This window comes from Astatotilapia calliptera, chromosome 23, assembly GCF_964374335.1.
Source record: "Astatotilapia calliptera chromosome 23, fAstCal68.1, whole genome shotgun sequence".
Taxonomy (NCBI): domain Eukaryota; kingdom Metazoa; phylum Chordata; class Actinopteri; order Cichliformes; family Cichlidae; genus Astatotilapia; species Astatotilapia calliptera.
This window is the reverse complement of record NC_137443.1, coordinates 47889810-47958388: the sequence shown is the minus strand read 5'-3', so window position 1 is coordinate 47958388 and position 68579 is coordinate 47889810. Positions and strand designations below refer to the sequence as shown.

At 45.1% G+C, this 68579-nt stretch overlaps 6 protein-coding genes and 2 long non-coding RNA genes across 15 annotated transcripts in view; 2 read left to right on the top strand and 6 right to left on the bottom strand.

Moving 5' to 3' along the window:
- Nucleotides 1–830, bottom strand: part of LOC145423953 (uncharacterized) — a 1867-nt gene extending 1037 nt beyond the window's left edge. Inside the window, exons 1-3 of one of the 4 annotated variants that reach the window (XR_013904895.1) lie at nucleotides 810–830; nucleotides 443–563; nucleotides 198–354 (exon numbers count right to left, since the gene is read on the bottom strand). This is a non-coding gene — a long non-coding RNA (uncharacterized LOC145423953). Of the gene's footprint in view, nucleotides 1–197; nucleotides 564–809 lie in introns of those variants that run through there. The other 3 variants (XR_013904897.1, XR_013904896.1, XR_013904894.1) reach the window with 3 other exon arrangements.
- A 9119-nt stretch (nucleotides 831–9949) lies between these two features.
- On the bottom strand, nucleotides 9950–11306 carry LOC145424523 (uncharacterized). Its single transcript, XR_013905606.1, has 4 exons — nucleotides 11194–11306; nucleotides 10772–10850; nucleotides 10338–10454; nucleotides 9950–10189 (listed from the first exon to the last, which is right to left on the bottom strand). It is a non-coding gene; the product is annotated as an uncharacterized LOC145424523 (long non-coding RNA).
- Nucleotides 11307–13350: 2044 nt separating this feature from the next.
- On the bottom strand, nucleotides 13351–31112 carry arhgap1 (Rho GTPase activating protein 1). Of its 2 annotated transcripts, none has more exons than XM_026158396.2 (13): nucleotides 30973–31112; nucleotides 23642–23845; nucleotides 23362–23460; nucleotides 23171–23258; nucleotides 22157–22288; nucleotides 21125–21211; nucleotides 19285–19383; nucleotides 18407–18514; nucleotides 18222–18298; nucleotides 17903–17980; nucleotides 17528–17656; nucleotides 17299–17402; nucleotides 13351–17214 (listed from the first exon to the last, which is right to left on the bottom strand). In XM_026158396.2, the coding sequence occupies exons 2-13, from the start codon at nucleotides 23763–23765 to the stop codon at nucleotides 17047–17049; spliced, it is 1293 nt and encodes a 430-aa protein (XP_026014181.1). In that variant the 5' UTR covers nucleotides 23766–23845; nucleotides 30973–31112; the 3' UTR covers nucleotides 13351–17046. The 2 variants fall into 2 exon arrangements, with proteins under 2 accessions (XP_026014181.1, XP_026014182.1); XM_026158397.2 differs by having other exon boundaries at nucleotides 23362–23454.
- Nucleotides 31113–31849: 737 nt separating this feature from the next.
- arl6ip6 (ADP-ribosylation factor-like 6 interacting protein 6) lies at nucleotides 31850–35807 on the top strand. Of its 3 annotated transcripts, none has more exons than XM_080297912.1 (5): nucleotides 31850–32439; nucleotides 32805–32952; nucleotides 33460–33513; nucleotides 34027–34159; nucleotides 35254–35807. In XM_080297912.1, the coding sequence occupies exons 2-5, from the start codon at nucleotides 32811–32813 to the stop codon at nucleotides 35345–35347; spliced, it is 423 nt and encodes a 140-aa protein (XP_080154038.1). In that variant the 5' UTR covers nucleotides 31850–32439; nucleotides 32805–32810; the 3' UTR covers nucleotides 35348–35807. The 3 variants fall into 3 exon arrangements, 2 of the variants coding, with proteins under 2 accessions (XP_080154038.1, XP_026014611.1); XM_026158826.2 differs by having other exon boundaries at nucleotides 32437–32691; XR_013905605.1 differs by lacking the exon at nucleotides 31850–32439 and adding an exon at nucleotides 32460–32691 and having other exon boundaries at nucleotides 33885–34159.
- Nucleotides 35808–46715: 10908 nt separating this feature from the next.
- On the bottom strand, nucleotides 46716–50841 carry slc19a2 (solute carrier family 19 member 2). The gene is made up of 6 exons (XM_026158399.2): nucleotides 50657–50841; nucleotides 48659–49225; nucleotides 48315–48561; nucleotides 48015–48204; nucleotides 47438–47579; nucleotides 46716–47348 (listed from the first exon to the last, which is right to left on the bottom strand). The coding sequence occupies exons 1-6, from the start codon at nucleotides 50777–50779 to the stop codon at nucleotides 47145–47147; spliced, it is 1473 nt and encodes a 490-aa protein (XP_026014184.2). The 5' UTR covers nucleotides 50780–50841; the 3' UTR covers nucleotides 46716–47144.
- Nucleotides 50842–51968: 1127 nt separating this feature from the next.
- atg3 (autophagy related 3) lies at nucleotides 51969–58248 on the bottom strand. Its single transcript, XM_026158400.2, has 12 exons — nucleotides 58062–58248; nucleotides 57873–57914; nucleotides 57738–57787; nucleotides 56011–56081; nucleotides 55711–55818; nucleotides 55464–55516; nucleotides 55126–55204; nucleotides 55021–55055; nucleotides 54794–54946; nucleotides 54529–54656; nucleotides 53968–54036; nucleotides 51969–53483 (listed from the first exon to the last, which is right to left on the bottom strand). Exons 1-12 carry the CDS (start codon nucleotides 58131–58133, stop codon nucleotides 53402–53404), a joined length of 942 nt encoding a protein of 313 aa, XP_026014185.1. The 5' UTR covers nucleotides 58134–58248; the 3' UTR covers nucleotides 51969–53401.
- Nucleotides 58249–58267: 19 nt separating this feature from the next.
- cars2 (cysteinyl-tRNA synthetase 2, mitochondrial) lies at nucleotides 58268–63276 on the top strand. Of its 2 annotated transcripts, none has more exons than XM_080297713.1 (15): nucleotides 58268–58628; nucleotides 58704–58754; nucleotides 58843–58960; nucleotides 59037–59108; nucleotides 59276–59381; nucleotides 59467–59559; nucleotides 59650–59779; nucleotides 60571–60704; nucleotides 60853–60920; nucleotides 61027–61093; nucleotides 61204–61342; nucleotides 61563–61686; nucleotides 62269–62364; nucleotides 62486–62701; nucleotides 62777–63276. In XM_080297713.1, the coding sequence occupies exons 1-15, from the start codon at nucleotides 58414–58416 to the stop codon at nucleotides 62861–62863; spliced, it is 1716 nt and encodes a 571-aa protein (XP_080153839.1). In that variant the 5' UTR covers nucleotides 58268–58413; the 3' UTR covers nucleotides 62864–63276. The 2 variants fall into 2 exon arrangements, with proteins under 2 accessions (XP_080153839.1, XP_026014183.2); XM_026158398.2 differs by having other exon boundaries at nucleotides 58269–58628; nucleotides 59467–59547.
- Nucleotides 63277–64146: 870 nt separating this feature from the next.
- ddrgk1 (DDRGK domain containing 1) lies at nucleotides 64147–67773 on the bottom strand. The gene is made up of 8 exons (XM_026159959.2): nucleotides 67539–67773; nucleotides 66848–66997; nucleotides 66390–66508; nucleotides 66178–66279; nucleotides 65975–66097; nucleotides 65866–65904; nucleotides 65685–65790; nucleotides 64147–64469 (listed from the first exon to the last, which is right to left on the bottom strand). The coding sequence occupies exons 1-8, from the start codon at nucleotides 67624–67626 to the stop codon at nucleotides 64309–64311; spliced, it is 888 nt and encodes a 295-aa protein (XP_026015744.1). The 5' UTR covers nucleotides 67627–67773; the 3' UTR covers nucleotides 64147–64308.
- Between the last annotated feature and the right edge of the window lie 806 nt (nucleotides 67774–68579).

Below are 68579 nucleotides of genomic sequence, written 5' to 3'. Positions count from 1 at the left end.
ATTTCTTATTGTGTCTTATTTTTGTTCCCATGTCCAGGCGTCTCTGTCTGTGTCGTCCTTTCCCAGTCCTTTCCCAGTCCTCCTGCTGCTGATGCTGCCAAACCCTCACCACGAACAGCCCACATGTCTCTGTGATCACACGCTTGCACCAAAGAACAGTTAAAAAGGACATTTCGATTTAGAAAGTGAAGAATTACCTGATGATGTTTCCTTTAGCAAAGGTACAGCTTCACTAGACTGAGCGCTTCACTCAGGAATTTATAGTCTGCTGAGATGTTACACAAACACTGGATATTCCATTTTAATGAAAGCCGACTACAGAAGATTACAACATCATGTTAATGAGCTACCACTCTGCAAAGAAACAACGCAAACACACAATTTCACTCCAAGCAAAATTTCCCAGAGTAGAAAAGCGCTGTATAAGAATCAGTCCATTCACCATGTAAACTGTACTTTACTTCACCAGCAGCCAGATGTGGTGAACAGTGCAGCAGGACTGTCTGAATTCTTCTAAATTCTGTCATCTTCTTCTGTCACCTACGATTTCACTGCCAGCTGCCCTGGAAATAAATAATGTTCAAGCTGACGCTGTAGCAAGCAGCACATGTTACGTCTGTGTGTTTCCTTGCTTGTACAGCACAGCGACCCAAACAGTGGCTTCTACATTAAAGTGGTTTGTAATTTGCAACATGTGAAAATACACCGTGTTGATTTATCTTTATTATTTATGTATTTATTATTATTAATTCTTGAATTGTTATTTCCCAGAACACAGAATGTCAATCTACAGGTTCATTTCTGCTCACCTGTAATTTGACTGTTGTTATCCTTTCATCCCTGCCGGACTGTAGCTGTCCTCAAATGTCATTCCTGCCTAACATGTGTTCCTAAAGCAGCCTAGTTAGTATACGTCTATGTCTCAGCCTTCTACACTTACATTTAATTGTCTGGTGTTTGCACATGAACATCCACTGTTGTGTCCATTACTGAAGCTGTTCAGCAGCAGAAATAACACAGCTGCGTAGGACACAATGTCCTTATTTATCTAACATGCAACACAGTAAATCAGACACACCAGTCCCTCTTACACCATCACTGGTTACTGGTACTCTGAGTTTTATTTGAGTATAGTTAGGAAAATACAGCCAAACAAAGATGGTTTCCACAAATCGTCTTGTCAGGTGAAGTATCGATCTTCACACCCTGAGTGATTCCCAGCTTCAGACGCTCCAGCATCTGTTAGCAGGACTCGTATGTGTACATCTGTATATGTATGTAATTTATAATTTGTTCATAATTGTCCCACATTACCCAAAATGTTGAAAAGTATAATCAGTGGCATGAAATCATCTTTAAAATTTGCTATTAAAACAGAAACAGTTTGAGTGTGGTGCCATTGAGAAATCCAGTAAACGAGTCATGTTAGTGAGTAAAGCCGCTGGCTTCACGAGGACAGTACAAAATACTGCACGTTCAACACGCCATTTGGGCGTTACTGCTTCTTGAGAATGCCTTTTGAAATTTCTTCAGCTCCTGAGATATTCCACAGGACCATGGAGCATATGATCGAAGGAATCGAGGGAGTCAGAGTTTATATGGACGACATCATTTTGTGGGGATCCACACTACAGCAGCACAATGAGAGACACAAGGATGTGTTTTGAGTCCCCTCCTGTTTACGCTCTACACATCCGACTGCTCCCCTACCCATCTCTCAAACACCATCATAAAGTTCGCGGATGACACCACAGTGGTTGGACTCATCTCAAGGGGGGAGGAGTCGGACTACAGAGATGAGGTCAACAGACTGACTGAGTGGTGTTCAGTTAACAACCTCCAACTGAACACCACGAAAACTAAAGAACTTATCTTGGACTTCAGGAAGGGCAGAGCAGACCCGGCCCCACTTTACATTCACGGGAGCTGTGTGGAGAGGGTACAGTCCATGAGGTTTCTGGGCGTGCAGATATCTGATGACCTCTCCTGGACTGCAAATACTACAGCGGTGGTTAAAAAGGCCCAGCAGCGTCTCCACTTTCTGAGAGTGCTCAGGAGGAACAACCTGGAGGAGAGGCTGCTGGTGACATTTTACAGAGCATCCTAACGTACGGCATAACAACATGGTATGCAGGGTGCTCAGCTGCAGACAGGAAAGTACTGCAGAGGGTCATCAACACAGCCCAGAAGATCACTGGCTGCTCTCTGCCCAGCCTGGAGGTCACTGCAAACTCTCGGTACCTCAGCAGAGCTGGCAATATCATCAAGGACCACTCTCACCCCAGCAACCAACTGTTTGAACTATTACCGTCAGGCCGACGGTACAGGTCACATAAAACCAGGACAAACAGATTCAGGGATAGCTTCTTTCCCAGAGCTATCACCGTAGTAAATAAGCACAAAAACAATTGAACCTATTCCATACCGTCACTGTCATTATATTATGCTGCTATTCATACTGTCATTATATTAATGCTGCTATCCTGTATATATTGTACATACTATTGTTTGAGTACTTACGATTGTTTTTTTTGTACTTTTTATATTTTACATTTATATTTATTATTGAAACTTGCACCAAGGGAGTGGCACTCCAATTTCGTTGTACTCTGTACAATGACAATAAAGGCTATTCTATTCTATTCTATTCTAAAGGTTTTGGAAAGAGTGAAACGTAGAGCTGGGCGATAGAACGATAACGATATGTATCGCGATATAACTTTTACTCGATAGAGAAATTAAGCTATCGCGATAGACCTCGCTGCTCTTGTCCTCAAAAAAAAAAAAAAAAAGGTCAGCCAATCCAAATTAAGTAGCGCAGAGCCGAACCAATCACAGCCGCAGCGTCACGTCGCGTGACTTGTTACGTACAGCACAAGTGCCAAGCCCCACGTGTGTTTGTTTGGGAAGCAGCCAGCGGGTAATGGAGGAAATGAGCTTGCCGACTAGAAAAATCAACCGAGCGTGACCGAAGAGAAAACAGATGATGGTTCCAACGCCGGAGAGATTGTCGAACGGAAGAGCCATAGAAGTTCCGTAGTGTGAAGGTATTTCTGCTATTTCAAGTCTGACAAAAAACAGAGTAGCTGCACTGTAAATGTGCCGAAAGCAAGTCTGGAAATACAATAAACTGGTGCATGCGTCACACTGTGCGCCACGTTATTGTTTCGGTGAAATGAATTTCTACAATACTGTTAATTCTACTCTCTGCAGTGTTTAAATGCTTACATATACACACAGTTACTGTCCCTCCACACATACGACTCTGTTCTGGTTCTATGCCCCAGCTTTGTTTACTTTTTCCCACCGAGGCTTCTAGACTTCTGATTGGCCAACATTTCTACACGGTTAGGAATCTAGCGCCACCTGCTGCTTTGGCATGTTCATAGCAGCGTTTTCCTTCATTTCTGCCTTTATGTGTGGACGGGATTATTTTTTAAAACGAAAACGGAAAATCTCCGTTTTCAAAAATACCCGTGTACGTGTGGACGTAGCCTCAGTCTCTGACTGGAAGCGCTAATTCGTCATTCGGCTTTTGTCAGACTAAAGTAACTGTTAAAACTGTTTGAAAAGCTCAGCTATACAACAAGGAGAGATTGAGAATTTCCTTTTAGTTCTCAGTTTATTTGATATTGACAAAAGTTAGTCAGTTTTGTCTGTTCTTCTGTAAAACAAACTAAGATTTATTTTTAGAATTAATATTTTGTTTCTAAGTGGAATTGACAATTTAGTCTGTTTTGTTTGTTCTATTTTGAAACTTAAACGCTTTAGCGGCTGCCTTTTGTGTAGTTTGCAATATTTGCCTTTATTTATCTGAAAAAGTCTCATGTTCCTTAAGTACATCTACCCTGTTGAACTTATTATGGGAAATAAATATTTAAATAAAAACAAGCTGCTGATTATTTCACATTTTACTTGTGAGCAACGGCACATTTAAATCTTACAAATATAGTTATTTGGCTTATATCGTGATAGATATCATTATCGCCTGAAATGAAAAAAACATATCGTGATATGAAAAAATCTCATATCGCCCAGCTCTAGTGAAACGTTATGGACTTAAACTGAACAGAGCAAAATGTCAGTTTGGCGTGGGTGACATTACCTTTCTCGGTGACAAGCTGACAGCCGAAGGCATCGAGCCGGACAAGGAAAAACTACGAGATATACTGGAAATGCCATGTCCTGAAGATAAAAAAGGTGTGTTGAGAATCCTAGGAATGGTTAACTTTATTGGAAAATTCATCCCAAGCCTGGCGGCCAAAACAGTGCAACTGAGACAGCTTCTACACAATCCGATTGTTCAGTCTGACGTCACTAGCCATGTCTGGGCCTAAACTCTGCTGCAGGTCCATATATCAAACGATCACTATGGCATTACTGAGAGTTGAAAAACTGTCTAAAGTCTTTCATCTTTAATAAAATGATCAGCGTTCTGCTCTACCAGGTGTAACAATTGAGTTTAACATCCAGGCATCCATGAAAACGGAATTTATGACATTTAACGGAGTTAAAAGTTAGCAGGGAGTTAGCTCGCTAGCTTCTATCTAAATACAATATAGCATGTCCTGACTGCGGGGTTTTGGAAACAAATTAAAACGTACAGCTCTGTTATCACTTCCAGCATAAATGAAGACAGAAAACTAAACAGCAGTGACGTTTGTAGGGTTACTGAAGTTGGGCTAGCTGCTATATAATGATGTGCTACGTGACCGCTAGCGATACAGCTATGTTAGCATAATATAAACAAGCTAACTTTTTTTCCACTGATAAAAGTTACCGTGAGTGTTCTCGGTGGTCAGGAACAAATGTAATCGCATGGCAGGATGCTGTAAAAGGACCAAACTTCAGCCAGGAGAACAACTGAGATAATCCATCTACAATACAAGGTTAGTCATTCATATACTGCTGCATGGGCTGGGCTGTAGCTACATCCTAAGGTTTTAAAAACTGAGCTTAAATAAATGATTAGTGGTAATAAAAGCCGAGGGAGGTCAACAGGGATCACTGACTGTTTTAGGAGCTTTTTGAGATCAAATAGAAGAAAATACAAAACATTAAACATGTTAACAACACAAAAGCCATATTACAGTTTTTCTCGATTGGTTTGGCTCATTTCTTGAAACCGAGATGACATTCTCAAAATAACATGGACAAATCTCCAAACCACCTTGCAATTGTTCACAACAGAATGTCATTTTTCATTGGTTTTATCAAATTGCAAATGCTTTAGTACATGTCTCAAGTGACTCTGTGCTTCTTTTCAAATGATTATGTACAAGTAGCTACAGTTAGCACAATGAGCCCACATTTAGCACATTTTCCAAATAAATAGATCTTGGCGATCTAAACTGATTAGTTGATTTTTCAGTGAAATGGTTACTCACTCCAAAACATATCAGCATGGTTTCATTGTGTAAGTCATCATATGCACAATTGTCTGTTCAACTGTCAAAATTAGTCAAAGATATAATACCATGAAAGTATGTCTTGGAACATTTGATAAAGTTATGACAGTACTTGACAATCAATCAGGTGAAATTAGAACTAACGAAGGAGCAGTTTCCCACATCTCAGATGACCAATCAAACAGGTTGTTTAGATACCTGACAGGTGTTGTCTATGATTATGACTGCTGCCAAAAGTATATAGACAGAGCTTGGCCCGGGGCCAGTTTCATTTGCAGTGTGAACATGGAAGCACCTCGCCAAGTACAACAGCAACTTCCTGCTCGAGGAAGAAGAAGAAGAAGAGGAAGAGGAGGAGTGAGAATGCGTGGAGGAATAGGGGGAAGAGGCCGAGGAGCACGGAGGCACCATGATGTCCCAGATGAAATCCGGGCCACCCTTATTGACCACGTTATAAACCATCGCCTCACAATGGCAGAGGCAGGTCGCCGAGTGCAGCCTAATGTGCCTCGGTCTACAGTCTCCTCCATCATCCAAACCTTTCGCAGGGAAAACAGGTACAGAACTATGCTATTGAACTATTCAGTGTTGGTGTGTGTGTAGGCCTAGAGTACTGTAATATCTTCATGTCATGTTATATGATACTATAAAAATGACAAAGAAAAAAATGGAGAAAATACTGTGAATAGTATTCCAGTCACTGTGCAGTGCATCACACTTTTAGTACCATAAAACAGCAGTACAATTACATTGGTAACTCATTTTGTAACAAATTCACAGTGTTGACCTTTGACTTGTATGTCTAGGATTGGACGACAGCCTCAAGTGGGTGGCAGAAGAAAACTTCTAAATGAACAACAAGAACGAGAAATATGCAACATGGTCATTGCAAATACTGCCATCACACTGAGACAGATTCGTAATGCAATCCTGCTAGACAATGTAATGTTCCAAAATATAAACTCTATCAGCATCTCCACAATAGACCGGGTACTGCAGAAACATCAGATGACCATGAAACAGATTTACAGGGTACCATTTGAGAGAAACTCTGACAGAGTGAAAGGGCTGCGGTACCAGTATGTGCATGTAAGTCAACTACTGGTTGTCTATCATTGTAACACTATTACAGTAAGACATGGTTACCACTGTTTTTTTGTTTTGCGTTATCCTTTTTACCTTCACAATCCAGCTTTGTGTGACTAGAGCATTTTGCCTAGAAATTGTCTTCAGTTTTCCACTCCCTGTTTTTACAGTACTTTAGATCCTCCCTGCAGTATCTGTCTCTACTTGACTGATTAGATTTATTTCTATTCTATTGTAGAGAATAATGGCATTAGAAGGCAACGAAACCCCTCACATCCTAGTGTTCATTGATGAAGCTGGCTTCAACCTGGCCAAAGGTCGAAGGCGTGGCCGTAACATCATTGGCCACCGAGCCACTGTGGATGTCCCAGGCCAGCGAGGAGCAAATATAACAATGTGTGCCGCTATATCAGAAAGAGGTGTGGCCACACACATTCCCAGTTTAGGGCCCTACAATACACAAAAGCTCCTCAATTTTTTGGACCACCTTTATACTGATCTGATCCCAGAAAATGAGAGAGGTGAAGAAGGACCTCAGCTACCACATTATGTCGTTGTGTGGGATAATGTGAACTTCCACCGCGGCCCACGCATCAGAACCTGGTTCACCACCCATCCCCGGATGCTAATGGAGTTTCTTCCACCTTACTCTCCTTTCCTAAATCCAATTGAGGAGTTTTTTTCAGCTTGGAGGTGGAGGGTGTATGAGCATCAGGCTCAAGACCAGAGGGCCCTGCTGCATGTGAGGACATCACAGGGGATCAATGTAGGGGATGGTTGAGACATTCACGCCGTTTCTTCCCTCGCTGCATTGCAAGAGAAAATATCCGTTGCGATGTGGATGAGAATTTATGGCCTGACAGAGAGCAGCGCGTCGATGGCCAGGGGGATGAGGATGGTGGCCAGGAAAGAGAGGGTGACAATGGCGACCACTGAAAATATTACTGTACTATAGTTCTGAAACTTTATTTACAGTATGTTAGGCTAGAGTTTGTTTGTTTTTTGTTTGTGTTTATAACTGTTCACATTTACAGAATCCTGTATATGTTTTCTTTTCACAGTATGTTCTCTAATGTTAACATTTCTTTGTACGAATGAAAATGTTTACAGTTTCCTTGAGTATGAGTGGTTTATTGGAGGCTGATTTTACTGTAAAGTCTTTTAGTTTTATTCATAGTGGTATTCTGTTGCTAGACCTGTGTCTCAGTGACAAAACGTCTAAGCATTTTGACTTGCAGTGCTTAAACAATGCCAAAGGTATAATGCATTTTGGGGGCATTGACTATTTATATGAGAAGGATATTTAGTTTTGACACATGGATAAACTCTTTTGGGAGAGATATGAGCTTTTGCAGGGGATCCATGGTGTTGTGCTAAACCATCCAGGTTATTTTGACAAAAGCACTAAATGAATGCACATGTGCCAAGGCACTTGAGAAGGATCTGTGCTATTTTGACTGTACTGGCCTTTTATATGGGAAAGGAATCTGCTTTTGAAGCATGGACGAAGAGTTTGGGGAAAGATATTTGATTTTGCTAGTGAGCTATAATGTTGGGCAGAACTGTAAGACTGTTTGGCCAAATGACCTTATGGTTTTGAGAATGTCATCTCGGTTTCAAGAAATGAGCCAAACCAATCGAGAAAAACTGTAAACGCAGACTACTTTAGACCCGGAAGTAGGATTCGTCGCGTCATCACTGATCAACCGGATAGCTGTGAGTTCAGATGGAATAAAGAACTGGAAAACGAGTGGCAACAACTGAAAAAGACACTTACAACAGAGCCAGTTTTGGCGTATTTTGATCCAAAAAGAAAAACAAAAGTGTCAACAGATACATCGAAGGCCGGGATCGGCGCAGTGTTGTTCAGCAGTTAACATCTAAAGAAAAGGGGATGTGTTGATAGGAGTTATGTGGGTTAGTTCAGCTTCACCACTAGGGGGCTGTCTAAACCAAACTGTGATATATACTGTGTCGTAGAAGCAGCGGCAGGTTATGTTTGCATGCATGGATGTGAGCCACGTTAAAATAAAGAAGCTTGCTCACTACTACTGATGTTTTATTAGAAACACGACAATTATGTCAGCAGCTCCACCGTGAACTATGTTAAACCAAACACGCTCGCGCCTCACAGACGACAGCTTACAGTCCTGTAAAGATGAAAGTGACTTCGTACAGCCCCGACCTGCAGACGCTGTGCGCAGAGGTTCAGGAGCAGAAGTCCCGTTGTAAACATATCACGGCAGACCCGACGATGTTTGCATGAACTCGCTTTTCAGCTTCTCTTTATTGACCACTTTTCACACACGGCTGCTGTACGCACACAGCCGGCTGTAGCTTTGCAGCTCACAGCCCGACATATACCAACAACAGCACAGACGTTAAGGCGGCGAGGCGTGGTTGCGGGTGCAGCTCAGGTGCGTCCGCCTCCCCTACAGACCACGCCCCGCCACACACATTAACCAGGTAAAATACATATTTAGGCAGAATTTTGCAAATATCTATTTTGCATCTTTCAGCAGCATCGAGCTTTTTTTTAATTATTTTTTAAAAGTCAGGTCAAGGCTCCAAAAGCACAAAGGTGATATAAGGGTGGCTCACAACAGTTTTTGTTTGCTGGATCATTTTAGTTCAGCTGGGTGTCTTTCCTTTGGTTATATTTCTTTAAGAGTTCAAAATGTGTTAATTACATAAATAAAATGTAATTTTCTCTGTAGCACTTCATGGATTTCATAAGCAACACACCTTAGTTGTTCACACAAAGCATAAAGGTACAAAACAATACATACAGTGTTATCTTCATTCTAGATGTCAAAAAGTATTCGCGGCTCCCAGTGTTTTCTTTCTTTACGTGGAAACTGGGTCCAAATGGCTCTCTGGGTCTTAAAGGTCGCTGACCCCTGCACTAGCAGATCGTTACATGGAGAAACCTTTTGAATACAAGATCCACACAGGTGCTCACAGACACAAACTACAGCTTTCTCGGCTGCTACCTCCAACAACATTGTGCGCTGTTGGTCCTGCGTGCTGCACAATAACTTTCAATATTTAGCATTTACTGTTAGTTACAGTTACCCAGGTTATTGCTGTGGTGTCGTGTTTATTGTGTTGCTCTCCTTTTGTTTGTTTGGGGTTTTTGTTCTCTCTCAGCAGGTGATCCAGGTGATTTTTTTTTTTCGTGCCCTTCCTCACTGTCCCCTTTCCCCCTGTTTTTCTTTCCCTCCCTCTCTTTCTTTTTCCCTTTCCTATCCCCAGCCATGTCTGTCCCGTCTGTAACAAGTGAAAGTAAAATAAAATAACAAAGGTCAGTCAAATGGACCGAATGGCAAGGCTGGAATGATCCAGTTGGTAAAGTGAATCTGTTGAGCATCTTTTTTGGCCTTCAGATAATAATTCTGACGGCGAAAGAACCAAACAGGACAGGCAAAAATAAAAAACAGTCCTTACACACACAATTATCCTTTTGTTATCCTTTCAATCCTTTTTATTGAAATGAAAGGCCAGACAGTCAAAAGAAAATAAAACAGTGGTTAAAAGTGACTCCATGTCTTCTGATATCATTGTGACATCTTCATGCAGAAGTTTCCCTCATCAGTTGCACCGATCATCAGTACATGTGAAGACGTTATAGCTGGAAATGGACTTCAAAGCAAAGGCATCAGCTCTCCTCATGCATCTTTTGAAGTACGAGTATCCTGCAAAAGAGCAAAGTGAAAACTCAGACTGTACAGATTTGAATTCAAAGAAACACCATCATCAAAAATAACATGAAATAACAATAGTGTGTGTGTGTGTGTGTGTGTGTGTGTGTGTGTGTGTGTGTGTGTGTGTAACCATACTTACTGGGAAATGTGCTGATGACAAGGGCACAGACCTCATCAGGTCTCTGGCAGGTCTCCACTGTGTTGGTGCAGCTGCCACCAGCTGTTATTGGAACGCAGCGGTTACACCGCAGAGCCTCTGACAGAAGACAAAGACAGAGATATACACATGAATATGACTGTTTAATATTAGTGAACACTGATGGCAAATCTACTGAATTAAAAACAGAAGAGAAACATGTTGAAGTCCAGCTCTTCAGTGTTACTGCCCCTAACAGAAGATTGGTGGCACTGGCTCGTTTTCAGTCACATTTTGCAGTTTTAGTTAAGTTAAAATTTCTTTTCTTTTTTTATAGCGCAACAGTTGCCTCGATGTGCTTTATACAGTAAAGTAAATATACAACTCCTCCGACTTTGAACTGAACAGAACAAAAGCAATCTGTAAATCTAACTTACCACTGCTGATGAAGATCATGAGGAGGATGACAGCAAGTGCAAAGGCTTTCATTTTCTTCTCTTGCAGGAGAGTTGGTCTCTGCAAAGATTACTTGGATTACAATATACTCACTCATATGACCAAATGCTGCTGAGTGTGAATCAAAAACAAGGCTCTGAGAAAACATCAGCTTTTTCCCTTTCTTCAAACACAGAAATCCTTCATTTCTTATTGTGTCTTATTTTTGTTCCCATGTCCAGGCGTCTCTGTCTGTGTCGTCCTTTCCCAGTCCTTTCCCAGTCCTTTCCCAGTCCTTTCCCAGTCCTCCTGCTGCTGATGCTGCCAAACCCTCACCACGAACAGCCTACATGTCTCTGTGATCACACGCTTGCACCAAAGAACAGTTAAAAAGGACATTTCGATTTAGAAAGTGAAGAATTACCTGATGATGTTTCCTTTAGCAAAGGTACAGCTTCACTAGACTGAGCGCTTCACTCAGGAATTTATAGTCTGCTGAGACGTTACACAAACACTGGATATTCCATTTTAATGAAAGCCGACTACAGAAGATTACAACATCATGTTAATGAGCTACCACTCTGCAAAGAAACAACGCAAACACACAATTTCACTCCAAGCAAAATTTCCCAGAGTAGAAAAGCGCTGTATAAGAATCAGTCCATTCACCATGTAAACTGTACTTTACTTCACCAGCAGCCAGATGTGGTGAACAGTGCAGCAGGACTGTCTGAATTCTTCTAAATTCTGTCATCTTCTTCTGTCACCTACGATTTCACTGCCAGCTGCCCTGGAAATAAATAATGTTCAAGCTGACGCTGTAGCAAGCAGCACATGTTACGTCTGTGTGTTTCCTTGCTTGTACAGCACAGCGACCCAAACAGTGGCTTCTACATTAAAGTGGTTTGTAATTTGCAACATGTGAAAATACTCCGTGTTGATTTATCTTTATTATTTATGTATTTATTATTATTAATTCTTGAATTGTTATTTCCCAGAACACAGAATGTCAATCTACAGGTTCATTTCTGCTCACCTGTAATTTGACTGTTGTTATCCTTTCATCCCTGCCGGACTGTAGCTGTCCTCAAATGTCATTCCTGCCTAACATGTGTTCCTAAAGCAGCCTAGTTAGTATACGTCTATGTCTCAGCCTTCTACACTTACATTTAATTGTCTGGTGTTTGCACATGAACATCCACTGTTGTGTCCATTACTGAAGCTGTTCAGCAGCAGAAATAACACAGCTGCGTAGGACACAATGTCCTTATTTATCTAACATGCAACACAGTAAATCAGACACACCAGTCCCTCTTACACCATCACTGGTTACTGGTACTCTGAGTTTTATTTGAGTATAGTTAGGAAAATACAGCCAAACAAAGATGGTTTCCACAAATCGTCTTGTCAGGTGAAGTATCGATCTTCACACCCTGAGTGATTCCCAGCTTCAGACGCTCCAGCATCTGTTAGCAGGACTCGTATGTGTACATCTGTATATGTATGTAATTTATAATTTGTTCATAATTGTCCCACATTACCCAAAATGTTGAAAAGTATAATCAGTGGCATGAAATCATCTTTAAAATTTGCTATTAAAACAGAAACAGTTTGAGTGTGGTGCCATTGAGAAATCCAGTAAACGAGTCATGTTAGTGAGTAAAGCCGCTGGAATAAACCAAGCATGACTCACAGGGTCACAGCAGGGGGCAGCAGGTCAGGAACTCTGCTGAGGAACGCTCACAGTTTCTGTGGGAGTGTCCTGCGTGTCCGTGACACATGGACTGGTTGGCTTTAGTGAGTCAGAAGTGTCTTTAAATTCAGTCTTCAGCAGAGAGCTCAAATCATCAGATGGGGACATCTGATTGGACGTAAAAAGCTCCAAATGACCATGTACCAAAATCTAAATCCGTACACTAAATGACGTCTGTAAAAAACATCTGGCACCAGGCTGCATGCCTGTATTTGAGCTCTGATGACCTGACTGTTGCAATGACATTAATATTAATGTTGCATGTAGTTATAATAATATCAACAGCTTTAACCCGATCAGTCTGACAGCACAGAGGCCGAGCAGGTTTTCTTTCTTGTGTTGGTCCAAGTGTAAATGTCTTCTATGTTCCAAAACGGCATTTTTTTCATTGCTCTAGCTCAGTGGATTTAGTCGAATTAGATTCGATTTTTAATTAGGGTAAGATACAGGAACCAATGAACCGAAGCCTTTAAAATGAACACGTGCAAATCTTAGTGCAAGACAAAGTGTCTAAATGTGCATTTATAGTAAATCTGCAGAGGTTGATTCTGTTCATATCGTCACTCATCCAGGTGACGTCCTCAGTCTCAGCTGACTGCAGGTTTCCAGCCTTATGCAAATGTGCAGTTTATAAGACTGGGGAAACCTGCCGCTTACAGTTGAAGGCACATCGATATGGAGCGCTGCCTCAAACAGGCAGTCTCATTAATGCATTTATGATACATTAATATGTATCATCTGTATGAATAAATACTAATGCAGACTGTAGTTCGGGTATTATACTGAGCTTGGCTGAGTATGAAAATGATCAAAGAGCAGAGCCCCAGCTTTCATTCATCATTTCTTTATTGTTTGCACACATTAACATTACAGGATATCACCATTTATATCACACATGTACAAGACTGAGATCCACAACATATCAAAAGAGGATGAAAAAAAGGAGTTAAGAAAATAAGGTCACTAAGTAAAAATAAATCAGCCTGGGAACCAATGAATTTCTCCCTTAGAGAAGTTCACTGTCACCATGACAACAGTTACAGTACAAAGACCCATAGATTAGAGAGGCTGTAACGGATCAGCAGAGTTGAGAAGAATCAGCGTTTCGGGAAAGGAACACGGGACACAGCTGACAGCTTTACAGTGGGGTTAGAAAAGGAAGCGTTTTTACCCGTCTCGCTCACCTGGTGACTTTCAGCTACGCCGTCTTAAAACCTGAAAACGAAACTAAACCGAGTTTTGTGAGAAGAAGATCAGACGAGTGGTTTTACACTCGAAGCTCAGACTCGAGCTCGATTTTGTAACGAAGACAAATCCTCAAGTCTGCCGTCGCCCATTACAGCTGAGCTGCTCTCAACAAAGTCAGCGTTTGGGTGGGGGCCACGCCGCACGCGTCACAGGCTGCTCTGAACACCAGCAAACACCAGAGCTTTGTTGAACGCACCCCGTCTTATTTAATCTATGGCAGAATGATCACACTGGCACTTAGATGGCTAATCACATGACCACGCGGGGGAAACAAATAAGGCACGAGCACGCACAAACACACACAGACTATTTAAAAAGTGCATCTCCACTAGCTTTTGTGATTCAGAGAAACTGCTTGGCTCGCTCTTTTTGTGTTTCACAGATCAAAGATGACTCACAATCAAACAGGAAGGTCTGTCTCACTACGTCACACCATTAAAAAACGGAGATGCCACCACCTGACAACATTCACGCACGCAGCCCTCGTCTGCACTGGTACACACAAACACACACCCACGTCACTGTGGCATTAAAACAGGTAAACACTTTTTGTTGTCGTTTTTGCTCTCAGCTTCAGTCAAACTGAAATTCTGACTGTTTTGGTGCTTTTCAGTCACATCGTTACAGGAACACCACAACACCAATATTTACCCACTGATAGTTTGTTGCAATGAAAGACATCTAGTTGAACAGCTTGTTTTGAGTCTTTAGAAACTGGCTGACTAAAGGAAAGAGACAACGTGTCAAAGGTAACTACTGCAGGTGCTGACTGCTGTAATCACTGTGAGGCTGTCCTTTACACGAAGACTCTGGAAACAGAAACTGAGACTTGCAGAAATAATGTTCTTCTCAGGAATCACAGGTGATTATTACAGGAAAGAACATGAGCAATGATAAATGCAGCAGGAAGCTTAAGGCCTCGGTTACGGCCACACGGTTCTCATTTAGCCACAGAAATTAAAACCCTCATTAAGGGAAGTTGTAGCTGTGCTGGAGGCTGTGAAAGCAGCGATAACAGTGAAACCCTCAACAGCAAAGACATCCCAACCAACTCCCCACAGCGTCTGTGCATCACTGCTGAACCGTGAGATAAATGAGAACACAATGCAGCTTTTGGGAGGCCATACAGTTGCACCCGGGAACCTCTGCGAGAGCCCACAGTCACCTGTGTGCATCCAGTGCCTGCGCTCAAAAAGCCGAGGACGGGGGCTGCTGCTCACCTAACAGGAGGCTGTGAGCTGCTCAAACAATCACACCGAGCAACCACCGCTCGTGTTGGCTGCACTCTATAAGGGACTGATTCATCTTTGGGTTTAGGAAGAACTAAATCATTTCAAAGGGTTCACACTTTCCTCTCTCACTACAGAGGAGAGAGTACAAGCCGATTCTGACGGGTTACACTCCTGCTGCATGCTCCTCATACGCCTGCTCCTAAAGACCTGTGGTGACTAAAAGAAAACACAAGAGCTAAAAGGAATACTGGCTTGTGATTGGCCAAAGGGTGACAGCTCTGATCTAATGCGTCTATATCCTACATTAATACTCAACAAACAAATGGACGAACAGCTGGCCTGGAGCCCCGGTGCCCTCTGAGGCGTGTGGGGTCTGTTAACTGCACTGCTCAGTGTGGATTATGTGCAGCACACCACGGCACTGCGCCACAAACACCGAGCCAAAAACCAGCACATAACTTGGACAGACTCCTGTAGTTCAAAGCCTGAAACGGTACACAGAGTAAGCCTCAGTATCAGGTACTTCTACTTAATTAAATTTGGGACAATCACAGGAAATCAGACACCCAAAATCATTCATTATGTACACTGAAGTGATGCTGCTACAAATGAAAACATGAATCCATTACAACTTATATTATTACTGATTGTATGAGCACACATCACGTCTGCTCGCACAATCAGTCACACAGAGGGCAGCAGAGACGCTGGCCTGTGGGAGTCCACCACATGCCCGACGTACCGACCGTCTCCCTGTAATTTAAACAACAACGGCGTCACTCCAGGGAGCGCAGTCACATCTACACTTTGTCACCAAACCCGCAGAGTGCCGAGTGTGAAGCCGTCACTCAGCACACTTTTGTAGTGTGCCGTTTACCCGGGACACCAGCTACAGGTCCAAATGACACTGCTATTAGGAAAATTCATATAAAGGAAGAGAAAGACTCCACGTGCACAGCTGTGGCTGGTTTCTGCCACTCCAAGTACAGCATTTCATAGATTGTCCACAAAGTTCGGTACCGAGTTCACCATTCTGACGTAAACCCGAGTCACGCCTCCACTCTCCTCATCAGCCCTCTCTTTAGCGCAGAATCAGAATCTAAAGAACATTTGGTAACACAGGTGAAACGCCTTTTTGGCACTACATAGAAAACAACACGACCAGCTGCTACTGACAGAGATAAAAGATGCAAACCAGCCGCTGTTGAAGCAGGGCAGCGATACAGGGCTGAATATAGATATGAACACGTGCAGGTAGGAGTGACGGAGGCATGGACGGAGCAGTTCGGGGTGGTAGAGAAGCACATGGCAGCAAATGACTAGCCCTGCATTCACACACATGTAGTGATTTCAGATTTATGAGAGCTTTTATGTCCCCCTCCCCCAGTGTTGCAGCTCTTTATAGTGTGCCGGCCTGAGACCCGCATGAAACGACTTCACGTCATCGTTCAGATTCTTGTTGTGCTCGTGGAGACTGCTGGAAGCACTACACTGACTTAAAGGAAGGGAAACGTGCACGTCTGTATCTGTACTCGTGACGTGTTTGTGGGATTTCATGATGCAAAGTGATGTCGAGAGTTATCACGGCTCACAGTGGAGCACCACTCACGCAGGTGGTATCAGGGCCGCAGCGTTTCATGCTGTGATACGTGAACAGCCTCTAATTTAACGCTGTAACAAAACTGGGGATCTGGATCTTTCTTGTTTACCATCGGTTGCATTTTGTAGTGTTTTCTGTTATTTTTTGCTCACATTATTTTTATTTGCCTGAGCTCTAACACGTGTGCTGTTTCCACTTGTTTTCATGCTTGGAGTCAAATAGAAATGCCAGAAGTTGCCAGACATAATAACAGGACGCTCAGAACGACCGGAGACACACAAATAACTTGGTCCACTGAATCTTTTTAAATGTGCGAGACAGTCAGGCCTGTCTGAGTACTTTGATGATGCTCCTAAGGTAAGCTAAAGGCTAAATGCTGCAGGGAAGGAGGGTCTCGGCGGCGTTTCACATTGGCAGAAAGAGCTCAGAGCAGAGGGCTGGACATTAGGCAAACACCAGATGCTGCTGGTCCAGCAGGGTTCTCGTGAAGTTATTGATTGGTCCAATGGCGCTGAGCGACATGGCGTTGTCCCGCCCCCAGAGCAGATTGGGACCAAAGACCACAGCCAGGTTACTGTTGGTCATCTTATTCACCTCACTGTTGGCCGATACCTAAACACACACACACAGGATGCTGTTGTAACAGACAGAGATGATATTTTGTGATCAGCGGGATGTGCAGACCATCAGCTGTACCTGTGCCAGAAATGTGATGAGGTATCGCAGCGATGCGTAGTTTTCCTCCGGCAGTGACTCTACCAGCGTCTTCATTACTGTCACCTGAATCTCACTGGACACAGCTGGAACAAACACAGTCATCAGGTGAACTGCTGAGGCAGACTGTTCATCTGGTGTAGGGCAGGTGGGGGTGTGGGCTTCACACAGTCACACAGGTACAAGCTGAGACTCCTCTAACCGTACTTACAGGCAAAGTTGACAATGTCATTGTAGAGCTGATAGGTGAGCAGAGGCTCGGGGAGTTCCCTCAGGAATGTTTTCAGGATGACAGCAGCCAGGTGCACATCTTCCATCTCTCTGAGGTTCACTGTCGCACCTGCAAACACACGAGTTCAATGAGAACAGAAGAAAACCCGAGAGAAGAGACGAGCGTCCCAACCCTGCTCTAACGTGGAAGAAACCAGGCCCTCTGCACATAAACACCTGCAGCCTAACTGGTGTTTACAGAACCATCCATAACACAGAGGATCATAACTGACGTCACACAGCAGGTGGAGGGGACTCCTCCATCATGAGTCTACAGCAGGGAATTTCAGCATCACAGGGCGGTCAGAGCTCATACCTGAGTTGTACCTGAGCTGGACCTCCTTCACCAGAGTCACGTTGGCAGATCGTCTGAAGATGCCCTCAATCTCCAAGCCTGACGCACACACAGACGCACACACACACAGTGAAAAAGAAAGAAAAGTGTTTCTTTCAGACATAACGAGGCACAGCCTGAGTCTGCATCAGAGCACAGCACAGGTATAAAGTCACCTGTGTGTGTGCAGCAGGCTTTAATTACAGTGATGTGAGCCAGTAAAAGCACAGGTGAGGCAGCCGTGTGTGCTCCATGCAGGCACAGCTCAGGGAGGAGTTCGCTCAGGTGTTCTGTTTGTTACCTTGCTCTGACAGGAAGCCAACGGTGTCTCTCATCACCACAGGAACTGGATCGCCATCTGGATCCCTCTGTCTGAGCCTGACACGCACACATTAAAACAACAAGCAGATTCAAAGGTTTTTTCCTTTATCTGGAAGCTTCTCTCACAGGGCCGTGTCTCTCTCCAACTACAGAATCAGCACTTACAGCGTTAGTGGCACACCAAACACCTGGCTGGGGAGAGGAGGGCTGTGAGGAGGAGACATGGGGGGCTGTGTGGTGGGTTTCAGAGATGCTCTTAATTTGTTGTCATACCTGGCACAGAGACAACGGGAGATTTTAAAAAGTAACACAGGGCTTCACTATTTGTGCCTGAATGTTTGCCTAAACCACAGAATGGAAGCAGCACAGCAGTGAATAAACTCCATCAGTGGCACCTTTTAAGATGCATTGTGCATGAGCAGAACAACCACAGGAAGCATTCCCAAATCAAATGAAAAGATTGACAGTACTCAGTGCAGAGGGCATTTCCAAAGAAGACGCACATGGAACAGGATGCAATGATGATGCTTAAAGTGACAATATGTGGAAACTGAGATTTGTCATTGTTTCCTGAAAAAAAACAAATGCATGCTGACTTTAGATTCAGAAAGCCAAGATGGAGAGGGAAAATGTTTGAATGTAAAAACTCTGCTGGTAAGAAAAACCCAAGAGAGCGGGCTGTAAACCAGCACACGACTCACAAATTGCACTCTCTCACCTCCAGCTCGTTTAGCGTGGAGCACAAGGAGTCGGCACACAGCTGGGAAACCAGCAGCTGTGCCAGTGTGGCTACATCAGGGTGCACTGCACGGTTATTTGGATTGTGATGAAGCCACTTTCAGTAAGATAATACCATCCCACTTCCTGTGTTTGCTCCAACACGCCACTCTCAAGGAGGTCAAACACTTTCAACACTCACTTCTCATGCACACGGATAATAAGACGGAGGCGGCATTTAACCCTCAGTGAAACGTGCTGCTGGCATCACGCAATGAGAAGACTGAATGAAAGGCACACATCTGAAGTTTGGCAGGAACACTTACTCTCTGACGCGGGAAGGAATGACCAGCTGATCACACTTGACCACATCCTCCAGCTCACTCAGATAGCTCACATAGTTGATCTTCCTGCCAAACTTAAAGCTGAGAGAGAGAAAACTCGAGTGGTTGATCTGTGAGCAGCAATGATGATGGTTCAGACTTTTTATAAGCATGAAAACAGAAATGTAACAAAGTGAAAGTAGCAAGTAGCACATGATGTGCGCACCTTGTTATGGACATTTTAACAACAACCCAGCGAGCTCGTTTTGAAGTGGTTTAGTTAACACGTTGCAATGTGGAGAAAACGTTCAGATCAAACAAGAGTGTTCTGAGGACGGACACCTCCCTGAACTCTTATACAAACAAAGAACAAGCCACAACTCTCACATGCTGGCCCCTCTCACAGGGGCTCCTCCCGTCACCTGAATATTTACATCCCTGATAAGGGGAAGGAGTCCCACTATCTGCTTAGCGTCTCCCGTTACAATGGCCTCACTGTGTGTGTAGAGCATACTCTGCAGTGAACATGCAGTGAGACAGTGACATTACTATTACTAATGTGAAATGATTAAATATGTGATTAATACAACAGAAAACCTCTGGTTTGGTCAGAGTATTTAAAGACGTTTGTGCACTTCCTGGAACGCTTCATACGCCAAGGAAAACGGCAACAAGCGACTCACCGACGAGTCCGTCTACGGGGAATTATGTAATCATAATTCCCCCAAAATGACCGGCTATTTTTTCTGTTTCTTGAACAGAGGCGGTCTAAAGGTTAGCGGTAGGCTCAGTGTCACACTGTTTCATCAGCGACTTACATAAAAATGTTCCTGTTGGATGGAGAGAACAAAGCTTACAAAGTTAAGCGAGTGGTTCTTGCTTCCAGCTGCAGCACTGCGACACTCTCTGTTGGCATAGCTACAAGATGATGTGTACAGTATAAAGCACCTCGACTGTTGTTGGGATTTGTTGCCATTTAAATAAAACTGGTATCCAGTAAGAACCAAACCTGAAGCAGGAACTTCAGACACATTTATGGCTGCAGTTTTCTACTGCTGCCACTAGATGCTGCTCAAGCTCTGTCAATGTTAGTTACAATGGCCCAAAATTCACATTCATTAATCATGTGCTTCCTTTTTAAATGAACACGTCTCTTGAAAACCGCAGGAAGGACTCGTGTAATGATATCAGCTCACATAAGCACACTGATGTGACACTACTGTACTGTACTGTGCTTACTGAGGGAACATGCTCATCAGCATTTAGCATTAGTGGAGTCTGTGTTTACCCACAATCCACAGGAGTAATGCTGGAGTACATAATGCCGTGTGGTACCCATGGCTGCCCGTTAGGCAGATTATATTAGCAGCACCTGACCCGACATCAAGCATATAAAAAAATCCTAGAAAATGTCATAAAATCAATGAGGGATTAAAAATCTGACTGACATCAAGTTGCACTTTAAAACTGGTTGCTCCAAGTACAGACGGCTTTTCCATCATAGCAAGGATAATAAGTTCACGTACTGGGTCACCCTCTCTGAACCTTTGCATAAAATCGAGCCGTAACCACGTGTTATAACCGTGCATCCGTCAAAGAGTGGGCCGTACTGTAACAGGACGCCACAGCTGCAACGATCAGTCGTCAGATTTCTCCCTATATCAACAGGAAGTGGATCACAGAGTGATGCAGGCCCCACCCACCCCCTTATTCAGTTTTATTTATACAGCACCAAATCCCAACAGTCGCCTCGCTTTGTAACAAAATCAGCACAAAACTGTGTGTATGTGCACGGGGGCTGCGCATAATGGTCCTTTAAAAATCCCTGAAACCAGAAACTAACCTTATAATTGGTTTGAAGAGGATCAGCAGAGTCTTGATGAACATGGTGGGATGGACGATGTACAGGGCCTTGATGTTCTTCTTGTACCTGCAAACACATCACATGTTCTCACAAGGTGTGCTAACACACGTTTGATACAACGATTACAAGAGCATACACAGAAACGTGACAGCATCTGTGGAATCTGCTGTCCACAGGTTACACAGGCAACCAGCACTGCTGAGGGGCTGAATCCTGTGCTGTCAGCGATGAGCTGGTGAAAATAATGCGAGGACATGTAACTGGAGACCTGCTTTTATCTTTATCAGCCAAACTGAATGGCTGTGTGGGTGTGCTCGCCCGCTGCTGTGCAAAGTGCAAATTAACTGGGTGAAAGTGATTAAAGACAAAAGCAGGGCTCAGCTCCTTCGCTATTTTGAATAGTGGGAACATGGCTGAAGCCATCCGCACATGTTACTGTAACTGTGCAGTTTATGAAACACTGCACACAGTATTTGTTTCCACTGCATTCAAGAGAAAAACCAGTACCATATCAGTGGATGGACACTGTGCACCTCTGCTTAAATACAGAAGTGAGGGGAAAACAAACAGTCAGAGCTTCTCACGTGTGCAGCACGGCTCCTTTCTCCTCGACTCGTCCTGTCTGTACTTCCTCTGTGGACTATGGTGCTCACAGGAAGTACAGAGAAATTACTTTCTTACAAAAAATGACTCCCTGTTTTTCTTCATTTGTTCTGTTCAAAGAGGAGAACGCTGGCACAAGTCTAACCTTAGTAACATTTAAAAAGAAAATAAAGGTTTTTATGCAAAGTCATGATGTTTAAAACATCCAGTGTTGGAAGTGGACGGTGCCAGCCTGAAGGCTTTGGGATACGTTTACCCTGGTGTGGAATTTTGATGCATCCGGTACAGGCAGAGGTTAGTCTGCAGAAGCCATTGATCCGGTTAATAAATGCAAAGAGCAGCAGTAGGACCAGCTGTAAACAGGTATAATATGATAAGTGAGATGTGCAGTGATGTGTTGGAGATTACTTTCTGTCAAACTCCCTGTATGCATCCCGCACCCAGCTGAGGGAAGGTTTGTTTTCACTGGTCAGCCCGTGGTGAAAGTAGATCAGAGTGTAGTCACTCTCCACATACTGATCCAGGGTTCCTTTGAGATACCTGAAAAACATGAGCAAGTCTTTGTAAACGCAGAAATATCTTTACCTGCTCAAATAACTTTGTTGGTTAGTAACTACTGCACCTGAGGGCTTCGCATCAACTATTTCCATACCAGATGAAAGAGTGAATCTCTTCACGCTGTCCCTACAGGAAGGAGCCTTCAGAACATTTTCTAAAAACTGCAGCCTTACGTTCACCGCATCACTCGTTACACCCAAACACAGCAAAGATAGACACAGCCATGCCTTCTCCATTCATTCCAATCATGATTATCTGGGGCAGTGGTGAATACACCATTTCATAACATGATTACTCCCCGACTGTGGAAACATCAGGCAGTCTTTAAAATAACCTTTAAAACGTATTTTTTCAAGACCACAATCACCTCCATCACAGTCTGCTCTTTGTAAAAGCAACCAGTCTGTCAGCAGGAAGGCGAGAGTGGGCGGGGCAGACCAGGTCAGACACTCGTACACCTCAGAGGCCCCACAGTGGAAGCTACAGGTAGAACAATGGTGACCACCGACCAACACTTCCAGCACCACTGACACCTGACTGCTCAGCCACGGCTCGAATGCTTGCTCTGCGGATCCTTCAGCAGCAGCTGTCGGTCTTTGGGACTAATCTTCTCTCAGTGTCACTGATGCAAATCTTGTTCTTGTTCTTCACATTAGTGGATCGCATTTATACAGCGCTTTTCAAGAACCTCAAAGCGCTGTACAATGCCACTATTCATTCACTCTCACATTCACACACAGGTGGAGGCAGCTACACTTCCTGTCTTTAGATACAGCGTGATGACCAAAGACCACCACTTCTCCTTACATCGTGTCACATGACAAAAACGCTGGCAAAGCCTAAAGGTTTGCGGTCACTACTTACATCAGCAGCTTATGATGGTCCAGCTGGTGCTGCGGCGGCATCCTGCAGGCATTAAACACGATCACCTTCCTGCCAAAGTTGTCATCACCTACGGACGCAGACATGGACTCGCGTTACTTCCACTACAAGATTTTACTTTTCAAAAACATATATTTCCAGACTGAAAGGTCAGCTGTGACTGAAGAACCGACCGGCCACTTCGATGATCTGATGTCTGGCAATGTCATAGAAAGGGTGGTCCCAGGGCAGGTGTGGAGAGCTGGCGTCAAACTGCTGGGAAACATCTGTCTCTGAAACACACACACAGTTAATACAAGACAACAATCACAGCATTACATCACCATGAAGTCCTTCATATGTAAATGTGTTTGTATGTAACATTTTAAGATTAACCCCAGCCGCTCAGAGCTCTTACAATCCTTCGTTTGAAACATGGCATCATCAGCAGGTGTGGACAGACATCCCTCTCACCTGACTTGCTGAGGTAAGACTCGTCAGCGGGCCACTGCTGGTCCTCTATGGTAGTCAGCTTCAGCTGTCCTAGCTGCGCCGTTGCAGAGTCGTCGCCCACATCTACCAGCAGTTCTGAAGACATCGCACACACGTGCGCTCTCACATACACACAGACGGCACAGCGATGTCTTTCTTCAGCTCACTCAAACATACACGCACAAGCTGCAAGAGACAAAAACGCTTCAGGTCAGCACATCTCAGCCAAACTGTGTTTGAACCTGATGCTGTGACATTATATCAGACCCAGATCAAATCAAACATTTCTGCACAACTGAAGCAACATGAAGTCACATCCGTGAAGTTTCTAAGAAACACGAGACATTTGAACTTCCACAGAATACGCTGTCCCTTTATCACACTCACTGTTACCCAACTCGACTGAGTTTAAAAGATGAAAGAATGAAATCCATTAGTGATTGATGCTGCTGCAGTGGGTGACATGCTGCATCAGCACCATCTAAATAACATCAGACAACAGCAGTAATCTTCAGGCTAATGCTGCGCGATCCCTTTCTCACAGCCTCTAATTATTCCGATCACACCTCCAGAAATAAAGAGTGTACACAGTTACACAGAACATCTTAGCGATGCTGAGGTGGTCGTACAGTTTCCTTTGGCTTATTAGATCTGCTTCAGCCAAGTGACGTTAACCAAGGACAAACCACAAGCAAAGACTACTATAGATCTGCACTGCAGAGTAACAACTAACTTCTTCAGCCCTATAGAAACATACCACAAACTGCAGCATGACGAATGCATGAAAGACAAGAAAAACGACATAATGTGTGCTGACATGAATCGCCCAACATCAACTTGATCAACTCGTCTGAGCTGACGATGGACAAGAATGTACAGCATCCTGTGCAGGAAGACACTAAACTCACCAACACCTGCATTATATCAGGAGATCTCACAACTATGTGAGTTTCACCTCACGTAACCAATGAATGAAGTACTTTAGATTTTGCATCTTGATAAATAAATACAAGGTGAAAAAACAACTTGTTTGTCTGCAAAGATGAAGTTACAGGTAGCTGTGGCAGAGTGTAAAGACGAAAGCAGCGCTGATATGATTTCATTTTGTGTAAAGCTTTGGTACTTTTTTACTTCCAGGAGGTGCACTGAGTTTAGCTGGCGAGCTGTCCAGGGTGTACCCCGATTCTCTCGCCATGGTAACTGAGGTGGGCTCCAGATGTTTTATTCATATAAATAAAACATCCGCTGGCATATTGACTGATGCACAAACCTCTCCCAGTGACAGCTCCCACAGCTGAAGGAGATGTTAATGAGAAAAATAGACCACTCACCACAGGTACGTGATACAAAGAGCCTGTGGGATTTTATTGTCACTGGTGTGCCAACCCTCAGTGGATTTTTGTTACTCTGAGTAGTTTTAGTTCAAGAAAAATGAAGACACCTTTTCCCCCTCAGGAGCTTTGGCCATGCTCCAGGTGGTGACTTACCATCAGTTCCTGCATGCTTCCTGTTTCTGGAGCTATGGATCTGTGTACAAGAACAGTATCAGGGACACATTTTTTGAGATTTTTAAAAATCTGTTTGATTTCTTTTTCTAACCTTCATTTCACCAGGAAGTAAAACTCTAGAAGCTGAGATTCTCTTCTGAGTAGAGCTGGGCGATAGAACGATAACGATATGTATCGCGATATAACTTTTACTCGATAGAGAAATTAAGCTATCGCGATAGACCTCGCCGCTCTTGTCCTCAAAGAAAAAAAAAAAAAAGGTCAGCCAATCCAAATTAAGTAGCGCAGAGCCGAACCAATCACAGCCGCAGCGTCACGTCGCGTGACTTGTTACGTACAGCACAAGTGCCAAGCCGCACGTGTGTTTGTTTGGGAAGCAGCCAGCGGGTAATGGAGGAAATGAGTGTGCCGACTAGAAAAATCAACCGAGCGTGACCGAAGAGAAAACAGATGATGGTTCCAATGCCGGAGAGATTGTCGAACGGAAGAGCCATAGAAGTTCCGTAGTGTGAAGGTATTTCGGCTATTTCAAGTCTGACAAAAAACAGAGTAGCGTGCACTGGAAATTGTGCCGAAAGCAAGTCTGGAAATACAATAAACTGGTGCATGCGTCACACTGTGCGCCACGTTATTGTTTCGGTGAAATGAATTTCTACAATACTGTTACTGTTAATTCTACTCTCTGCAGTGTTTAAATGCTTACATATACACTAGAGCTGGGCGATAGAACGATAACGATATGTATCGCGATATAACTTTTACTCGATAGAGAAATTAAGCTATCGCGATAGACCTCGCCGCTCTTGTCCTCTTAAAAAAAAAAAAAAGGTCAGCCAATCCAAATTAAGCAGCGCAGAGCCGAACCAATCACAGCCGCAGCGTCACGTCGCGTGACTTGTTACGTACAGCACAAGTGCCAAGCCGCACGTGTGTTTGTTTGGGAAACAGCCAGCGGGTAATGGAGCCAGCGCGTAATGGAGGAAATGAGTGTGCCGACTAGAAAAATCAACCGAGCGTGACCGAAGAGAAAACAGATGATGGTTCCAACGCCGGAGAGATTGTCGAACGGAAGAGCCAAAGAAGTTCCGTAGTGTGAAGGTATTTCTGCTATTTCAAGTCTGACAAAAAACAGAGTAGCTGCACTGTAAATGTGCCGAAAGCAAGTCTGGAAATACAATAAACTGGTGCATGCGTCACACTGTGCGCCACGTTATTGTTTCGGTGAAATGAATTTCTACAATACTGTTAATTCTACTCTCTGCAGTGTTTAAATGCTTACATATACACACAGTTACTGTCCCTCCACACATACGACTCTGTTCTGCTTCTATGCCCCAGCTTTGTTTACTTTTTCCCACCGAGGCTTCTAGACTTCTGATTGGCCAACATTTCTGCACGGTTAGGAATCTAGCGCCACCTGCTGCTTTGGCATGTTCATAGCAGCGTTTTCCTTCATTTCTGCCTTTATGTGTGGACGGGATTATTTTTTAAAACGAAAACGGAAAATCTCCGTTTTCAAAAATACCCGTGTACGTGTGGACGTAGCCTCAGTCTCTGACTGGAAGCGCTAATTCGTCATTCGGCTTTTGTCAGACTAAAGTAACTGTTAAAACTGTTTGAAAAGCTCAGCTATACAACAAGGAGAGATTGAGAATTTCCTTTTAGTTCTCAGTTTATTTGATATTGACAAAAGTTAGTCAGTTTTGTCTGTTCTTCTGTAAAACAAACTAAGATTTATTTTTAGAATTAATATTTTGTTTCTAAGTGGAATTGACAGTTTAGTCTGTTTCGTTTGTTCTATTTTGAAACTTAAACGCTTTAGCGGCTGCCTTTTGTGTAGTTTGCAATATTTGCCTTTATTTATCTGAAAAAGTCTCATGTTCCTTAAGTACATCTACCCTGTTGAACTTATTATGGGAAATAAATATTTAAATAAAAACAAGCTGCTGATTATTTCACATTTTACTTGTGAGCAACGGCACATTTAAATCTTACAAATATAGTTATTTGGCTTATATCGTGATAGATATCGTTATCGCCTGAAATGAAAAAAACATATCGTGATATGAAAAAATCTCATATCGCCCAGCTCTACTTCTGAGAGAGTTTCTTAGTGTGGCTAGGGTTAACCCAGCAGGCAGTTTCACTGGTGACAAACCAGAAACGCTGAACAGTGGCCTGAGACGTGCAGCAGCAGAGAGACTGATTAGTCTCAGAGTGCCACCACAGTTTGGTCCTGCTTTTTGTTTTTTTAGCTTCAGCAAACAGAAAAAAAGCTTTATATCTGATATATCTGAAGAAAGGATTCATCAGTCTGATGACTTTCAAATGGAGCTCCAACAATAAGGTTCAAACACAGCATGAGCCACTTCCTCAGTTTAATGACTGCATCACTCCTCTCCTCTCTTATTAACTGCCCATATTTTCTACATGCTTCCTTTTTATCTACCATCCCCCACCTATTTACTCCACTCTTACTCTCATGCCCACACACGTACACACACAGCTGTGATGTTATGCTAGCTGACAGCATGTAGCTTTAAATAAATATCGCTACTAACCAGCAGACACAGTCGGCCAATTGCTGCAGCCAAACACACACACAGACAAACTGAGTGAAAAGCAACTGTTTGCACACTATCTGCATGTCAGTCAGTAACCATGCAGCTGTCGGGGAGGATGTTGGTTAACATTTATGATGATGTGAACAGTAACAGGTTCCTCATTTCCTTTCTCTTCATTCAGTTCCTAAACTGAACAGACCAATGGAGGTCACAGCAGTGGGTCAGGGGCACAAAACCTGACTGTGAGTTTATTTCTATGACAAAGTTTCACACGTTACATTCATACTGAAACAGGTAAGCTCGCTCCAGGCACTTCAGGTCTGACAGCTCTGGATTCAAAATGTTTACTTTCGTGGCATTCAGTCCTATTGTCTGCACTGGATGATCTGTTGCTATTTGCCTAATTTATTGAGCCTATTTGGCTTTTTAAGCTGAGAAGCACTGAAAAGATGTAATGCTAAAGTTTCAGGATCATCACTCTGATGGTGGAGGAGACGCCCAAGTGTAAATAGTCAGAGGTCAGGAGAAGAGGAACCAGAACGCAAAGCATGCAGAGTTTCACTGGGAGACAACCGGGAGGACTGCAAGGACTACGGTTTGTGAGCAGGGTATAAGGGTTAGCCTTGAAAGCTGATTTCCACCTCTCTGCTCAGTTTAAAGTAGCTTTCTTTGTGTTTGCTTGGTTTTTTTAACCAGATAGTTGCATCCTTAGTGTCGACAAGGTTAGTTCAGGATTGGATCTGATAGGGCATGGGTGTCAAACTCAAGTCCTAGAGGGCTGGTGCCCTGAAACGTTTTAATATGCCACTGCTGCACCACAACTGAGAAAGAATTAGTATGTCATTAGCAAGAACTACTAGCTATAGAACGTACGGTGACTCTGTAACCTTGGATCTCTGTTACACATGTTACAAATGATGACAATGCTGAATCTTGTGTATCTTTGCCCATGCAGTGCATCCAGCCACAACACCATGTATGCATGAGGCATTGTTTGTGGATCGTGCTGCACTACCCACATGTGTGCATGCGCGCGCACACACACACACACATATATATACACACACACAGAAAAAGCCACTTTGTGTACATATGAGCATCTAACAGAAGCATCCAGCGAGCACAGCACCCTGCCCCCTCTATTCCTCTTCTCTCTCAGCACTGCAGAGCAGCTGAGGAGGGCAGTTTAGTCAAAGCCTGCTCCAGGGGCTCAGGAAATGATTCCTAGCAAAGCTCTAGTGCAGAAAAAAGCCATGGAGTGACACAGTATTATTACTGAGCATTTCTGCATGTGAAACACTGCTCTACTTATTTTATGCTTTTATGGCATTTCAGCTTCAGTAGTCTAAATACTACCAAAGGGTTCATCCCTAACAGCAGCATGCACCATCAAATATGCAAAAGAAAAAAAAAGACAATACTGGCATGTACATGCAAGCAGCAGCAACATTCCCTCTCTCCATTTCTCTCTCTCTCACACACACACACACACACACACACACACCTGCAGTAACATTTCTGCACCACAACACACTCCACAGTTTCTAATGCCGACCAGAGACTGACACTGAGCTTAAACTCCAATCACCTCTAGCTGGGGAAGTTCATTTTACGTTTTTTTACCTGAGGGACGCCACAAAAAGAAGAAGAACCTGAACAATGGGAACCAAAAATCCCACAAAAAAGCAACCACTGTTTCTGACATGACATATGTGTAAGGAACAGCTCATTTCATCTCCTGCATGCAACTCACTGATGTTTGAAATCACTGCTACAGCTTTCATGTCAACGCAGCTTTCGCCCCAGTCTTCTTGGTGAGTTACATTTATTTATAAAATGTATTTTAAGATGTTTATACTCTAGAGGCCTTTTCAGGCATGATCACCTAACACTGCTGGCTGCTTGAAGTCAAAATGATGACACTGGGCAATTCAGGCAAGGGTCACTTTTACATCCAGGTTTGGTAAATATCACAGGAGGCTGAACTTTGCAGCTAGTAATAATAACATAACTGAGGCCACAACTATACTTAAAAACATTCGGTGGCTGAACGTTGTAAAACTGTATGTGTCTGTCTGTTAATGTGACTGCACACAAGTACCAGACCAATCAGTGTGATCAGGTCCAGCATAGGAGCAGTGCACTCCAGAGTTTTAAGGAAAATCACCTCGATGCTTTTCAGATATGAAGCACGCAGTCAGTGACTGGTGTCCCGGGTTGTACTGAGGTTACTTTTAATATTTCTAAAATCCTTTCTAAAGCCCAGAGATGATCCAATCCTAATAATTAGCTCAACCGGAGGAAAGAAAGGCACAACCATAAAAGGACTGTTGGCTTATCCTGTCACAAGACAGCAGAACGCGTCATTTTTTGATCACCTCTATTTTAAACAGAATAGTTTCGCATTTTGTTTGCCATTCAGAACCTCCGCCTGCCACCAGGGCAGTTTATGCAGAGGGTGTAGCTCACAGACACCATCAGCCTGATTCTGTAACCTCTGCGTCAGTATGAAACTACACCCAGAGGCTGTCTCATTTTTCAATGTCTAATGTAAAGTTTTCCAGTAAAATCCAATCATAACCGATAAACTACAAAATACAGTGTAGTGTGTAAGTGGAAGGGACATCACTGCAAGCTATGAACACACTGATGCACTACCATAACATGATAATGTGTGATATATGCACATTTTTGAAGTGAGACGTCATCTTTGGGGAAATGCTACGAATGATTTTGGGGGAAGGAGAGAAGAGCATTAAACCCGAACGGAGTTTGGCGGGCTGAGCAGACACCTTCACTGCTGGCAGTCCAGCGATAAAAGCAACAAGTGAGCAGCTGACCTCTTTTACTTTTACCAAACGGCTCAGCGGGAGAAACATTTCAGTGTCAGTAGCTGCGGATTCAGAAAAGCTGAACAGGCTAACGCAGCCACACTCGCTGGTCATTATCACACAGCGAAACGCATTAGCAAACCGCCTAGCAAGCTGGCTCGGCTGCATTCACCATATTCGGCACACGGATGCACATTTTATGGCGTTTCATACGCTGTGAGGCTTCAGTAACTGAAACGACGCTTAGCTGGGCTAAACCAGAACACCGCAGTGTTAACAAATGACCTCATCACAACAAATTAGCCCCACAACACCCGACTAACAACGCACGAGCATCACAGCGCGTGAGCCCCGCGTGCTTCTAACATGTTCAGTTTCTACCAAACACAGCATCATGAAATTTGTTTTACCGTAATAATCCAGCCGCTCTCTTACAACCGATTCACTTTGTGGCGTCTGAAGTCAACGTAGACCGTTGTCAGCAACAACCCTGCGTCAGCACCTCTTCCGGTTTGTTGTTTTCAAAATAAAGCTATCAATTCAGTGTTTGTTTACTATACCTGTCAAAATAAAAGTGCTAAAAAAAGAAAGCGTCCCCGTGGTGTTTTAGTAAAAGGCCTGAGTCTCCACAGGCGGACTCAGGCCTTTTACTAAAGTATGACAAGCTGATTCTATTGTGTCTATCTATATCTATTATTCTAATGATAATATTCTATTTTCCACACCGACCAATGGCGTGAACTGTAACTAATCCCTGCGATGCCGCTCAGCCAATTAAATCATTTATTCAGAGCGCGTGAGAAAACATAATTGTGGGAGGAGACATGACATGTTGGTCAGTCACAGGAGCTCGTTCAGTGAGAGACTGAGATTACCGAAAAGCACCACTGAACGACACAGGAAATCATTCCTGCCTGTGGCCATCTCCCTGTACAACGCATCCACTTAACACACTGTTTGCTGCTACAGCTACACATGTTTCTTTTCCAAATATTTATTATAAGTGACTATGTATGTATGTATGTATATATATGTATATATTGTACTATTCTTAGTTAGCGTATTGTCTGTCTTGTCTTAATGTTGGTTTAAAATGGAGCACTGTAACAAAAAATAATTTCCCCCAGGGATCAATAAAGTATTCTGATTCTGATTCTGATATTCTATTTTCCACACCGACCAATGGCGTGAACTGTAACTAATCCCTGCGATGCCGCTCAGCCAATTAAATCATTTATTCAGAGCGCGTGAGAAAACATAATTGTGGGAGGAGACAGAAGAGGGTTAGAGTACACCTTTTTATGATTTTTTTTAATTAATTTAAAAAATATTACTGTTTTAATTAAGTACTTATTTAAAGACAACTAATTCAACAGTTCTTTTTTATTTTTGAAAGCAACTTGAAACAAGAGCATCCAATCATTACTGTTATTAATATTATAATAGAGTACCTTTCAGACCATCATGAAAATGATTAACGGTGTTGCTGTGGACTCACGGATACAACTGTGCGGCTACTTCAAAATATACTGCTTATGATGTATGAGGAGCTTTATAATCTTTGGGACATTTGTTTGAGGAAACTCTATTAAATAAAAGAGAAAGCATTCGGTTTAGAATAAAAATATTAAAATGTTGATTGTTGGAGCAATTCAGCAGATAAAACAGGCCAACACGTATCAACATACAATCAGTGCAGATCAATGACTGTCGGAGCTTTCTACAGTCACTGGTGCAGATTAATATCAGCCAATCAATCATACAAATTTCCATCCATTCTCTTCCGCTTATCCAGTTCAGGTTCGCCGGTGGGCTGGGGCCTATCCCAGCTGTCTTAGGAGAGGCTCACTCAAAATCTTTGTGAAGAGTGAAACACGGTAAACTGCTCTTTCTCCCTGATACTTTACCATAACTGAATTTAAAAGAAACATATATAAAAAAATATTTAAAGGACTGTAAGTGGCCTAGCTAAGCTTGTTTCCACATATTTAACTGTGGCAGTTTAAACTACACCAACGGAACCCCCGCGGGGACAGTTTTGTGTGCGGAAGCGAAAAGTTCAAACATGTAATCAGCAGTTCCTGGTACAAGTTAAAAGCAGTCGGGTCGTCACTGTGAGCATGTCATCGGTCTGTATATTCACAAACTGTCCCTGTGTGTATAAGAACGCTTCGTTCTGCTGAGCGCGGCTGTGAAAAGGTTTGATTTGCAGACGTTTTCATTTGTTCGTTTGCGTGAGCAGCGTTACATGTTCGGACAGGAGCCCGCCAGGAGCGCGAGGCGGAACGGCCCCAAACCATGGCCCGTGGTCGCGCTGTCGGTGCTGGGCTCGGCCGGAGCAGTGGCCGCGGTCGGGTTTCTCTGCGCCCTCATCTACCCCATACTCAAAGGTAAGCGCGCGGCCCTGTACCGCACGCGCAAATCAGGATCAGATCAGTGGGATCAGAAAAGGAAAAAACAGTTTTTACTGTAGGATGATCGGTCAGTCCAAAGGCATGTTTATAATACAGTCATCACCAGCAAATGCTTTAAGTATTAAATACATTTGTTCAATGATGTTTCATTATTACACATAATAATGAATAAATGCACATCTGTGGATGATTTCTTTGCATGTGTGCACTGGATGGGTTGTTGCCGACAGCTGGTGAGAATCTCATGTCAGTAACACCCTATAACATGTTAAGAAATATATTTACTTAGAAAACTGCTGACATGTCAAATATTTATTATATCATTATAATATATATATATATATATATATATATATATATATATATATATATATATAACTTGTTTTTATTTCCGAGCTCTGTTAAAGTGCTCGTCTGGCACAGGACCAGATGGGATCTGGCTTTTTAACAAGTGTTGGTCAGCATAAGTTGTGATTGTTTCAGAGCTGCGGGCAGAGAGGGTGACAGGAGAGGATGGCACTGAGGAGAAGATGCTCGGTAAGTATAAGCTCTGTATTTACTGCTCCGTCCAGATACTTGTGTTCACCATCATGCTCGGTTTACACTGTCTTTGGTTCCATGTGCAGCACATATACTTAGAGAAAGCTCTAATACCATGTTTCAACATTTCTGAAAAGTACTGTACAAAGTAAGTGGTGTAAATATCTGAGGGCTGCAGCTTTCATTACTTATTATTCTGCAAAATCTTAGCAGCTAATCTTTACTAAAGTAACAAAAGAGATGCACATAACAACAACTTTGCCATAGACATGTTTATTGAGACTGTGGGTCACCTGCTGTCCAAAAGTTCTGTGTTTCTGTATATATTGTTTTTATTGTAACACCAAAACAAAAACATGTTTTATCAGTACGGAGTGGAAGCAGTCAAACTCAGTGTGACAAGGACGATGCTGTTGCTCCAACAGTGGTTTCTCCCTTATTGTGTAAAACAAGGGAAGAGATCCAGGCTGTAGAAACTGTAAACCCTGATCCTGCACTGTGTGTAATCAGGCTTCTGGAGTCTCCTGGTCCTGTCAGTATTAGTAGGATGCATCTGCTGCGTCTTCTCGTGGATGCTCACCTACCTTGACTCGTTCCAGCCTGGTATGGATTTCCCGACACTGCGGACAGTGGCCCACGTCAGGTAACACGCTGGGATACGCTTTGTATGAGCAGAAGAATCAGGAATTCTCCCTTATAATGCTGATTTCTTACACGTTTTTTCTCTTCTGTTCTTCACATCAAACAAATTTGAATATTACACAAAGAAAACCTGAGTGAATACCAAGTGTAGTTTTCATTTATTAAGACAATCTATCCTAATCTACCTGGTCCCTGAACTCTTCTAAAGTAACTGGCCCTTGTTCCAGCATGAACAGCCTGTTTAAGGCCAAACAGTCTCAATCTGGTTTCAGTCTGGACTTTGACTGGGTCACTGCCAAACCTTCATTTAGTTATTGAGCCATTCAGAGGTGGACTTGCTTCTGTTTTTGGAGACTTCACACTCCAACAGATGCATTAGAGAGGAACCTGGGGTTCAGTATTTCGCCCGAGATATTTCACACGTAGATCTAAACAGTGAGGAATCAAACCACCAACCTCCTGAGTTACAGACATCCGCTGTTCCCGAAGCAGCGAGCCTTTGTGTTCTTTCGTCCCCTTAATGAATGAAATAATGATTTAAAACCTGCATTTGTATTTATTCGATTGGTTATTTAAGAAACATTTAAGTCTAACAAATGTGAAAAAAAGGGAAATACTTTTATACTCTATATTATACTTAACTCATTCACTGCCAGGGTTTTTGAGCATTTTTACTCATTTTTGAAGAGCCACAGAAAACTGTGTGTTATGATCATATAAACGCTGAACCTACCAAAATGAAGAACAGACTCTCTTCTTCCATCCAAAAAAAAAAAGCTTGTTTCTACCATTTTCCATTCTTTAGTAATCAGCTGTAGAAGAGAGGTGGGTTCCACCAAAAATGCCTGTTTTGACCAAAAAAAGGGAGAAAACGAGCTTTTTGTGAAAAATACATTTCAAGCAGTCTGATGTTCACTGACAAGCTGCCCGAGGTTGTATTCTAGCCCCTCCCATTGGAAACGTAATTGACGTCTATAGACGTCAATGGCAGTGAATGAGTTAAATGTACAGTACTGTAAGACAGTTTTACAGTACTGTACATTTAATTTCTTGATATTAAAATAACACTAATCAATAATATCTCTCTTCTTCTAGAGACGCTTCTGACCGTGGCTTCCACGTGGGATATGGAGTTGCTGTTCTTAATGGCATCATGGCCATGCTCACCATCATCTGGAGTCTCTGCTGACACACACACACACACACACACACACACACACACACACACACACACACACACACACACACACACACACACACACACACACACACACACACACTCATCCAAGCCCAGGGAAATAACCACAGTAGTTTTAATGTGCTGTTATTGCTGCTAAAACGTGATCACACAGCTGTGCACTAACTGAAGACACCTTCTGTAACACTGGTGATGAAGCTGCAGCTTTCACACACAGCCTGTGTTTACCTGCAGGTGGATGGACACAGCAGCTTCCAGGCTGCAGCCTTGGATTAAAGCTCTGTATGTGGGGCTGTAAGCAGTTCAAACTCTGACACACTGCATGTCTTCAGATGAGACTGTGAACAGTTGATTAACCACCCAAACAGGAATGTTACATGCTCAGGTCTAACATGGCAGCTTTGGTCAAATTTGAAAAAACAAAAGAATTAAACTTCTTAGTGCTGATGAATTGTTTTCGTCTTTATTTCTCCGGGTCGGCTCGCTTCACCTGAAGGCTGAACAAAGCTTTGAAAGTTGTTAAAAAGACAGAACAATTCTTCAATGTCTTTAAAAAGCTTTAAAGAGTTTTAATTGCATTAACAATTTATAGCAACGTGCATTCTGCAGTTTTAATATGTAATAAGATTTGTGGTTTAAATGCCAAACTCTCATTTTATCAGATTAAACTCAGTGGCCTTTCCACTTGTAAATGCTTTGCTAGATTAAAGGTTTTGGGACATGTTAATAATGATCAGCTTGTGAAGAAAGTGTAAGTTTTCACGTTTTCCCTCCAGTGGGTCAGAGCCGCTTCATGACAGGGACCTATAGAACTTTATATGTGGTTTTTATGTTCTAGCTGAAGTATGTTAATAAAGGGAGCTTATGAATGCTTTCATATTATTTACATTTTCATGGTATGGGACGATGATCTGATCATCTGACCACCACCTGATCCAAAGAGCCATTTAGATGGCCCCTGTGACAGATTTGTCACTCAGAGCTCCAGCACTGAGTCTAGGGAGGGTGCCTGATGACCTGGTGCAGCCTGAACAAACAACATGGGCCCAGCTTCCTGTGGGCTCTCCAAGCGTCAGATGGGATGTCGAGGGCAGAAGCAGTCCGATGCACTGGTGCTGAGGCCGGCCACTGGGGCGCAGAAACTCAGATGTTTGAAAGAGCCTGAGTGAGTGTGTGAGGTTGATGTAGTCACAACAGATGATTCATCCATCAGATTCCCAGAGGGAGAACACGCCTTCACTGCTCTGGAGTCTAGTGGCGGCGTGCTTTACACCGCTACATCTGATGCTTTGCATTGGGCTTGGTGATGTAAGGCTGGGATGAAGCACCAGTTTCATCTGAAGGCCACATGAAGTTTGGAGGTCTGTACTGAAAGTTGGCCACTAGGTACTTCAGCATCTGTGTTTTACGTTGCTTACTGCTTGGTGGCTGAGTTGCTGTCCTTCCCCATCGCTCCCACTTTGTTGTTCGCTTCCACTCACAGCTCTCTGTGGAGTCTTTAGTAACGAGGGAATGTCAAAACTCACCTTATTGCAGAAGGTGCATCCCATCGCCGTAAAACGCTGGAATTCACGGAGCTCCTGAGAGCAACGCTCTCTTCCACAAATGTTTGCAGAAGCAGGCTGCACAGGTGCTTGAGTTTGCACACCTGTGGCCATAGAAGTGACACCTGAACTCGCTGATTTGGACGGGTGAGTGAATACTTTTGGCGCTTTCACTTTCCAGTCACTAAAGTCATATTTAAAACCTTAAAGACATCTGGAGACATCTGGTGGCCAACAGTATGAAGAGCAGCTCTACAACGTGCACTGCTTCATTGTGAGGCTATCACGCCTCCACACGGTGCTTCTGATGCAGTGTGTTGTTGTTGTTTTGGAACACGCACCAGTTTTTATTGTCTTTGCAAAGATGAGAGAAAAAACTTTTTGCATCATTGTTTAATAAATGAATTGGCCTCCAGTGATCCAGATATAATTGATCCTTGTTCCCCATTATCGTGTAATCCCTGAAACACAGCAGGCAGAAGCAGAGCTGTAAAATGACAAGTCTCTCTACATCCACACTCTCCTTCTAATTCATCATTGCCTGGTCATTTGTCATCTTTTACCCGAGTTCCCTCAGGCAGGCTTTGAATTCCTGATATTGTCTTGGAATTTCTCAAAGAAATGTTAGATGAGGAATACGGTTTTTGAAAAAAAAAACAGGCCAAATAGGAAAAGAACTGTGATGAACTATTAATGGGAGTCTTATTAATTATCGTTTCAAGGAAATACTTTGAAATATTGCAGAACAAATGTCTCCTTCTGCGAGCCGTTTCCCTCTGGATCTGAAAAACGCCACCCGGCCTTATCCTCTCTGTCACTGCTACGTTGTTAGAGGTCAGTCATGAACCAGAATAAACTGTATGGGATTTATATTGATATTAAGAGTACCCATCAATCTGAATTGACGGCTGACCACAGAACATTCCTTATAAAATTGCGACACCTGCTGACTGGTTTGTGCCAAAGGAGACTCAGATATCAGGTTCCTGTTGGCTGTGCGTGGCCTTGCTGAACCAAATTCAATTCAGCACGTTTTTCTGTACAGTAAAGAAACAGAAGCTTTCTTTAACACTTGTGCAATAAGCAGGAACAGTGAAGTGGACACTATGTGAAAAACATCCCCAGTTCCACCCAGTCATGTTTTCAATCACAAGTCTAGTCCTCACCTCTGCCATATGCTTCCTGCCAGTAAAAAGACTTTTATTTTGAAAATTATTCATATAGAACAAAAATCAGTTTTTATGTGTTTAAAACCAGAATAACAGTGGGAACACTGCAGGGCCTAATCTTTTTAGGATGTCCATCTCCTTTCCAGCACAAACCTCAGTCTTAGTCTCCCAGATTATTAATCACAGAAACCAGAAAGCACAGGTGTCGTTCTCTCAGTGAGTCTGCTGCTTGTGTCACTGGAAATCCACTAAAAGTTCAGTAATGCTGGGATATCAGCTAGAAGGTCCTAAATGTGCTGCAAGACAGTGTGGAAATAATGCAGGAAAGGTGGCTGAAAACAGACGTTCTCAGCTGCTCTTTACAAGTCCAAACATCCGCTGCATTACAGACTCGTGCCACAGCTGGTGTTCTTGTGAAACGTTTTCATGCACCTTTCACGCTTTTCTTCCTATTCCCACTGCATCTCATCAAGATTCAATTTGATTTGCACAGCGCCAAATCACAACAGTCGCCTCAGGGTGCTTTATATTATAAAGTACAACAATACATACAAAAGAAGCTGCTTGAAGGCACAATCCTCACATTGTGTAATTATTTAACAAACACTGTGTGCACCACGTTTGGTGACATTCAACTTTGTACAGAAAAGTGAGTCTGAATTTCTGTGAGTTGAAGCTGATAAGTTACTGTTGCCAAAGGTGGTTCTACACACTGTTGCATAGTGGGGGTGGGGAGGGGTTACATTTTGACACACTGCTTCTGCATTTTGGACGAGTTACTGTGAACTAAACAATAGCAGAGTCTGAGAGGTCATGCTGTTCACCTGAGGTTGTATTTACTTCATATTAGAACCTGGTAATAACCAGATGATTCGTCTTATGATGTCTAAACAGATAAAACCTTGGATGTGGCAGAGGATGATCCTGGTATGTGAAGATGAGAAGTCTGTACTTGAGTTTAAAACTTTAAAGGACGCTGATGCCACCAGCAGTGATGGCAGACCACTAGGTTTAGATTTGATGACCTCAGGCTAAGAGAAGGGCGCATACATTGTTGGGATTTAAATATATATATTAATGCTTATTTTGCTGATTACATTGTATTATGTATAAGAGAGGGCCAGGAAACGGCATGTTTTTGCAGAGCATGGTAACTGCAGGCAGAAAGGGAAACTAAGCAGAGTGTTTGATCGAAACTTAAAGTGTGTGTGACGTCTATATGAATAACGCGTCAGACCTGAGCTTGTGTTCGGGTCTCCATATTCCGGAATATTGTTAAATCCTCCCAATTCTTTCGATCTTTGGGCTGAAGGAAGGACACTACTCGGTGTATAAATGCTCCTTCAACAGTGCTTTATTCCATACAATTCAACACTTTTGAGCATAAACCATCCGGATGGGGAGACATGCATGCAGAGGGTCACAGCAAATCTCAAGATGGTGCAGGCTGACTCAACCCTGCACCATCTTGAGACTCAACCTCTGGTGGGGGCCAACAGAGGCTATCGTAAAAACCCAAACATCCACATTCTTTCTCTCTCTCAGTGAGCCTGAGTCATGACCTTGGCTTCCTGTGCAGTCTGTTCTGTTCTCTTCTAATCAGACAAGCAAGGTCCTGACTCTCTGAAAACAGTATTTCTTATGACTCAGCAGTATAATGCATCATAAAACAATATCATTCATTCACAATGAATCAGCAGTCTGATCTAATACAAATCAATTTAACAAATGTAATAGTTACCACCTTCTTCTAATTCAGGAGAATAATACAAACTAAAACTACATAATAATTCACAAGCTTGAATTAGGGGTCTAACATAGCATAAGATATAATATAATTATAATATAATAATCCCACAATATGTAACATGAAAGATCATTTTTTAAGTTAGACCACGTTGAGCCGTGTCTTTCTTTGCCGTAGGGAATACAAAGAACTGAGATTTAATAACATATATATACATACATATATATATATATATATATATCTGATTGGTAGCCAGTGTAGCGACTTTAACCCTTGTGTGGTGTTCATATTTTTGTTACTCAGCCAGTGTTCATGGGTCTGGTGGACCCGCTAGAGTTTTGGCTTTCCAAATTAACACTATCAAACAACATTATGTTAAATTACTCAACAGATGTTTACTTCATCCCAGTTACAAACCATATGAACAGCAAACATGGTTAATTTTTTCCCTTTACCTTTGTTAGATCACATGTATGAATTAATGTGCTTCTCGTTTTTTTTTATTTTTTATAAAATGTTATAAAAAAAATAAATCAGTTGTAATCAAGTGGAGTGAGTGGAAAGACACAACACATTTACACGTGAAGCAACATGTTTCACAACTAAATGGGATCAGCTGCTCATCAATGGTGATATTAGGCCCAGGGTAAAAAACAGGGGGAGGTGGTGCACCCACTTATCCCACACTGTCCTGATGGCAGCTAGCTTGTCTCTCTGCCGTCGAGCTGGTCTGTCGTCTCGGTTATCAAAACGGATAATCCTGGAAATTTTGTGGAAGTTTTCCAGAGACATTGATGCACGGATAGGTTCTTGCCGGTTTCTGCATCCCACAGGGATTCTGTCGATTCCCCTTTGGACCTGAAAACTCCTGCAAGGATAAAAACCCCAAAGTAGGCCTTTGGGGTTCTTAGATGGATTTGATCCATCTCCTTCCACCTCTCTCCAAAAACACACCTTCCTTCTAGATTACTGCAATGCAGAATAATTTTCTGGATGGAATCTGGGATGAAAAGCTCAAATGAAGACTTGATGTCCTGCACATGAGTAACTTCAGCCGTGTTGGCCCTGGCTTATCACAGTAACAGCTCTGCAGGGTGGCTCATTTCTTGGGCAAGAAGACCATTCAATTTCACCAGTTATTGACATCCATATTTCTTCACTTGCTGTCTGGTGGGCTTGTTCTGGTCCTGGAGCTGGCTGCAGATGGGGTACTCGTCTTCGTTTTGTTACTAAATGGTGCTCAACCTCATCCTCTTCTTCAAAGTCACTGTCAGACTCTGAATTTTCAGAAATGTGAAATGTTCTGAAACCTCTTTGTCAACATCATCATCCGAAGCCCCTCTCTCTTCCAAAATCAATTGGATGGCAAAGTCTTATTTATAGTATTATGCCCCTAATTTGCAGGTGGGACAGGGTATGAGAAAATAAAACTTGGATCCCTCAAGAAAGAGGGTAAAATGTGTGAGATGTCAGAGCAGACGGTGTAGATAGTTGAATTTTCAACAATGTTGCAACTTTGTGCGGAGCAGGAGGGGAAGAAAACACTATCAGCAGCACCAGAAAGGAGGAAGACAGAGTGTGGGAACACAGGACCTACACTTTCAACACTTTTATTAGACCTGGGTCCAGTGGACCCGAACACCTTGTATGTAATGTAAATGCGTGGGGGGAGGTACAGTATGCGGTCATTGAAAATTAGTTTGGATTTATGTTCTTCACAGAAAATAAGCCAAAGCCAATGAATTTCAGGTTGAAAAAATTGTTTAATTGTTCTTTTGAAAAAAACTGAAAACGGGTCTCACAGACCCGAACACCATACAAGGGTTAAAACAGGAGTTATAGGAGCTCCTCTGTTTGAGCGAGTCATATAACCTGTCTGTCCTGTTGAGCTGGAGCACCGTCTTTCCACCTGCCTAGACATAGTTCACTCGTTAAACAGGAACTTGGCAACTTAACTATCCTGTTGTTGTTGTTAAGTTAGGTGATTGGGCCAGCTTCCAGTGATGCAAAGACGAGCCTGTGTGAAGCCTGAACAAGATCCCAAAAACAACAAAAAGCCATCCATCCCAAACTTCAGGGACCCAATCCCAGCGGCCCCAGGCTGAGGCGTGTTCCAATGTTGTATATGTACAAGGTAGACGTATTAAAAAATACATCTTTAGACATGTATGACACACAGAGAGGGTTTCACAGCATAACCAACCATGGACTTCTGCTGTTGTGTATGTGACTAGTATGGCTGTAGGCCCTTATTCTGAACAAAAAGACTGGAAAAGAAAGAAATAACAGTACAGTTAAAGTTTATTTTAGTCTGAACATGAATCAGAGAAACACCAATAAAATGTTGTTATTATTGCATAGACCAGATAAGAATCCCCCGTGTCTTTGTGGGGGAGAAGCAGTCGAGTCGGACACCTTCAGTTTAGGCAGGCGAACGCACACATCACATGTAGACAAACATTCATGAATCGTTGAGTGCACACTGATCACTTCATGTCAGATGTTGGAGGATCTCCAGCTTGTGTAACACTGACCGTCTCCATGGGAAACGGTCACAGGAAAAAGGCACAGTTCATCCAGACCAATGTTTCAAGTCACTGATTGGCTCCTCCGGTTTGCAGCCGTCTGTAAGGTAGACGTGTTCTCTACTCGTCTGCATGACAGAGTAACTGCAATGTTTCACATTATTTCATACTTTAAAAATAAATACATAAATCCTTTATAATGTCCATCCACATTTATACCCCCCCCCCACCACCAAAGCAGTGGAATGAATATTAATTTAATGTGAGAGCTTGAGTTACAGCACACAGCTGCCTGTGGAGGCGGCAGTGTGCTCGTTTGCTTGCTGCATCCGCTCACAGCTACTGCAGACAGCCTTGGAAGAACAGGGTGTCACCCGGGCATTTATGTCTTATGTATCGATTTGCTCACGATTCATTTTGGTTGGTGCAACACAATTTGGTGGCCACATTTAGACAAAGCTTTCTGCTGTTGGAGGAAAGCAGCAGGAATGTGTTTCAAAGCCTGGGCTGGTGGGACTCTGTAGTCTGTGTGATGATTTCATTCAGTGGGTAAAAAGGCAGCCATCAGGTCAGCCAGCTCCTCTGTACTCAAACATCTTTGTCAATTATCTGTATGAAGGCGCGCGCACGCACGCACGCACGCACGCACGCACGCACGCACGCCTGGTATAATCAGTCACACTGATACTGACACAAAATAAATGCTCATCTCAAAAAACCGTCCAAGTGCTGATGGATGATAGTGAAATATGCAAATATGCTCAATCACACATACAAGCTCCACTCAGGGTGAACTAATCGCTCAGCTGCTCGGACTGAACACTTAGTTTCTCCATCTCTCAGTCTGCTCGTCAGCGCGCGCACACACACACACACACACACACACACACACACACACACACACACACACACACACACACACACACACACACACACACACACACACACACACACTCACTTTGCTATCCTCGTGGGGACATCCCATTGACATAATGCTTTTCCTAGCTGTATAGCCTAACCCTTTACACTGGTATCATAGACGCTTTAAATTACAAGACTACTTTGCAGACGATGACTTTCGTAGCGAGCCCTACGGTTTGGGAGCTGGAGTGGGGAGCCATGATAGACCCCTAATTAAAGATTGTGAAATTATGTAGTTTTAGTTCGTATTATTCTCCTGAATTAGAAGAAGGTGGTAACTATTACAGTTATTAGACTGATTTGTATTACATTAGACTGCTGCTTCAGTGTGAATGAATGATATCGTTTATACTGCTGAGTCATAAGAAATCCTGGTTTCAGAGTCAGGACCTGCTGTTCTGATAGCAGAGGAGACAGAGCACATTCCACGGGAGCTTCACCCCCACCGTTGTTGAAGGCAGACAAAATAGGGAGCAGCCAAGGCCATAAGTCAGGCTCGCTAGGAGTTAGAGAGAATGTGAATGTTTGGGTTTTTACGACTAGGTGGGGGCCAACAGAGGCTAGAAGAGTTTGAGTCACCCTCCACCATCTTGAGATTTGCTGTGACCCTCTGCATGCATGTCTCCCCATCCGGATGGTTTATGCTCAAAAGTGTTGAATTGTATGGAATAAAGCACTGTTGAAGGAGCATTTATACACCGAGTAGTGTCCTTCCTTCAGCCCAAAGATCGAAAGAATTGGGAGGATTTAACAACAGGAAGACTGTCCATTCATTACACAAGAAATACATCGCTGCGAAACAGCACGATTATCTGCTAAAGGACACGAACTATTTTCTGCAAATGATTCGCTCCATAGCAGATAACACGTATATACAATAGATATCGAAAGCTTGTTCACTAACGTAAACACACGGATGCGTTTGAGAGGCGTGACGAACATCTTTCGGCGTTACCCAAACGCTGTGCGTCCTGAAATCCTCCAACTTCTGGAGATCTGCCTTACTGACGATACGTATCATTTACAGACTGAACAGCCCTGGACCAAAGACATGCACCATCTGATGCTAACACCGATATGAGTGAGTGGGAGGCGCTGACCAAATGCCCGCTACAACCGCCCTTTTATTTTCGGTTTTTAGATGACATCATAGGCGCATGGCGAGGACATGTTTAAACAAGTTGTAGACAACACACGCCATCAGTCTATAAAGCTCAAACAGGAACACAGCGAGTCGGAAATAAACTTCCTAGACACTACAGTCTTTTTTGAAAATGAAAAGGATTGTAAGAGGTTGTGGACTAGGGCACATTTTAAACCACGGATACACATGCGCTCCTACACAAATTAAGCCATCATCCGCCACACACATTTCAGGGAATAGTAAAATCTCAGATATTGAGGTTCTATAGAATATATAGCAGGGAGGCAGCTGCCATATTGTTCAGAAAACAAAGAAAAAACTATTCAGTGTAACAAGTGTGGGTTGATGTATGTGGGGCAGACTGGGGCCCACTTGAGAGCGCCTCTGCAACAGAACCTGTATGCCGTCCGGATGGACCGCGTATTTTACTGGGCCCTCATTCTAAGGAGCACAGAGGGGGCATCGGTAATCATGGGATTGGAGGCGAATCCTGGTTGGTTGGTCGGTCGGTCAGTTGAAAAGGATGGAGAGGGGGTGGACAGATTGAATGCTCCGTTAGGCCTTAATGTGAGATGCGGACTGGACATCCTTTCCTCCTTGGTTTAGAGGACATCATATATGGGTCGAGTGTGGTTCTTTGTAGTTGTCTCTTGTTTGGTTGCCTAAGGTATTGTAAAGTCTGAAAATAAACACTAAGAGAGCCCTAAACAGACATGTTGAATGTCATCCCAAATAAATAAATAAAAGGTTAAAGGTTAGCATAAGTGAAAGAAAGTAAACAGGCTTTCGCCACGGAAACTGCAAGGCAGCATGGGATTGGCAAATACGGTTATGAATACTAATCGTATGTTGCAATTTCTGGTAATTTACTAGTTGCACAGTCTTAAAATTGTACACTGATATGAAAAAGTCAAATTGACACTATAGAAATGATCCCCTGGAGGCTGAATCCCCTCCAGAGTGGTGTTGGGAGACCTGACTTTCCAGGAGAAAATAGAAAAATAAAGGTAGAATATAAGCGGGTGAGAGTCGACTGTTTGTTGTAGCATACTTTGATTAGAGACCACAGCAGGTCTTATTTTCCATCACCCCCATTTTTCTTCATATATCAGCAATATATAAGAATGGCATTCATAAGAAACAACGACGAAGAAGAGGAGCATGTTAACAGGAGGAAGAAGAACCGGTGGGAATCAGGATGCTGCAGCCGATCCCAGGACAGTGCGCCTAAGTTTTAAGGAAGAACTGAGTCGTAACTCCTAAATTGAGTCTGAAACATGCCCTCAAACGTGTGGGGACCCCACAAGTATAGTAAACCTCCAATTTATCACACACACACACACACACACACACACACACACACACACACACACACACACACACACACACACACACACACACACACACACACACACACACACACACACACACACACACACACACACACAAATTCTCAAATTTGTGCCAACCAATCAAGCTCAGACACACAAACACATTTAATACTTGCTCTGCAGCACAGAGGGAGGAGGGCTAATAACGTACCATTGCTACTGATTGTTCAGCAGTTTATATCAAGTCTAAGGAGCAGCCTGTGTGCGTATTGTACATTTATAGGAACAAACATCAGCAAAGATGGTCTATTAAAGCCAGACTGGCTAACATGGCTAACTTCTTTGATCGCTCGTATAGATATTTCACACCTCATCAGCTGTGTGTCTGCTTGTCAGAGCTCTTCAGTAATAAGTCATTGTGCGAGGCGAGTGCAGGCAGTCTGACATCTACCTTCTACTTACAGTCTACTCTGGCGCATAAAAAAGCGAGTGGACATTACTGAGCTCAGCCTGTGGATCCACACGCCTGCGTGTGAGGCTCTAATCGCTGTGGTGTGTCCTGGAGTCTAAGGAGCTTGGAAAGAAAAGCGTCTGGACCTCTTTGAGTTGCCTGAAGACGTTTCACCTCTCATCAGAGAAGCTTCTTCAGCGAGGGAGGATAAGAAGGACAGACGCAACAACATTGTCATCCCCTATGTATGTACCCAGCAACATGCTCAGACAGAAACTGGTTCATCACAAAGACAAAACGCCAAAACACAGACTTAACAATGTGGTGTTTGCTGTACAGTGCAGCGAGGAATGCTCAGACCTCTACATTGGAGAGACCAAACAGCCACTTCACAAGCGCATGGTACAACACAGAAGAGCCACCTCCACAGGACAAGACTCAGCTGTTCATCTGCATCTAAAGGTCAAAGGTCACTCTTTGAGGATGCCAATGTTCACATTTTGGACAGAGAGGACAGATGGTTTGAAAGAGGAGTGAAAGAAGCATCTATGTCCACTGTGAGCGACCATCTTTGAACAGAGGCGGGGTTTACGACACCAACTGTCTGCCATCTATAATCCAGTTTTGAGATCCTTCCCAGACGCCTTAACGCCCACTCACATCCTGGGCCATCTGACCTCAGGACATCACATGATAAGGTGGGGCCAGGTTTCACAATGAGCTCACCCAAAACTCTGGCTGATTGGGACCCACACCCAGTTTCCCACCTTGTCTCAGGCGATTAGAGGATCATCAGGGGTCCTTTTGTCCCTCTGTGGGGGGAAACTCCCACTAGGTTTATATCTGGGACTCTCCACCATTTGACCTTAGAACTGAAGAAGCTTCTCGGATGAGAGGTGAAACGTCTTCAAGCAACTTAAAGAAGTCCAGACGCTTTTCTTTGCAAGCTCCTTAGACTACAATGACCTGGATGACTGAGAACCTTCACCGACACATGTCCTGGAGTCTGTGCCACCGATCGGTGGAGAGTCCGTCTCCGATTGCGCTCGGCTGCCGGGCAGAGCCTTCTGCTCAGAGTGCTGCCTGGAGACCAGTTTATAAAGCCCAGCAAAGAGGAAGATCGCAGAAATGACAGCAAAGTAGGCACCGTAGATGAAGAACTAAGGAAGGAAACAAAGAAGTTATCACATCTACATCGTGGAAGCTAAATAAGCACAACACAAGTTCTACATTTGTTATACTTCCTCACCTGAGTGAAGACTTTAAGGCCCAGGACAGAGGAGTCCACCACCACCAGCGTGAGCAGAGACTGCAGCAGCAGAGCCACAAAGGTGTTCACTCCAAACACCAGCGCATACCGCTGCATGTTCAGGCTGGCCACAACCTGATACCTGAGGGAGACAGATGAGTTTGAACAGACAAGCAGTCGCAGCGTGTGAGCAGTAACAGGAAGTCAGATGGAGAACAGTCTCCTCGTGTTTGCACACATGCACTTCTACAGTCAGCAGTGCTCCCACGCATTCAGCTCAATGTGCTCCTTATTCCAAACAACAATCTTCCCATGTCCTGTTAATCCCTCACATGGATTCAATTTCTGCTTTTAAATTTCCAGTAAGCTGTGCCAGAACTGCTTCATGGAATAACACTAATGTTTGCACTTCTGCCTGAAACGAGCCATGGAAGTGCTGCCGTCTCGGCCTGGTTTGACTTCTGGATCATCGCCGCGCGTGCACTGGACGTCGATACAGGATATCATGATACAGGATATCATGATACAGGATATCATGATACAGGATATCATATGTGGCTGGTGATTGGGTACTCACGTGGCCACAGTGATGAGCAGCATGTACGTGGTTCTAAAGAGAATGTAGAAGCTGTATGACAGCCAGATGTGCCCCGTGTTCATGACAAACACACACACAGCCATGAGCAGGGAGAGCACACACAGAGCCAACTCCCCCCACAGAGCCCAGGTCACAGGCAGGCAGCCCACCAGCAGCGCCGCCAGAGCCCCTGTGGACGAGAGGAACACAGAGCTGCTGTCAAAGGTCAGTCACGCTGTGAGAGTGTGCTCACGTCACAGCTTTACACAGTCTGCTGTGAAGCAACCAGAGCAGCCTCACCGAGGAGCGTGGACAGGGTCTCTACATAGCCGTTGTAGATGATGTTCTCCTTGGATGGAAGAATGTGCTCCCACAGCGGCTGAGAATAGTTGATGATCTGGAAGTAGCCACAGGTGGCCAGAGCCCACCACAGCGACCAGGCCAGCAGGGTGCGACACCTGTAGCACTGCACAAAGTCATCAAACAGCATCCGCAGGACCGCCACGAGCCCCCTGCTGCCACTTCCTGCCTCAGAGGACCTGGATGCCTGCACAGACAAATGCAGACGTGTGACCTCTTCACACAATCGTACAAACTCAGAATCTCTCATCACAGCCGTGGCCAGATACGGCAGCTTCACTCACCCTGGAGATATCCGGCCTGTTCAGCGGCACCCTGCTGTCCGAATCCTCCCCCTTCTCCATCCTGGTGGCGGTTCTGCTGCTGCTGCGGGGCCTAGCCTCCTCTGCTCCTGCACGCCTGTGGAAGAACAAGCTCCTCTTGGGCATGGGGAGAAAGCAGGGCACCAGAAAAGCCACAGAGGCTGACGCCAGTGTAATGATGACGAGGTAGACCTTGTCAACTTCGGCCACGGATACCAGCAACTGACCGGTCAAAGACCCAGCCGCTGATCCGAACAAAGTCACGCTGCGGCAGTAAGCAGTCACTCTCTGGTAGTGCTCCGGCTCCACCACGCTGTAGATGTAGGAATAGTAGGCCACCTCTGAAGCTGTGGACAGACCGTAGAAAAACTCCAACAGCTGCATGGCCAGCATGCCCTGTGCCCTCCACAGCATGACATAGGTGACCACTAAGCTGCTGGCCTGGAGCACCAACACCGGCTTATAACAGAGGAAGTCAGTGGCCAGGAAGATGGGGAACAGCAGGAACAGATAGGAATACGTCCATACTGGAAAGATTTCATTGACAACCTGCAGACAGAAACAGTCACCGCATGGATTAGAGCTCCTTTCACTTTCCTTTGCATCAATAAATGACAAGGATGCTGTGCATTTGAAACCTGTCAGTGATCTTGCTGATCTCCTGTGCAGCTATCCTGCTCAGCACCGTACGGACGTGTGGCTCCGTTTTGTGAACATTAAACCTAACGTTAACGTTTTAGTTGAGGAATTACAGAGAGGTAAACTTACCTTGCAAAAACAAAAAAGTCTGCTCATTAATCGGCGTTACTTAAATAGCTAAGCCAGGCTCGGGGTACGACACGGTCGTCCCAGCCTTTGGACAGCGCAACAGTGGGCACATCCAAGCAGATTCAAGGTTTGCTTTCTGAAGGCCTGCTGAGAGCCTCAGCATTGTACAAGTAATTATTTAAGGATTAGCCAGAAATTCTGGTCATTTTTCAGGGAGATTACTCCGTCTACAGCGAGGGTCTCTGGGATTACTGCTCCAACACTGAGATCGCCATTTTCAGTCTTTCCTGCCTGACGCTGTACACTGCGGCACCATGCAACATCCCTGCGACAGCACATTTTGTAATAACTGTCATACTGCAAATGCAACAGTTCTTACGAAAAACAAAATGGGAAACATAAACCACACGTATGTCTGAAGGTTCTCAGTCATCCAGGTCATCGTAGTCAAAGGAGCTTGCAAAGTCCAGACGCTTTTCTTTGCAAGCTCCTTTGACAATAAACCACACGTACATGCAATAAAACAAAGTATTTTCACTTTGATATGACACCAGGACACGGTAAACTTTCAGAATCAGTCTCAAAAAACCTTCAAAACAATGCTAAAGTAAGTCGTTTCTTATTATTTAAAGGTCCAGTTGCTGCCAACAACCAGCCCAGGCTCTCTCCTGCTGGGCTGACCCCAGCTCCACCATCTAGGAGGAGCCAGTGGTCTTTGTTCTGCTCTCCAGGACATTTGATGTGATCCTGATATTTGATGAGGGAGTCAGAGTGTGTAACAGCGGGATGAAGCAGCTACGTGACTCCATCCTTCAGACAGAGACACACAGGCAGGCTGAGCAGCTGATTAAAAGCACGTTACATCACATGTCTTGAGCCCCACGCCAGCAGCCCCCGCCCGCAGACTGGGGTGAGCTGGTCCGGGACGCCCTTTGTATCTCTGCTGCTTTCATAAACTTTAGTTTCTGCTTTGCTGATCTTTGCTGTTTATCAGCCAAATGACACTAAATGACGGAATCCTGATTAAGCGGGTTGCTGAGTGAGGAGGTTTTGGGGGTCCTCTGCGCGTGCCCGGCACCGCCTGTCCACAGCTTAGCTCCAACTTACTTCACGTGAACATTAACAGAGTAAACGCACGCTGATGCTACAGAGCGTGACGACACAACTAAGACGCGCCTCACAGTCGCTGTTGCTAACAGCGAGCTAGCTCACCTGAGTCTCCGTCAGGTTCTTGTCTGGTCCCATCAGGTAGGCGGTGATGAAGGGCTCGCATGGCCGCAGGCTGGTGAAGAAGCCGTAGACACAGAGCAGCACAGTGGGGACAAACACCGACATGTCTGAAGCAGCATGACCTACGCCGGTCCTTCTTCTACTTCTTTCTTCTTCTTCTTCTTCTATCTTTTTATGGCGGTGCCAAACAACTTCAGGTACATTACCGCCACCTTCTGGACTGGAGTGTGAATCGCAACGCCGCGTTTATATGGACAGCTACTGCCCCCTGACGGCCTGAAACAGGCTTTTCACACAGTTGTGTGACGAACGCTAAAGATGCAGGTGAAACTCAGAAAATCAGAATATCGCGCAAACTTTCATTTATTTCAGTAATCCAACTTAAAAGGCCAAACTTATATGATACGAGACTCGTTACATGCAAAGTGAGATATTTCAAGCCTTTATTTGTTATCATTTTGATGATTGTGGCTTAAAGATTATGAAAAGCCCAAATTCAAGAGCTCAGAAAATTAGAATATGGTGAAAAGGTTCAATATTGTAGGCTTAAAGGGTCATTCTTTAATCAGCCAATTAATCCATAACACCTGCAAAGAGTTGCTGAGCCTTTAAATGGTCTCTCAGTCTGGTTCAGTAGGAATCACAATCCTGACTGCTGACATGACAGTTCCGCAGAAAACCATCATTGGTGTCCCCAAAGCGCTGTACAAAGAACACTAATAGAAAGCTTGTGGAAGAAAAACTTCCACTGAAAAGAGAAAGATGAGCGACATGAGACGGAACAAAACAACACCTCAGCAGTGCCCCAGGCTGACAGCATCCATGCCACGCTGCACTGAGGCAGTACCGAGTACACATGCAGGATTAGACTTTCCAGAAGTCTGACATTTCTCTATTTAAAATCCTTGTTTTATTGATCTCATGTAATATTCTGACTGTGACTTCACCACAGTGAGGCGCAGACGGGCCAGTGATGGAAAATCTTAGATGCTAATCTTTCTCCCTCAGCCAGGAGGCTGGAGACAGTTATCAGTCAGATGCTGCTATGGCAACAAAGGAGTGGCTTAAGCACGTTGAGGTCATGCAGAGAGCAAACGTACAAGCTGTAGGGAGGGAACGCCATCAGCTGTTAGGCCTCAGAACTACGACCAGGACACTTTGTGCTGGCTTTTCCTTCACCTGTAACCTTGCCACCTGCAGCATAACGTGTATCATGAAGGAACATTTTTAGGTTTGAGATGTTTTACTTACCACCGCCCCTCCCCAGCACCAATAAATACATCCATAAACAGCATTTTTCTTGCAATATTTGGGAAACTCTTTATTGATAAATGTACATCTTTCTGAAACGGTGAAGCCTCACCACCAAGCAACTTAAATTAGAAGACTGGACCAACAGGCACAGATACAAAGAGAATATTTGATCAACCAACACACGAGGAAGCAAGCTGTGGATTACTGAAGCAGATGCTTTGTATGGATGAGTGCTGCCACTGTAATGACCAAACATGACAGGTTACAGGAAACATGGACGTGTAGTTAAACTGCATCAGTGAGGCTGCTCTGCAGAGGTCACAGCAAACCTCTTCAAAGGTCAGTAATACATTAGACACAGAGTTACATCTGACAACAAATCCTCTGAAGCATCAATTAGAAACCTGCTCACAACTGAAGACCGACACAGAAACGGGATCAGCACATTCACAACAAACTGAGGTTCAGCCTCGATTCCCGCAGAGAGCGTTGGGATGGAAGCGAGGACAGCTGACGGGAAACATCCGTGCTCCACGAGCTTCCCTCGACGCCGCCGTCGAGACAAGGCTGCTTTATTATTTGTAGCCATCCAGAAGTTGTTGGGCTCCTGCTTCAGTTTTCCTGTGTCTCAGCACCCACTGAGCTGAGACACAAGTGGGCAGACATGAGCACGAGTGGATGCAGCCGAAGCTGCTAAACACAGAGTTGTTTCCACAGGCTGGTGCAGCCAGAGAGCAGAGTGAGTGCTGGACTGATGGAATCGTCTACCACAAACTCGCACCAAGCAGCAGTGATTTCAAGCTTGAATGTGACAGTTTTAAGTTCCTAACTGCAGGATCGCCTCCATGATGAAGAGGAGGATTCGTTTAGTTTCTCTAAGGTCGGGGCTAAGCAGCGCAGCGCTGTGGGAGGAGCAAACCTGATCTTACACCAACACATGAATGAGTGTCAGACTGGGAACTAAAGCAGCACACATCAATCCTTCCCTGCAGCAGGACATTGCTTAGCTTCTGTTTAAACACTCCTAATCACACTAACCATCAATAAGCTTCACTGTCCCGCAGAGACAAGCAGGTGCAGTCGAGCTCTTGGGTGATGAGGACCTTGGTTACCGAGGGTTAGACCTCACCTCTGATGTGTTTAGCCAGCTTATCACAGAGACAGAACTACACACAACGTATCTGAATTTATGCAACAGAGCAGGGTAGCTGTGCCGTTTGCATGACAGCATCCTACTCTGTGCTGCATACACACAGATCAAACTGATGCTGATCGGGTTTCTCTGGGTTCAGCAGAAAACAAGCACGTGTCCTAATACGTCAGCCCGTTCTTTTAAGAGACAGCGTTTCATATCCTTGACACTTCCACACAAAGCATCTTAGAGTAGCACAAACATTCAGCAGACCAGTTGTATTGAGAGCGGAGACCATCTCTGGTATTTCCCGTGTGCACGTGGTGTTGCAGCAGAGGCACCTACATGGTAAAATGTCTCGTGTAGTCGTATTCTATCGTGGGAATGACGGCCTGCACAAACTTGAGGAAAATCAGAAGATACCTGAAAGCATCAGTTAAGGAAACAGAGGTGGGGGTAGAGCGACCACCTGCCTGACCACGAACACTCGCTGCAGGCCAGCCGCCGAGTGCTGCTCTTCCTGCCTGGCTGCAGCCGGCTCCTATAAAACATCGAAGTGCTGATACGTCAATGAACTGCTGGTGTACAGAGGTGAAAACATCCATCCCTGCTGCTTATCCTGGTAAGCCTGGCACCTCCTCAGGCAGCTTCTTGGCTGGTCTGGAGAGATGCTGTTAGGAGCCAGCAGAGCGACACAGGCTCTCTGTGCTGCCTGCCCTTTGGCTCTGCTGCTGACCGGAGCTTCCCCTGCTGGGTGCTGCTGCAGCGCCCACACCTCCAACAGCTCTGACACTTTCCTTTTGCAAATAGCCGAAAATACACAACATGCACAAAGTTAAGCTTCTCAACGGAGCCACTTTCCTTTCATTGCGTCGCTGTGGTGACGCGTGACATCATCAAAGGATACATATGCACTCCCAGCTCTCCTCCTCCTTCTGCCACAGTCTCAATGATCTTTTTCATCACTTCAGCATGCCTGAAAGCAAAGGTCACGAGTTCAAAGGTTAAAGGTTCTTGTCAAAAGGTTTGCGACACAGACATCCTTAAACACGACCACGGTTCCTTTATCTCAGCGGAGACGCAGAAGAATGCGACTCGATACCAGCACCAGCTGACTCGCTATTAATGGTCATGTGATCACTCAGTACTGTTGCAGGGGCTCTGCCTTACAATAACATCTGCGGTCGGTATAGAAATCAAGTTGAACTGAACACAGAAGTGAGTTGAACGTGTGAAACAGGTTTTGGGCTGGAGCAGCAGCTTCTAGTGAAAACAGGAAGTTAGTGTGTGACAACGTTTGGCTTCTTAGAGCGCAGTGAAGAAGTCACAGTGCAAATCAGCATCACCGAACCCACCACAGTGTCATCCATCTTTTCCCGATTCATTCAGCACAATAAGCCTCGACACCATCACAGGTGCAGCTGTGTGGTGGGTCTGCATCTTTCAACGCGACAAACGAAACTCTCACCTGCAGGGGTGAACCGAGCACATGGCAGGTGGAGGAAGGTGGGGGTGGTTCTCGATGGTGACCGTCTTCTTCACGTGGTCCTGACTGATGTCCTCGTACATCTGCTCTACAGTGAGCGGCTGCCTGTCCTGGGAGACAAAGCAACAAAGCTGGTCTCAGTTTTGGTTGCGCTCCTTCTCAACAAGAAGCAGCAGACTGCAGATGTTCACGCTCGGAGTCTATCGACTGCTTATCATCTCTATACCACGAAGAATAAAGTTCATACTTCATCATATCCAAAGAGCCAGAGTCGAGGGGTCTGGTAGTATTTATCGTATGTGATGTACAGGTCATATGTTCTCGTCTGAAGAATGGCGTCTTCGCTGCCAGGTTCTGCTTTGGTTTTAGTTTCTGCTATTTTGCTGGTGTCCAGGGTTGCCTAGAGACAGAAAACAAGAGTCAGGCCGGAGTCGGGCGGATGATGGCCGAGGTCAGACAGCGCTGCGAGCGTACCTCGTCTGTTTCCAACAGCCCGCTTTCTTCATATTCTGAAAAGACAGCAGAGTGTGAGGGCCGATCTGGGAGCACATCCAAACCACAGAAAGACACGATCAATACCTTCCATATCTGCCGCTTCTCCGTCTTCATCATCCTCATCATCACAGCATGCTGCAGACGGGGCATTCATGTTCTTATCCTAGAAGAGTTCAGATTAAGAGCACAGATATGTAACCGCACAATCAGACACCGGAGACGCAATCGATGGCATCGAGGCTTTTATGATGGTCCGCCAATCGCAAGGAGCGAAACTGAGCAAACGAACCGTTTCATTCACATCTGAGCAGTAATCTGGGAGGAAACATCCCTCCGTCACGCACGCCCTCGGTCCTTCAGCCGAGGGATGGAACTATTAGAGCGGTGGAGGATTTTACATTCATATTAATTAGAAATCAAACCTTGTTGTTGTCCAGTGAGATTTCCTGCACAGCATCTGTGACTCCTAACACACCTGCACAGACACATTCAGGGGATCTTTACTGACACCTGCACAGTCATCAGGAAATACTCAGCACACGTCTGATATCACGGCCACGTCATCAGAATGAGATTGATCAGTGTGATCGTATGTGAAGCATGTAGCCCACTCCAGTATGTGACAGTGAACGAACAGTTAGCTGTGCGCGGGTACCACCAGCATCACACCTGTGTTGTGGTAGGTGTCCACCCAGCCCCCGTCTCCATCGTCCTCCTCGATGATGGCCTCCAGCTCATCTGAATACTCCATCTGCTTACAGCGCTTGTAACAGGGCACTGCGCACGCACACACACACACACACAGCAATGACACTTTGAAACACACAAAATTATTTGTTCACAATATCATCTTTAAAAACTTCAGTCCTGTCCTGAACTTTAAGGCACTTGAGGTTCAGTCTTGTGTCACTAAACACTGAAGCAGTGAGTCAGACTTGCTGACTGAAATTCCTGAAGTCTGCCTCTCACCATTGCGTGTCAGGAGAAACTGTTTGTCCTGTGGCAGATATGGCTTCACCTTTGCTTCTTCTCCAGTGGCCCTGACGGGAGAGAAAAAACAGATCATTTGCTGCCGTTTTAGCCCGGCTCAGGTCCTGAGACCTCCACCCTGGTTACAAACCACAGTTTATTACAGTTGTTCTCATCTTTCTGACAGTGAAGAACATGGACTGAGCTTCTGGTTTGGAAACATGAAGTCTAACGAGGTCCTTCAGTCTAAAGAGCACTAGATGTGGACAGCTGTGGACAGCTGTGGCTTTGGCTCTTGAGTGAAACGGCTTCGTGTACTCAGTTTGGGTCTAGCTCGTGGCGATGCTGCATTTCACAATGGAAGATTATCTGTGGCATGAACTCACATTAACTAACAAGCTGTCAATCACAAGCCATTATCACTGACCGTTAACCGATATCAACTTCATGGCTTCAAATCAAGCCTCCAACAGGGGAGGTCACAGTAACTACATCCAGCTTTTACATTTGTCCTGCATTTGACATGCAAAACATAAAAAACGACCTCTGTTCTGTGGCAGCAGGTTTCAGTGTGTGATGATGTGCCATAATGACATAAGCTGGGTTTCTCCGTGTTGCATCACAACAGCTTCTTCCATTATGCTGTGAAATCGCTCGGACACATTCAACACTCATGCAAGCTCTGAGGCCGCATCCTCATTTTCCACACAAACGTTCCTGTGAAAGCTGTCAGCACAGGCAACATTAATCGTCACCACACTGCAGCAGGACGGACAATGTTGGCGACACACTGGTGCAGCGGTAACACTGCTGCCTCCCATCAAGAAGCTCTGGGTTTGAACCTGCCAGCTGGTGGCTAATAAAGACTGAGTCAGAGAGGCGGAGCAACATTTCATCAGCAGAGCAAGTCCACAGATGATCAACACTTTGTGACTAAAGCAAAGGGGCAGAAAGCTCTGTCATTACTACTGAAGACGAGGACTGCAGCCAAGCTGCACAGCTGTAAACAAGGTTATGACAGCGCCCCCCATCACAGCAGCACCTGGGTTTCATTGTCTTAGTGGAGGGTGGGGGTGACGTTGCACTGTGTGGTGCAATCTCACAGTTTCAGCTCCACTCTGTGCATCGAAAACTTGTTTGGACAGATTGATAAAGACTGCCAACTCTGCGCTCTTTGACAACTGCTCGATGGACTGAATGGGACCGTGTACCACAGTTTCCAGGAGCTCTAACAATCGAGCCCGCACATGTAAGGATATCGCACATACGTGTTCTTTGTATGATCTTTCCTTTTTTAACGTACGCTGATGGTTTGGTCATTCTGTCCCCCTACAGTGCTGGTTTGCAGCAGTTACTTGGAGTTTGAGTTAGTTATGGTGCCCAGTATATTTCCTTTAACCCTTTGTGGTGATGATGATGTGAAGCATGTAAGCATGAGCACAGATGATGGGAAAGCGGCCCCTTTGTATAAACGGCTCATTTGTGGTGTTACTACAGTAAAAAAAGTGCAGGTTTTTTACATTTTCCATCTGCAGGTCAAACGTTTGTCACAGGAACGACGTGTATAAATGTGGCGTCTGAATGAGTGGAGAAACTGAGCTTTGACCGTCGGAGCACACGGAGACGCGCTTCCAGAAACACGGCACCAAGCGTCTAGTTTCGTCTTTCGTGCGTTTCTTTTTTAATGACACGGACTCGTCGTGTTTGACATGAATTAAGCCTCTCACCATTTCCATGTGGGGCAGTGATGAACCAGGTGATCTCCAGCTGCTACAAACTGAAAGACAGACAGAGGAGCGGACAGGTGAGGCCCTGAGCAGAGCCGCGGAGGAACAGTGTATGCGGGGCTGTGTCGGTCTCACCTCCTCCGGCGTGAGGACTCCCGTCTCTTTGAATCTCGATTCCTGTCATTAACAACAAAGCGAAAGCTGTTAGTGCTCCGCTTCACTTCCGGTGAAGCAGCTGCGTGTCAAACATTTCACACCGAGAGCACAAATGAAGCCCCGACGTCCGAGCGGCTACAGCTACCAGCAGCTAGCTGCCGCGCTTACCTTTAATACCGGGGTGAATAACTCGGCCACCCCGAGGGCCGTGCCCTTCACCGTGTTGATCACGTTCTGCATATCGGAGAATCCTCTGGGATCTGAACCTTCCTGTCAGAGCTCCGACTATTTTGGCATAGCTGTTCACACTGCCAGCTACACCGAGTCACATGATTCGCCTATAAACTTCCGCTATACAACTCTCGCGAGAAGTGTAGGAGTGGCTTAAACGTGCGTGAAGAGCGAAACAACCGCGTTTAGATCGGTTTGTTTCAGCGTCGGAACCGCTGCGGTGAGCTGTGCGTGAGCTCCGGTGCGGTCACACCGCAGACTTCGCCTTCAAACCACGGCGGCCTGCGCTATGTGGAAACAGGTGAGCTCGCTGCTGTGGAGGGCACCGGTCCCCGGACTTTCACCGGCGGTCACGGTCCGATCCACGTCCCACGGACCCAGCTGCAGTGTGTCCGGGAGGGAGTGGGTGAGGCCTAGCGGCTTTGATACGGGCTTGAAGACTTTTAACAGCCTGAGCAAACAGAAGGAGCCCCTGATCCTGACAAGAGAGGGGGTCGCGACCTGGTACGGACTCTGACCACTGTGCTGCTCATGCCGGCACACGGCGGCCTAATAACCCACTTATGTGTTACATCTCAGGTACAGCTGTGGACCCACCGTGTACGATCACGCTCACCTGGGTCATGCAAGGTAACTATGGCAACAGTAGGTGAGGCTATGGCGTGCAGGTAAACGGTGTGTGTGTGTGTGTGAGCTCTGTGGGTTTGTTCCGTCACAGCTCATACGTGAGGTTTGACATCCTGCAGAGGATCCTCAGCAGACTGTTTGGGATCACCGTGATCCATGCCATGGTCATCACTGACATCGATGACAAGATCATCAGAAGAAGCTGGGAGGTGAGGCCGTCCTGCACCTGCTGGCTGCTGCTCTGTTCTCACCTGCTGACGTCATGTGTTTCATGTGGTCCAACAGGAAAACGTTTCCCCAGCCGCCGTCAGCGCAGTGTACGAGGACGAGTTCAAGAGGGACATGCTGTCGCTTAAGGTGTGAGCTTAGACCTGCAGCAGATCAGCCTGCGTTACAGCATGCACAGGATAAAAGGATAGATCTATTTCATGAAGCACTGCACAATTTTACCTCCACTCTGAGTTTCAGCGTTTGTAAAACCATCCTGTTCATGTATAAACACGTCTTCATGTTGTTGTGTTGAGGTGGTTCCTCCTGCAGTGTATTTAAGGGTCACAGAGAATGTGCATCATATCGTCGCCTTTATTGAGAAGATCATCAGAAATGGACACGCTTATGCCACGAAAGAAGGTAAATATGGAGGAGCTTGTTTTGTTTGGTGTTTTTGGTCGTCTGAAATGCTGGAGGTGTCACTTGTGCACTGCTTTGGTTGCAGGCGATGTGTATTTTGACATTCAGTCCATTGGTGGCAGGTACGGCAGGTTTGTGGGAGCTGTGGATCCTCAGGGAGAGCCCGGTGAGTGTTGGTGTGAGTTAATCCTTTCTTATTATTTCTGTTTCCATGTCGATGTTAGTGAGACGCCCGAGTTTACTGACCGCAAACTCTACGGCTCTGCAGGCTCCTCAAACAAACGGGACCCGAGGGACTTTGCTCTGTGGAAACCGTCGAAACCTCGAGAACCATACTGGGAGTCCCCGTGGGGCAGAGGAAGACCGGGCTGGCATATTGAATGTTCTACCATTGCTAGGTTTGTTCTGTTTGGTCATGAATCCCATTAACGCTTGGGAATTCTTATCTTTGCCCAGTTACAGACAGACCTCAGTAAATGAGGCGACTTTTACTGCGGTGATTTGTTTCCTCCGTGGCATCGTGAAGTGGGCGACTGAACAACCTGTGGTTTCTGCATTTCCTCAGTTTGTAGACACGTTTTCTTGTTGTGGGTTGATTACAATTCTAAATTGGAAGCCAGTGTAGAGCGGCCAACAGCAGGGACGTGTGCTCCTTCTGTTTCGTACCGGCCAGCAGACGAGCAGCTGCAGTAAAGAGAGGCCTGGTCCAAACCAAAGAACTGCAGCAGTCCCGTCTGCAAGTACTGAACAGATGAACAACACGTTCAGACTTTAGCTGGAAGGTTTGGCTTTCCCTCGGCCAGCTGTCTCAGATGGAACAAGTCAGATTGAACTTGTGTGCTCACCTGCCTGCAGTGTAAAGGACAGAATAAGGTACACAACAAGGTTTTAACACTTGTCTTACAATGTCAGGATAAAGGACCCACAGCAAATTTAAATCCTTACAACTGTAAGGATATCTGCTGTCCTCAGGGGATGTACTAACAGCTGAGATGAGTCTGCGCCTGCTTTAAAAGGCAAACCTGCAAAAGTGAAATGAAAAAATAGACCCCAGTGTTAGCAACTGTTAGCAACACTGACTTCATGTTAGTCCAGCAGTGATGTTTGTTTCTTCAGTCGAACAGTTGAATGCAGGATTTAATTAGCCTGAGTTTGAGCGCTGATGAGTTTCCTGTTCGTGTGCTTTCAGCTCCATGTTTGGGGGACAGTTGGATGTCCACTCTGGAGGGATTGACCTGGCTTTTCCTCACCACGAGAATGAGATCGCTCAGAGTGAGGCGTATCACCAGTGTGGACAATGGGCAAACTACTTCCTGCACTCAGGTAAAAGCCAGACGTGGCTCGTGCCTCGTGCACGCTCTCTGGAAAGCAGACGCTGTCTGAAAGTGTTTGGGGGTCATTCGTGTTGCAGAGCTGAGTTTGGGAGCAGCTGTGTGTCGTGCTCTGTTCAGCGTGTTGTTGCTGTTTTTAGGGCACTTACACCTGAAGGGCAGTCCAGAGAAAATGTCTAAATCTTTAAAGAACTACATCAGCATCAAGGTACAGTCCTGCTGACTCCTTGTCTTATTTGTGTTATTGCATTAATACCTGAATGCGCTATGCTGTGTGGAGTGGGTGAAAATGATCACGTCTTCGTCCTCGTCAGGATTTTCTGCGGTCTTATTCTGCCAATGAATTCCGGATGTTTTGTCTTTTGAGCAAATACAGATCAGGTGAGGCACACGATTAGGTTTTCCCAGTCTGATACATGAATGCATTCGTTATTGGAGTTCGAGTCGCATAGCTGCGATGTTAAACTGCACTTCCTGTAATGTCTCCACAGCTATCGACTACAGCGACAGCAGCGTGCTGGAGGCTCGCAGCACTCTGGACACCATCTCCACCTTCTGCCACGATGCTCAGGCCTACATGAAGGGTCAGCTGCAGTGTTCACACGTGCAGGAGGATTTGCTCTGGAGCAGGTGCCCACTTTCTCCTCCGCCCATGGCCGAGTGTCCTCCTCATATTTCTGTCTCTCCTGTTCCTCGCACAGCTGTAATTAGCTGAAGCAGTGAGGACAGGACAGATGCTAGTGCCGGCAGCAGTCATGCATTCTGAGACGCTTGCCTGCTACATTCAGCTGATGCCTGAGAGGTTCTGCTCCGTCTACAAACTGTCTTCCTGTGTTTTTGTACTTTTCAGGCTGGCTGAGACTAAATCCACTGTGATGTCCACTCTAGCAGATGACTTTGATACACCGAGAGCCATAAGTGCTCTGATGAATCTGGTTTATCACGGAAACTGCCAGCTTCAGCCTGTTTCTACGGTAACTGTCTGACAGGTTTGATGTCAGTGTGTCAGTGATGTTGGTGGAAAGTCCCAGTTAGCAGCTGGGTCTCCACCAGGTCTGGCAGTATTGGCGCTCTGGGATCATGCTGTCGTATGTTGGGTTACATGTTGGTCTGAAGAGCTTTGAGTGGTCAGAATAGACAAGCTTCAGTTCCACCTCTGTCACAACAGCTGGACAGTCCCACTGTTGTGAAATCTGAACTTCTGCCAGCAGACGTCGGGTTAGGTCAGGGGTGGGGAGCTCCGGGTCTTGAAGGCTGGGCTCCTGCAGGTTTTAGACGTGTCCTTGATCCAGCACAGCTGATTTAAATGGATAAATCCTCCTCAACATGTCTTTAAGTTCTCCAGAGGCCTGGTAATGAACTGGTCATGTGATTCAGCTGTGTTGATCCAGGGTGAGATCTAAAACCTGCAGGACAGCGGCCCTGGAGGCCTGGAGTGGCCCACCCCTGCACTAGAGATCAGGAACAGGAGCTATGACAACAGTGTGGTCAGTGAGCAGCAGCGATACTTGTTCTAAGCGTATTGCACATTCAGACACGAGCTTGTTTCTGTTCAGCCTGCTGGGGCGGCCCGCAGCCCCGCCGTGTTCGGAGCAATGGTCACCTACGTCAGAGATGTCTTGGATGTGTTTGGCATCGACCTGCACACTAAGGTCAGCACTTTTTCACTGTGATGTCCCTTCAGCGGGCAGCATGACACTGAGGCGTCTGTCAGTGAATCATGATAATAATCCTTGATTGAAGACGTCTCCCGTGTGTCTCTGTCCTCTGAAGGAGGCTGAGGTGCTGAGCAGCCGAGGCAGTCTGCAGCCGGTTGTGGAACAGCTGACTCAGTTCAGGAGCAAAGTTCGAGAGTTCGCGCTCGCTCGGCGGGACGGTTCATCCACAGGATCCCCGAGCAGAGCTGGACTGCACCCTGACAGACTCCCTCTGCTTAAAGCCTGCGATGCCCTCAGAGAGGACCTGGCGCCCCTGGGTGTGCTGATAAAGGTACGACGCACAGAAGGTTAGCTCAGTGCATTTCCTGTTTCGGGCTACACTGGTGGGATTGTCTTGTGTTTTCAGGATAGAGGAGCCACCTCCACGTGGGAGATCAAAATGAGCGCGAGAGGACAAGGACCGGAGGACAAAGGCGAGGAGACGTCCAGCTGAAGGTTTTTTCATTTCTAACAATGATTTGAGCTTTGTGGACTCGACGGAAAGACTTGGAATAACAAGAAAACAGCACGATGCCATAAAACAGAAGCTCAGGGTGCTGGACTCTTAGTTTGTTTCCTGAGCCACGTGCTGTACCTGCCTGTCACTGTGGCTCCACCTCTGTCATGTTACAGGCCTCCTTTATTTTTAAAACCCGGTGGTTATCCAGTACTGGACTAAGTCTGAGCTGCTGTAATGCTCACAGTTGGCTGTACCTGCAGTATCATCAAGGTTTGATACCCACCTCACCTTATTCACCCCACAAGGCTGATGCTCACCATCCTACAGCACCAGGAGCTGCAGAGGTCTGGCAGCATACCCACCACCACTGTATTTGGCATTGATACATTAAAGTTTTGCTGAAAGTACTGCATTGGTCCTTAAACTGCGCAGTCTCTTTATGGATTCATCTCTGAGTACACGGTCTGAGAATAACGAGAACTTCCTTCATGAGTAGCACACGAAGCTTCTGGGTAGTTTAACCATTACCAATCAGAGCTGACACAAATGTGTGGAACAAACTGAATGCAGCACACGTAGAAAGCCCACCATAAATATACCCAAGTGTGGGTCTAAGGAGCTTGCAAAGAAAAGCGTCTGGACCTCTTTGAGTTGCTTGAAGACGTTTCACCTCTCATCAGAGAAGCTCCTTCAGTTCTAAGGTCAAAGAGGAGTAAAAGAAGCATCTATGTCCACTGTGAGCGACCATCTTTGAACAGAGGGCGGGGCTTAACACAACAACTGTCTGCCATCTATAATCCAGTTCTGAGTTCCTTCCCAGACGCCTTAACGCCCACTCACATCCTGGGCCATCTGACCTCAGGACATCACATGACAGGGTGGGGCCAGGTTTCACAATGAACTCACCTGAAACTCTGGCTGATTGTGACCCACACCTGTTTTCACACCTCGGCTCATGTGATTAGATGGAGGATTGATCATCAGGGGTCCTTTTGTCCCTCTGTGGGGGGTCACTCCCACCAGGCTTAAATCTGGGACTCTCCACCATTTGACCTCAGAACTGAAGAAGCTTCTCGGATGAGAGGTGAAACGTCTTCAAGCAACTCAAAGAAGTCCAGACGCTTTTCTTTGCAAGCTCCTTAGACTACGATGACCTGGATGACTGAGAACCTTCACAGACATGAGTGTGGGGTGTTACTTTGAGCCACTGAGTTGCTTCACGACTCCAGTAAAGAAGAAACGCCGTTGTGCAAATGCAAAAATACACAAGTCACTGATAAAACTCAGGATTTGTTTATTCCAGTTTGGCTGAAATCCTCATACTGGGAGGTCAACTGTAACCTGACGTCTGCTGTGATTAAGAGTACTGAGCCACACAGGATGGCAGTGAAGAGTCCAGCTGTGTGTCAACAGCCACTCAAGGATGTGTCCACAGAGTGTCAGGCAGCACTGCGACTCTCAGGCATCAGGTTGATCAGAGAGTTGCTGGCCTGAGCCAGCTCTGTGATGGACACTCGGCCTCGCTGCCTGATGAACTGAGCCACAGAGTCCAGCTCTCCTGGAGTGATGGAGATAAACTTCCCTCTGTCATCAATCACACCTGCAGACAACAAGTAAACAGTGAATGCACCGTTTCTTATACAGCACCGTTCTCCTCAGTCTGAGCACTCAAAGCGCTCTGCACATTCACACATTCAAGGGCTTTTTTCTAAGCACTTCCCATTTATGGCTACGTTCACACTGCAGGCGAAAGCGCATCAAATCAGATTTTTCAACCCTCTGCGACCATCTATCTGATCATGGTGTGACAGTGTGAACGGCACAAATCCGATATTTTCAAATCCGATCTGGGTCACTTTCGTATGTGGTCCTGAATCCGACACATATCTGATGTTTCAGAAAGCGACTGCTGTTTGATGGTCATGTTGCATTAAATCCGTCTTTTACGTCACTGACACAAGACAGACGCCATTATCAGCGCCGGAGAAGACATCGAATGCTTCCTGGTCATCCCGTGAAACTGCTGGGAAGACAACGTTGGAGAAACGTGAACATTTTATCTGACAGAAACCTGCAGCTATCCTTTGAAGCAGCGCTGCTCTAAAACGGCAATAAGGATCATTATTAGGTTATTTACATTATTATGTGAATAACAAAATAACTTAAAGCAAAAATTGGGAAACGTGAAATCCGAAGTCTTTATATTAAGGCCATCAGTCAAACAACACTGTTGCTCTGGGTCTAAACAGAGCGCGTTGTGCGTGACGTCTTCTTTTGCGCACGCGGCCACTTTGAGCGTTCACACTAGAGCGCCTTTGCTGTCGCATTTTATTTGTAGTGTGAACGAGCAGACAAAAAAATCGGATTTGATCAAAAACTCAGAATCGAGCATTACGACCTGCTGAGTGAACGTAGCCTCACGTTCACTCTGCAGACTGGGAATGAACCACCAACCTTCTGGTTAGGTGACCTGCTCTACCACCTGAGCTAAAGCCACCCCACAGGTCACCGTAGGATCTGCCTCCTAGATACTGCATCAGCACTTCATAATAGCAACCAGAACCAATGCTCAGACAGTTACGTGGACATCTGGTGGCAGCATCGAAGCTCTGTGCTTACTGCCAGGAACGAGCTGAAGTCGTCCATGAACATGTGGGAGGATGTGCAGTCGGGCTCACTCAGGACGAATGATCCTTCACAACAGCAACTGTCAGCCTGATTTTCCTCATTAATTATGTAATTAATTCATCTTCTGGCCTCCTGGCATATTGGATCTGACATGTTCAGTGTATTTGAACGGTCTTGACGCGCTAACCTGTGAGGGAGCCTTCAGCCAGCAGGTCCTGCAGTCTGCTGATGGCATCTTGTGTCCTCATCCCAAAATGAGAAGCCAGATCCTCCAGGAGAACCACCTTAGAGGTCTGCAGCAGAGGAGACAGTTAGAAAGACGCCGACTGATGTCAGCAGGGGAGCAGCGGCGGAGTGGGCGGCCTTACCTCGATGTACTGGATGAATTCTTGCAGCAGGTTGCGTGACTGAGAATACACAAGCAGAGGTTTACTCCAAATAAAACAGGAATGTTTACCATAATGTCTCCGGTCTGACCTGGTCCTCAGAGAGCTGCTCCTCCTCTCCCTGCTCTTCTACGATAAAGGAAGCCTTGAGTCTCAGGTACTCTTCCTCCTCGCGCTTTTCCTGCTCCTCTTTAGCTCGGCGCTCCTGCTCCTCCTGAGTGGAGAGCAGCACAGAGCATCAGCATCTGATCACGTGAGCACCCGAGGAAAGCTGCCGAGGAGACTCGGTGAGACCTGTTTCTGTTCCAGCAGCCGCTCCTTCTCCTCTGCCTGCTGCCTCTCCTGTTCTCTGAGCTCCTGCATCCTCCTCCTTTCCTCCCTTTCTTCCATCTCAGCCTGAAAATAGTAAACTGTAAAGTGACTTTGAAGACACTGCAGTAGAACAGAGTTCATTAAAAACCAGTAGATCGAAACGAGCCCTGAGTGGACAGTGGAGCGTGTCTCACCTCCCTCTGGGCTTTCTTGGCTTGTTTCTCCTCCAACTTCCGCTGCTTCTTGGCTCCGACCTTTGCAGTCGGCTGGAAGCTCTGCTGCTCCGCCTCGTCTTCCTCCACAGGCTCCTCCTCTGAAAGCAGCAGGACACACTCATTCTCATGTATAAATAGCACCTTTACTGTGTGTTTTGCATTTGATCAGCAGAAGTGGAAACAGAAAAAAGGGGGGTGAAATCAAATAATGTGACACGTTATAAATGCTCAGCAAAAACTGTGGGAAAAGCCAAAGTTTAATGTTGAAATTCATCTTTGTGTGATGAACATGCAGGGACATTATGAGGGACATTTGTCCCACAGGAAGCCTGTGCTTCTGCTCGGAGAGGCCCTCATGAAACATACGCTCCGAGAGCTCAACCACGAGCCGAGCAGACTCTTCCAGCACACTAACGTGTTTGTTTCAGGGGCTTTACCGCGTTCCACAGCTTCTCTCTGAGGTCGTCTGTTTGCCATCACACTGGCCAGGTTCCTTCTCCTGCGAGGCATGCCGGCTCCTCGCTCCTCTGCTGCTCGCTGAGGGGGCCCCGCTGCACGCACAACATCCCTGCGCTGGTCCTCGTCGGCTGAGCACACAGCACAAGGAAACTATGAGCCATGCACACACTTTGTCAATTAAGTAAATATTTAAACTGGGGGGGTGACCACATAAAGCTGGGGTTTTGTGTCTGTTTCGGTGAGTTTAAACGCCATCAGAAACAGATTCAGGCCAAAGCTGGTGTAAGTCTGCCGTGTCCTCATGTCCTGGCTTCAGCCACGGGCTGATGACACGTTCAGGCCCACATCAGCTCTGCACAGCTGCACGCTGACAGCACGTCGTTACCACGCGTGACGTTTCCATTCCCACTGCCCGACGAGCTTTAACACCAACATCTGATGAACTCATTATTTACAACCGGCTGTCAGCGCGCTATGAGCCGGATCGACACGTTTAGGGCTTCACCAAAACACGGCACAGATCCGAGCAGTCAGAGCTACAGGTGCTGCTCAGCGTGTGCGAGCTGCTCATCTACCAAACAGCGTCTGAAACGAGCAGCCTGGACTGCGGCATGTCGGCATCCAGGCAGCGGCCCACCGCTGCAGCCGAGCGCAGTGAGGCGGTCCTACCTGCCCGTGTCTGCCTCCGCACCTTCACGGCAAACAGTATGAGAACGACGAGGACAGCGGCAGCTATCACATACAGCGCTACATCCATAGCTGCCCGGGAAATACTCTGAACGGAATCTGTTCCTTTATCCCGTCTATTCAACTGTGACAGCTCAGTACTAACGCTCCTTCTTCTTCTTCTTCTTCTTCTTCTTCTTCTTCCTTCTTCTGCTTCTTCTTCGCGTGTTTTGGTGAACCGATAGAAAAGGGACATAGCGCCACCTGCTGTGTTGGAGTTCTCAGTACAGCTGCTGTGTGATGACCACAGAAAACAATGAAGTCAATTCATTAATTTGGTTTTCTGGAAATCTGTTTGCAGCCTCTGCTGTCGTCCTCTTTATCCGGTATCCACCAACCTGAACACCGGAGATCAGATCTGAACTGTGTTCACATGAAAGGGATGGCACTGGTCGTACTGGTCACTCTGGCATGAACAGCACACCCGAGCCGATCCCACAAGTTAGTGATGGATACATGAAGCGCACTGAAGCTTGTATTGAAAAGAGGTTTTCAACACTGTCCTCTTTGGTAGCGACATATGAAGAGCAGCTTAAATCCACGCGTCCATGCTCCGCTTATCCTCAGGGTTGAGATAAACTGGTCATTATGATTGCCCACCAATGTTCGCTCCAAGCTGCGTGCGTGCGCAATTGCGCACTGCTGGCACGTCTCTGCGCACAGAAAATCTGCGTTGCCCACAAAACAAATCTCCAGAGGTGGGACCAAGTCATTGTTTTGCAAGTCTCAAGTAAGTCTCAAGTCTTTATCCTCAAGTCTCAAGTCAAGTCTCAAGTAATGTCAGGCAAGTCAGAGTCGAGTCTCAAGTCACTGGTGTAAAAGTCCGAGTCAAGTCACAAGTCTGAAACTTTGAATTTCAAGTCCTTTCGAGTCTTTAAAAAAAAAACGAAAAAATAATGTTGCAGTTATGCTAAATGTAAATATTAGACCATGTAATTTTAAAATCTGTGTTTTTCTCAACACATGACAAAATAGTGAACTTAG

Excerpts from the sequence above, each read along its gene's own strand:
- arhgap1 (XM_026158396.2), bottom strand. The coding sequence starts at position 23,765 with ATGTCTTCAGAACTGCTGGTAGATGTGGGCGACGACTCTGCAACGGCG. Across the intron at positions 19,384-21,124 it reads CTCTTCAAACCAATTATAAG|CTTTAAGTTTGGCAGGAAGA; the intron begins GTTAGTTTCTGG and ends TCTCTCTCTCAG. Across the intron at positions 18,515-19,284 it reads ATTCCTTCCCGCGTCAGAGA|GTATGACAACAAATTAAGAG; the intron begins GTAAGTGTTCCT and ends TCTCTGTGCCAG.
- arl6ip6 (XM_026158826.2), top strand. Across the intron at positions 32,953-33,459 it reads CATCTACCCCATACTCAAAG|AGCTGCGGGCAGAGAGGGTG; the intron begins GTAAGCGCGCGG and ends TGATTGTTTCAG. Across the intron at positions 34,160-35,253 it reads CGGACAGTGGCCCACGTCAG|AGACGCTTCTGACCGTGGCT; the intron begins GTAACACGCTGG and ends CTCTTCTTCTAG.
- slc19a2 (XM_026158399.2), bottom strand. The coding sequence starts at position 50,779 with ATGTCGGTGTTTGTCCCCACTGTGCTGCTCTGTGTCTACGGCTTCTTC. Across the intron at positions 49,226-50,656 it reads AGAACCTGACGGAGACTCAG|GTTGTCAATGAAATCTTTCC; the intron begins GTGAGCTAGCTC and ends TTCTGTCTGCAG. Across the intron at positions 47,349-47,437 it reads GCCTTAAAGTCTTCACTCAG|TTCTTCATCTACGGTGCCTA; the intron begins GTGAGGAAGTAT and ends TTCCTTCCTTAG.
- atg3 (XM_026158400.2), bottom strand. The coding sequence starts at position 58,133 with ATGCAGAACGTGATCAACACGGTGAAGGGCACGGCCCTCGGGGTGGCC. Across the intron at positions 57,915-58,061 it reads TATTCACCCCGGTATTAAAG|GAATCGAGATTCAAAGAGAC; the intron begins GTAAGCGCGGCA and ends TGTTAATGACAG. Across the intron at positions 56,082-57,737 it reads CACTGCCCCACATGGAAATG|GGCCACTGGAGAAGAAGCAA; the intron begins GTGAGAGGCTTA and ends CTCTCCCGTCAG.
- cars2 (XM_080297713.1), top strand. The coding sequence starts at position 58,414 with ATGTGGAAACAGGTGAGCTCGCTGCTGTGGAGGGCACCGGTCCCCGGA. Across the intron at positions 58,961-59,036 it reads TCATCAGAAGAAGCTGGGAG|GAAAACGTTTCCCCAGCCGC; the intron begins GTGAGGCCGTCC and ends GTGGTCCAACAG. Across the intron at positions 62,702-62,776 it reads CCCTGGGTGTGCTGATAAAG|GATAGAGGAGCCACCTCCAC; the intron begins GTACGACGCACA and ends TTGTGTTTTCAG.
- ddrgk1 (XM_026159959.2), bottom strand. The coding sequence starts at position 67,626 with ATGGATGTAGCGCTGTATGTGATAGCTGCCGCTGTCCTCGTCGTTCTC. Across the intron at positions 66,280-66,389 it reads CCAAGAAAGCCCAGAGGGAG|GCTGAGATGGAAGAAAGGGA; the intron begins GTGAGACACGCT and ends TACTATTTTCAG. Across the intron at positions 64,470-65,684 it reads GGCTGAAGGCTCCCTCACAG|GTGTGATTGATGACAGAGGG; the intron begins GTTAGCGCGTCA and ends TGTTGTCTGCAG.